At 33.1% G+C, this 72,089-nt stretch overlaps 3 protein-coding genes and 2 long non-coding RNA genes across 6 annotated transcripts; 3 read left to right on the forward strand and 2 right to left on the reverse strand.

Moving 5' to 3' along the window:
* Positions 1-1,461: 1,461 nt before the first annotated feature.
* Positions 1,462-3,605, forward strand: LOC126892530 (uncharacterized). Its single transcript, XR_007700892.1, has 2 exons — positions 1,462-1,846; positions 2,473-3,605. It is a non-coding gene; the product is annotated as an uncharacterized LOC126892530 (long non-coding RNA).
* Positions 3,606-10,637: 7,032 nt separating this feature from the next.
* Positions 10,638-13,507, forward strand: LOC126892531 (uncharacterized). The gene is made up of 2 exons (XR_007700893.1): positions 10,638-11,749; positions 12,375-13,507. It is a non-coding gene; the product is annotated as an uncharacterized LOC126892531 (long non-coding RNA).
* Positions 13,508-15,109: 1,602 nt separating this feature from the next.
* LOC126891086 (uncharacterized) lies at positions 15,110-23,764 on the reverse strand. Its single transcript, XM_050660263.1, has 4 exons — positions 23,134-23,764; positions 21,670-22,035; positions 19,409-19,955; positions 15,110-15,374 (listed from the first exon to the last, which is right to left on the reverse strand). Exons 1-4 carry the CDS (start codon positions 23,762-23,764, stop codon positions 15,110-15,112), a joined length of 1,809 nt encoding a protein of 602 aa, XP_050516220.1.
* A 9,854-nt stretch (positions 23,765-33,618) lies between these two features.
* LOC126892533 (uncharacterized) lies at positions 33,619-35,792 on the forward strand. The gene is made up of 2 exons (XM_050662091.1): positions 33,619-33,868; positions 34,481-35,792. Exons 1-2 carry the CDS (start codon positions 33,757-33,759, stop codon positions 35,476-35,478), a joined length of 1,110 nt encoding a protein of 369 aa, XP_050518048.1. The 5' UTR covers positions 33,619-33,756; the 3' UTR covers positions 35,479-35,792.
* Positions 35,582-46,855, reverse strand: LOC126892532 (uncharacterized). 2 transcript variants are annotated; one of them, XR_007700894.1, is made up of 3 exons: positions 46,584-46,855; positions 43,917-46,351; positions 35,582-36,314 (listed from the first exon to the last, which is right to left on the reverse strand). XR_007700894.1 is itself a non-coding variant. In XM_050662090.1 (2 exons), the coding sequence occupies exons 1-2, from the start codon at positions 46,782-46,784 to the stop codon at positions 44,903-44,905; spliced, it is 1,650 nt and encodes a 549-aa protein (XP_050518047.1). In that variant the 5' UTR covers positions 46,785-46,855; the 3' UTR covers positions 43,543-44,902. The 2 variants fall into 2 exon arrangements, 1 of the variants encoding a protein (XP_050518047.1); XM_050662090.1 differs by lacking the exon at positions 35,582-36,314 and having other exon boundaries at positions 43,543-46,351.
* Positions 46,856-72,089: the final 25,234 nt, after the last annotated feature.

Genomic DNA, 72,089 nt, shown 5'->3' on the forward strand with positions numbered 1-72,089 from the left:
CAACTCGAACTTAATTCTTGCAAACAAGACTTCAGAGAAAATGTCGTTTCATATGCTAGTAGAGTCGAAACATTATACGTCAAATAATAAATTCTTCTTAAAAACCAAGCCTTGCACGTCTTCATGATAGCATTACATAAGGACCGCTCACTACTTGTTAAATCGCAGAAACCCGAAAGTCTCGAATCCGCAATTGCTCTTGCCTTAGCTGAGGACCATCAAATCAAATCTCATTCCGAAATTGCCAAATATCAATTCCCCTCGCAAAAAACTTGTAATATATGTCACAAGCCTGGTCATGACCTTATAATTGTCGTCAAAATAAGAATTCAGTTCGAAAGGAACATTTTGGCAGAAATTTTAATAAAAATCATGAATATATTTTTATAATCCGTCCTATTCTTATAAATTCTGCAACTATTGCAAGACAAAAAGGTCACATAATAGACGAATGCAGAAAACGTCAGTATAAAAATTCTCAGAGAAACAATAATTCTCCTCATAATTCCAGAACTTCTAATACATCGCGAATGAACAACCAATTTCAGGAGCTTTCTTTAAACAATCAGAGCTCTCCCAATTAAGCGTTGGCGAGAAATGCTCACCCTATCCAGCCGAGTCCTCACATTCAGTCACGAATAACCATGTCCTACGAATGCACTGTCCCTGTCCTACGAAGTCCCTGTCACGAATAACCTATGTCCAATTTAACTGCACTCAACTCATTCAAAATCCAAATTCATTTCTATTAGACACTGGTGCAGATATTTCACTTATTAAATTAAAATATTTATAAGATTACGTCTCATGTTACGAAGATCTAAAATCAAGATTACTAAAAATCAACGAAGAAATAACTGTAAATCATTGTTTTCACGTTGTACCCGATAATTTTCCGATCTAATTCGGAGGCCTTCTGGGCAATGAGTGTATCAGGAAAGATTCTTTTAACATTAGTTACAAGTTCAACTTCTTAGAAATCCATAACTGTCAAATTCCTCTACTTCATACCTTATCTAACAAATCCTGTTCAGAAGAAAAATCCTGTTCAGATGAAGAATCCTGTTCAGATAATCTCACAGTAAATCAAAAATCCCATTTAAACTTTCAGTCTGAGAACAATAATAAATTCGAACAAAGCTCTAATTCTAACTCGGAAAGTCAAAATGAACAAAATTGCAATATAATAAAGAAAGAAAAAATAATTCTAGCAGGAACCACAGAAACTATAATAAAATTAAGAGTTATCAATCCTACAATCAACGAGGGCATTTATCCAGACGTACAAATCTTAGATGGTGTACATCTGTGTCCTAGCATTCTAAAAGTGATAAATAACGAATATTTACGTCAGTTCTAAATACAAGTGAAGAATCTATAATTATAAAACAATTAGATATTGTCTTAGATCCTCTTCCTTCAAATTCAGAATGCAATATATTCAATATTAATACTGTGACGTTCCATCACTTATCTAAGTAATTATTAATGGGAACACCTTATTTAATTATGGTTAAAATTATTTTTCTCGTAATTAAAACAAGCCGTTCGCACAAAATCCTCTGGATGACGTCATACCTAGGTGCTGTGGCATCACTGATAGATTTTTGAAGTTGGCATTGACGCCGGTCGCCAGCTGTCATCAAGTCGAACGGAGCAAGGAGGGAGATTGTTCTCTGCGAAGTGCCAAGAAGGGCGGTGTAATCTCTTACAATAAGTGATTGAGAAAATTATATTTTAGCCGCATGGTTCAATTATTACTGTATTGCCAGTTATTTTATTAAGTTTGTGTTTGAATCAAAGTGACGAAATATAATGAAACTGTAAGAAGAAGGATTTTGCACCGGTATGTTTTTTATGTGTACTAGTTTTTCATTATGGCGTCCTAGTTTTGGCCATTGTAATATTATTTTCATTATGGATTGAATTTAAATCAAGTCATCGATTGGCTTTGATGTAGAATATTGCAGTGTCTATAATATATCCAGAAAATATCTCTAAGAATATACTTAATATGTGGTTATGTTCATCAAAATTTTCCAGTTCTGAAAACCTATTGAAAATTATGTCATGACTTCCTGAAACTTATTAAATCTTACTTTATAGACTTCATAATTCTTTTCCCATATCTAGTATGTTCATATATTTCCACAGTACCTATTTCTTTATACAATACATATACAACTACTTTTGAAAAAAAAAACACATATTATTTGTTAAAATAACAAAAATATCACATCCAACATTTAAATTGTAAGTTTTCTTGTCTATTCTAATCAAGGCCATATGTGTTAAAACTCTTATCACAACCTATGGTTAAAATGTCAAGGTAGATAGGTTTTTTTGGGGTCAATGAAAGGTCGAGTTTTTGTAGTCTTCTCTTCTAAAAACCTTTCCTCGTCAACTTCTCTCTTTTACTTCTTTTTATAACAGGTTTTATTGGAAATAAACTGGGAATGTTTTTGGTTTTAGCCCTTCGGGAGAAATCTCAAACGACGTATGAACTTATAAAGACCCAACAACACCACGGGTAGGCACTTCCAGGGTTCAATCGACAAGGGACAGGTCTGGAGGATATACAGCCTCCCATTTGATCTTGTTTATTTTGGTTCTTCTTCCTGCAACCCTCAGAGGGGCAGTTTCAGTAACGGTTGGACCGTTACACCACATTGGTGTTAGCTTCGTACCACGGACTTGGGTATTAGACATCAAGGAACATTGGAACCTGTGAAAAGGGGTTTGTTTTGGGGACATTTATTTGTAACGGTTAAAGACATACTGTTTTTTTAATTTTTCAGGACATTTAGCATACTTATACTTTCATAATTTAATTATATATATTTTTTCTTTCCTCCAAAAACATAAGTATACTGTAATTTATCAGAGCCATACCTAAAGTTGATAGTGTTCCCCAAATTTACATAATTCCTTGGTAGAAGTTTCGAGCTCGAATATTCTTCACACATATATGTTCTTTACCCTTGGTTTGTATTAATTTTAGACTTGTTCCCATGTAAATTAAATATATAATTGTCTTAATTCTCTAACTTTAAAATCATTTAACTTGCTTTCATACTTTATCAATTTTTATTAGTTTTTTGCAAATATTATTTAACGTTAACGTATCAATCATTTCCTTTTTATATTAACTTTGAATCAATCCCTAGTACCTAGCCCCTCAGGACGGTACTAGTTTTACTTGTTATTATTATTAAGAACCACTAGTCATAAAAGGGTTTTTGTATCCAGTACTACGTTGGTTCATTTAGGGACTTGTTACCCGTCAACTCATTGAGAGTTATATAAAAATATTATTTATATTAGGTATTTTTATTATTATATTATCAGGTAGTATTCAATTAGGCTGTACGTATTTTATTCGTACTATTATTTGGTGAAGGGTTGTCATTTAACCTAGATGTAAGTTGAGGGTATGCTTCCTAGGAAAGCTACTCCAATAATAATTTAATAGGTAATTATATTTATATCACAATAGGTAATTATTTCTCATTGTCATTTTAGAGTTACATAGTTACACTTGTCATAACTTAGAGGTTGTCAATAATCTAGATAGTTATATATAATAAATATTTATTTGTTTTGTATACCAATTATTTTTTTTCCCAGTTTTGAATTTAATAATTTAATATATTGAATATTTTACAGCAGTGTAAGATACCTGGAAGTTTGGTCCATTCCAACTTCTGGCGCCCATAATTCAGTCTATTTTATTTATCTTCTATATTCTTCTATTTTATTATATTATTATATTTATTTAATTTATTTTCTGAACATATATTTTTATCTTAAGATTTCCCTTTTCTAGTCATCATCTCTCTTTAGGTTGAGCTACTGTTCTTTGACAGGCATGCAAACGAGCCGTATCCATCCTTGAGTGTCAAGTTGTTCTCTTGCAGCTCTTGCTAGCCAACTCTATTCAGTTTGCCTCTGTCTCTCCATACTTCCATTATCAGTTCATCACCCTTCCTTCATTCATTTCATCTTATCATTTTAGTTCAACAAATACTACTGCAAAGTGGTAAATTTTTGTTACATTTGGCGCCCAACGTGGGGCCAACCTTTTATAGGTTCTAAGACAGTAGTTCTTTTAGTTCATTTTTTTTCTTTTATTTATATTATTCCCTTCTGATATCTTTTTATACATTCTGTTCTGATTTATTTTGTTTTTAATTACTTATTAATACTTAACAGGTATACTGTCATTGCTGGATCTATTAATTAGTTGAGATTTTGAAACCTCTTTTATAGGTTGTCATACAGCTTAGATTCTAGGTTGAATTTGAAACGAAGTATAAGTAACTAACATATATATTATATAATATTATTATTGCAAATTTTACTCCTTCAGCCAGTGGTGTATTTGTATGTACAGTTGATCGTTAATACTTACATATTTTTTTTTGGGTACAAGTATAATAGCTAAAATTTTTTTTCCAATATTTAGGTACTATATTTACTTGATTATACCTTATTTACTGTATTTATTTGACATATATTTTGCTGGCCATTTTTGATTTTGTTGGTGTGTTGCTAATATTTTCTCCGTACCTATATATTTTGCATACAAACTTAAGTATATTTCGTATTTCTGACTTTTGGTTTGCTTGTCAATAATTTTTGCTTTCATCATGTGTGCTTTTAAAGTTGAACATCTTCTGGTGGACGAATTGGACTATGAGTTGAAAATTAGGGACGTAGTACCAGAGGAGTCAGCAACCGTCGATAGAAAACGCAATCTTCTGCGGGGTGCTTTGAAGCAAGAAGCAGGCAATAGGAGTTTCACCCAACTTTCGGCTGTACATATCCCTTTTGAGGACCAACGGAAAGGAATATCCGAAACGTTGGATAGCTTGTCGAAGAAAATAGAGAAGTTTAGGGGAACTGTACAGGACAATGAATATGTTAGATTAATATCTCGTCTAGCTCATATTTCTGGCCGGGTACACTTGATACAGTGTACTACAGAAGAGCAGGAACCTTTTAAAAAGTCTGTTTCTCTTAAAATCCTTACATTGGAGGGTGAGCTTGACTCTAAGGTTAACCCCATAGCCACATCTACTCCTAATGCTCCAGTCAGTGTCGTTCCTAGTTTCACATACTCCAAACCCGTGCAAGTACACAAATGGGGTGTTTCATTTTCCGGTGAAAAACAGCACAATGATGTGATTACATTTTTAGAAAAGGTCGAATGTCTTCGTGTATCTAGAGGTGTCTCTGAAGAAAATTTGTTTGCTGCTTCAGCTGAATTGTTTACTGGTCCTGCTTTTACCTGGTTCATGAATAATAGAGGTAATTTATCTTGTTGGTCTGATCTGGTTCGCAAGTTGAAGTCAGATTTTCTTCCTTACTCATACCAGGATGATCTCTTGGATGAAATCAAAAACCATAAGCAGAAACCAGGGGAGTCTGTCACTATGTTCATTAACACTATTTTAGGCATGTGTAGCCGTTTAGACACTCCTTTATCTGATTTGTCCAAAATAAAAATCATCTTAAAATGTTTATTACCTTTTTACCATCAACAGTTAGCTCTTATGGACATCCAGAGTATTGATGATCTCACTGTAAAGTGCAAACGTTTGGAGGAAACGTTATCCTGGTCTTCTCAGCCTCCATCTTCATCTCGACCCTCTTCTACCTCTTCTTCTCAACCAACTTCCTTTAGACAACGTTCTTGGCAAAATAAGGGCCCTGAACATAATGTTTCTGTTTTCAGTTCCGTTGTTTGCTGGAATTGTCACCAGTCTAATCATAAGTTCAATGATTGTGGTATCCCTCAAACTCGTATTTTCTGCCACGGTTGTGGTAGGGAAAATACCCTCAAAAGAAATTGTTTCAAGTGTTCGGGAAACGAAATGTCGGAGGTCCGTCCCCTGAGCGTTTCTCCGTCCAACACCCAATCAGGGAATCAAACCCCATCAGAAAACGAGACAGCTGGCCCAAGCACACCAAGCAACTCAAACCCATCTTCCAATCGGAAAGGGAAGAAGGTATCGTTCAGGAAACAAGCACACACCACAAATCAAAATCAGTCCAGAAATTAAGTTTTAGTCATGATACGTTGAACGCACATGATTCACAGGGTTGCAAAGCCACAAATTCTTCTTTAATTGGTAGTGTTAAGTATAATAATAATTTTGATGGTGAAGTAGTTCCATATAATGGTTGTATCCAACCAAATATTTTAGATTTAGATATTAACTCTTTATTAGTTAGGAAACAAAATGATAATAGGCCATATCTACCCATTCAAATTTTAGGACAATCGTGTTTAGCTTTATTAGATAGTGGCTCTAATATTTCATTGATAGGAGCACATTCATTAAATTTATTGAAAAATGCTAATATTCCCATTATGCCCATTTCATCTTTGCATGTATCTACTGCAGATGGTACAGTCCAATCTATTACAGGCAAACTCCAAATTGAAATCACAGTGGCAAATTTATGTAGGAAAATTACATTTTATGTTATTCCTTCTGTACAGAATTCTATAATTTTAGGTATGGACTTCTTCAATGCTTTTAATAGCACCTTAAGTTGTTCTGATTTTTCTTTTTCCATATCTGAATTTAATCTGTCTACCCTTAGTGCTATTCATGATTTTTCCAGTTTATCTAGTTCTGAACAAAGGCAATTGGAGAATATGATCTCTCAGTTTACTACTATTTCTTCAAATGACAAACTAGGTCGTACTTCATTAATATCTCACACTATTGAGGTGGGAAATCCTACTCCTTTCAGATTATATCAGTATCCCATACCTCAAGCCTGGCAGGCAGATTTAGAAAAAGAAGTAGATTCGATGCTTGCTTTAAATATCATAGAACATTCAACGTCGTCCTATTGTTCCCCACTCTGGTTAACAAAGAAGAAGGATGGATCCTTCAGGATCTGCTTTGATGGTCGAAAACTAAACAGTATCACCACTAACAGGGATGCTTATCCAATTCCCCGAATTGATGTGATTTTGAGCAAACTTCAGAATGCCAAATACATCTCTTCGATAGATTTGTCTAAGGCCTTCTTACAGATCCCACTGAGTGAAGAGAGCAAGAAGTATACTGCTTTTGCTGTCAGTGGTAAAGGATTATTCCAGTTTGTCACCATGCCTTTTGGTCTTGTTTCTGCTCCTCAGACAATGTGTCGTCTGATGGATTTAGTCATTGGTCCACAGTTAGAGCCCTATGTTTTCTATTATTTGGACGATATTTTGGTTGTCACTCCTGATTTTTCCCTTCATATGGAAATTTTAGATAAGTTATTCTTACGTCTTAAGGAAGCTAATCTAACGATTAATTTGGATAAGTGTCAGTTCTGTCGTCCTAGTCTTAAGTTTCTGGGTTATGTTGTGGATAACCAGGGTCTAAGGACTGATCCGGAGAAAATAGTTGCTATTAAGAATTTTCCTATACCTAAGACCACCACCCAAGTCCGTAGGATATTGGGAATGTGTGGATATTATCGCCGGTTTGTACCTTCGTACTCTACCTTGTTGTCACCTCTTACTGATCTTTTGAAGAACAGAAAAAAAGGGCAGACCATTACTTGGACTCCTGAGGCCGATGAAGCTTTTAGGCGCGTTAAAGAGGCTTTAACTAGCGCACCGGTTATGATGTCACCTAATTTTAACGAGCATTTTTATTTGATGACTGATTGCTCTAATACTGCTTCTGGTGGCGTGTTGTTTCAGTTGAAAGATGGCTCTGAACATCCCATAGCCTACACGAGTAAGAAATTAAATAAGGCCCAGAAAAACTATTCCACCACGGAGAAAGAACTCTTAGCTATCATACATGGGTTGGAAGCATTCCGTTATTATTTAGAGGGTCGTAATTTCACTATAATTACGGACCATAGTTCCTTGGTATGGCTTCATAGTATGAAAAACCCATCTCAGAGACTTTCCCGATGGATATGCAAACTGGCTGCCTATTCATATAAAATTGTTCATCGAAAGGCCAACGGTGTAGTGGTTGCTGATGCTCTTTCCCGTGTCCATGACCTTAATGTATTCGATTTGTCCACATTAACTCCTGATGAGTGGTATCAGAATATGATTGATAGGGTTACTCAAGACCCACAAAATTATCCCGATTTTAAGGTAGAGAACAATATACTCTACAAACATATCTTAAGTCCTATAGAGGCCTTATCCAATATGTCAGATTGGAAAATAGTTGTACCTACGCCAAATAGGGAAAACATATTACGTATGTCTCATGATGAAGTTACTGCTGGACATTTTGGTTTTTATAAAACTTTTCATCGTATTGCTGAGTTATATTATTGGCCTGCCATGCGGAAGTCTATTAAAAAGTACATTTCTAAATGCATGGTTTGTGCTACTTGTAAACCAAGTAATTTACCACAAGCTGGACTTATGGGGTCCTTCAGGAACATTAATTTTCCTTGGCAGATGATCTCAATGGATCTCATTGGACCGTATCCTCGGAGCTACAAGGGTAATACCTATTGCTTGGTAGTTGTGGATTATTTCACCAAATTTCCTTTAGTTTGTCCTCTTCGTCAGGCCACAACTCCAGCAATTTTGAAATATTTGGAAGAACAAGTCTTTTTGGTGTATGGTGTTCCCCAAATTGTGTCATGTGACAACGGTCCTCAGTTTGTATCAAAGGCCTTTAAAGATCTTTTAGCTAAATATAAGGTTCAGAAGACCTTTTATAATGCTGCCTACCATCCTCAAGCCAATCATACTGAGAGAGTGAATCGCAGTATCGTCACAGCCCTTAGGTCTTATACATTCCCAGATCACAGAGCTTGGGATCAATATATCCATTCCATCGCTCAAGCCATAAGGACCTCTGTCCATGAGGTGACCCAATGTTCTCCGGCATATCTCAATTTTGGTAGAAATGTTGCTTTATCTGGTGACTATTTTGGTGCAATCTCAGACACTTCCACAAATCTCCCTCAGATATCCGATAACCTTCATCGCTTAGATGATCTCCAGACTCTACCTCAAATTTTTTCTGACATTAGGAAGAAGTTAAAAACTTCCTATTTAAGGAACCAGCGGCAGTATAATTTGAGGAAAAGAGATCTGCGATTCTTCGTTGGAGATAGAGTGTTGAAGCGAAACTTTGTAAAGTCTAATAAGGGTGATGCTATTTCGGCAAAATTTTGCCAGAAATATATTCCCTGTACGGTTGTGAAAGTAATATCTCCGTTAGTATATGAATTGAAGGACAATTCGACTAACAGACGAATTGGACAATTTCACCTAAAGGATTTACTGCCTGATAACACCATGGATGAGGTTGATTCGTCATCTTCGGAAGAAGATTAACTTTATAGGGTTGTTTGAGCTAACTTCTTCCTCTATTTGTCTTTAGCTCGATCCTTATTAAGATTCAGTATTTTAGTTTAATGTTTTATTCACCAGATAGAGCAGGTACATAGCTCCATTTTTATCTTTTGGCATGGTTGTTAGATGACTTCCAATTTATGAATCATTAGGTTAATTATTTATGTAGTACTCTTATGTATGAGCTTATCATTTTTTTTTTCATTATTAATGTTGCACTTTAATTATTATGAATCAACATTATTAATTACTAATGCTGTTAGTAGGATTATCCAGTTAGTAAGAACCTACTTGTACTTTATAGAGTGTACACCTCACCCCTTAGTATAGAAGGGTTGTTGATTATTATATATTTATATATTTGAATATGGGCTCATACAAGTATGTTGGTTTAATATTGATATTTGGTATGGAACTATGGAACTAACAATATTATACACTACTTCTCTCAGGTTGTATGTTGTATTTTTGATATTTGATTACCTACTCTTTTTTTATAGATGTATCTTTTATTATCTTGTTATTAGATTTGCCATATTGGAAAGATGTGGTGGTTCTTAACTTGATATTGGTTTACTTTATCAACATTTGTCACAGATATCTTAAATACTTTGTAATAATTTATGTCCTTATGCCCTACACAGTATGATTCTGGAATTAGTTGGAATTCTGATGTATGTATGGATTTCTTCTTAAGAACTAGTCAGCCAATACTCTGTTAATGTGGGTTCCTAGGTAACCTAGTGAATGCGTGGGTTCGAAATTCAGCAACTGATCACTGCTATCCGATTTCGTCACCTATGTTTTCATAGCAGAGTACGCTGATGTTTATCCATCAAATTATTTCTGGTCGGGAAATGTCTGCAGCATTTCCTAACCATCCTTGTGTAATTAGTCCAATTATTCCAGTTACATGTTTACCATTTGTTAGGGAAGTACTTAGTTTATATTATGTCTCGTACTTCATAGTATGGTTGTTGTTGACTACCCATATACATAGTAGGTTCCTTAGTTTAGTATTTGAGGTGTTTGAACAAATCAATTGTTTATTTTTAGTAGATTCCCACTTCTTTCCTTAGACATTAGTTTGTTTAGTTTAGTATTAGTGAGAATTGGTCCATAAATCTTCCTGATCGTTCTTCTTTGGATATGCTCTTATAAATCTGGTATCCATCGATAGTCCGATTTTGAATTAAGTGTCCGATTCCTCACTTATTTTGTTTATTTGGTTGTATAGGCTCGTACTACCGGATGTGGGTGTACGTATACCTAATTTATTTATGTGATTTAATATCGGTGTGAATTGGTCCATAAATCCTCCTGGTCGTCCTTCTGTGGATATGCTTTATGAATCTGGTGTCCATTGATAGTCCGACTTTGGATTAAGTGTCCGATTCCACATTTATTTTGATTAATGAGTTTTTGGATGACTTTGATATGTTTACTATTTGTATTATTTGGCACTGGTGAGAATTGTTCCATAAATCTTCCTGATTGTTCTTCTCTGGATATGCTATTACGAATCTGGTGTCCATTGTTAGTTCAAATATGGATTAAGTGTTCGATTCTTCACTTATTGTAGTTATTGATTTCTTTGGTCTTACTTCAGTATATTTATTTGCGTTATTGTACGAACAGGCTCACACCTTTGCCTGGTTGTTCGTCCTTGGATATACATTTTATAAATCTGATGTCCCTGGATAGTTCAATTTTGGATTTCGGGCCCATTCGACATTTATTTGTTATTATGAACTTTAGTAAATTATTTAGTTTATCTTTGGCTTTAGACAATGCCGAGGATATTTTAATATGACTTCGAGTCATCTGTTGTAAGTCATGATATCTGTTGCAGGGACTCTCCTGCTTTCCTCTATTCCTTGGTTTGTGGTTATTTTGTAATCTGGCGAATCAACGCGAAATAATACACTACTACTACTTTAGTTTAATATTTAGAGTATAAATAAAAAAAAATTTTAATAAATTTTTTTTTCTCCCAGTAGGAGAGGAATGTGACGTTCCATCACTTATCTAAGTAATTATTAATGGGAACACCTTATTTAATTATGGTTAAAATTATTTTTCTCGTAATTAAAACAAGCCGTTCGCACAAAATCCTCTGGATGACGTCATACCTAGGTGCTGTGGCATCACTGATAGATTTTTGAAGTTGGCATTGACGCCGGTCGCCAGCTGTCATCAAGTCGAACGGAGCAAGGAGGGAGATTGTTCTCTGCGAAGTGCCAAGAAGGGCGGTGTAATCTCTTACAATAAGTGATTGAGAAAATTATATTTTAGCCGCATGGTTCAATTATTACTGTATTGCCAGTTATTTTATTAAGTTTGTGTTTGAATCAAAGTGACGAAATATAATGAAACTGTAAGAAGAAGGATTTTGCACCGGTATGTTTTTTATGTGTACTAGTTTTTCATTATGGCGTCCTAGTTTTGGCCATTGTAATATTATTTTCATTATGGATTGAATTTAAATCAAGTCATCGATTGGCTTTGATGTAGAATATTGCAGTGTCTATAATGTATCCAGAAAATATCTCTAAGAATATACTTAATATGTGGTTATGTTCATCAAAATTTTCCAGTTCTGAAAACCTATTGAAAATTATGTCATGACTTCCTGAAACTTATTAAATCTTACTTTATAGACTTCATAATTCTTTTCCCATATCTAGTATGTTCATATATTTCCACAGTACCTATTTCTTTATACAATACATATACAACTACTTTTGAAAAAAAAAAACATATTATTTGTTAAAATAACAAAAATATCACATCCAACATTTAAATTGTAAGTTTTCTTGTCTATTCTAATCAAGGCCATATGTGTTAAAACTCTTATCACAACCTATGGTTAAAATGTCAAGGTAGATAGGTTTTTTTGGGGTCAATGAAAGGTCGAGTTTTTGTAGTCTTCTCTTCTAAAAACCTTTCCTCGTCAACTTCTCTCTTTTACTTCTTTTTATAACAGGTTTTATTGGAAATAAACTGGGAATGTTTTTGGTTTTAGCCCTTCGGGAGAAATCTCAAACGACGTATGAACTTATAAAGACCCAACAACACCACGGGTAGGCACTTCCAGGGTTCAATCGACAAGGGACAGGTCTGGAGGATATACAGCCTCCCATTTGATCTTGTTTATTTTGGTTCTTCTTCCTGCAACCCTCAGAGGGGCAGTTTCAGTAACGGTTGGACCGTTACACCACATTGGTGTTAGCTTCGTACCACGGACTTGGGTATTAGACATCAAGGAACATTGGAACCTGTGAAAAGGGGTTTGTTTTGGGGACATTTATTTGTAACGGTTAAAGACATACTGTTTTTTTAATTTTTCAGGACATTTAGCATACTTATACTTTCATAATTTAATTATATATATTTTTTCTTTCCTCCAAAAACATAAGTATACTGTAATTTATCAGAGCCATACCTTAAGTTGATAGTGTTCCCCAAATTTACATAATTCCTTGGTAGAAGTTTCGAGCTCGAATATTCTTCCCACATATATGTTCTTTACCCTTGGTTTGTATTAATTTTAGACTTGTTCCCATGTAAATTAAATATATAATTGTCTTAATTCTCTAACTTTAAAATCATTTAACTTGCTTTCATACTTTATCAATTTTTATTAGTTTTTTGCAAATATTATTTAACGTTAACGTATCAATCATTTCCTTTTTATATTAACTTTGAATCAATCCCTAGTACCTAGCCCCTCAGGACGGTACTAGTTTTACTTGTTATTATTATTAAGAACCACTAGTCATAAAAGGGTTTTTGTATCCAGTACTACGTTGGTTCATTTAGGGACTTGTTACCCGTCAACTCATTGAGAGTTATATAAAAATATTATTTATATTAGGTATTTTTATTATTATATTATCAGGTAGTATTCAATTAGGCTGTACGTATTTTATTCGTACTATTATTTGGTGAAGGGTTGTCATTTAACCTAGATGTAAGTTGAGGGTATGCTTCCTAGGAAAGCTACTCCAATAATAATTTAATAGGTAATTATATTTATATCACAATAGGTAATTATTTCTCATTGTCATTTTAGAGTTACATAGTTACACTTGTCATAACTTAGAGGTTGTCAATAATCTAGATAGTTATATATAATAAATATTTATTTGTTTTGTATACCAATTATTTTTTTTCCCAGTTTTGAATTTAATAATTTAATATATTGAATATTTTACAGCAGTGTAAGATACCTGGAAGTTTGGTCCATTCCAACTTCTGGCGCCCATAATTCAGTCTATTTTATTTATCTTCTATATTCTTCTATTTTATTATATTATTATATTTATTTAATTTATTTTCTGAACATATATTTTTATCTTAAAATTTCCCTTTTCTAGTCATCATCTCTCTTTAGGTTGAGCTACTGTTCTTTGACAGGCATGCAAACGAGCCGTATCCATCCTTGAGTGTCAAGTTGTTCTCTTGCAGCTCTTGCTAGCCAACTCTATTCAGTTTGCCTCTGTCTCTCCATACTTCCATTATCAGTTCATCACCCTTCCTTCATTCATTTCATCTTATCATTTTAGTTCAACAAATACTACTGCAAAGTGGTAAATTTTTGTTACAATACAAAAGAAAATTCAAATTCAAATAGATTGCAAAAAATATAAGAGAATTTAAGAATGGACCATTTAAACGAAGAAGAATAGAATTCCCTTATTAATATTTGTTACGACTATAATCACATATTCTATTTAGACGGAGATACACTCTCATACATGCGCACGCGCATAAACAAGAAGTAGACAGACAAATGAATAAAATGCTTGAACAGAAAATAATAGAAGCTTCCAATTCTCTATGGAATTCTCCATTATGGGTAGTCCCAAAGAAACTCAACGCATCAGGTAACAAAAAATGGCGAATCGTAGTCGATTATAGGAAACTAGACGAAATAACAATTGGTGATTCCTGTCCTCTGCCAAATATTAACGAAATTCTAGACCAGTTCTTCTTAAAGTTCCGCTCCTATCGGAGATTGGAAATCATTCTGGCAATTATAATTTTGTTGGTTACGCGCCGGAACAATTCAATTGAGCTGCATCCAAACCATTCACGGAGATTGCGTAGCCACGAGATTTTACGTCTTCCTACGCTTCTTCTGCCTTTGATTTTGCCCTGCATTATATTCCTTAATAGTTCGTATTTTTCACCTCTCATGATGTGCCCCAAGTATTCCACCTTCCTGATTTTTATGGAATTTAAAACTTCGCATTGTTTTCCTAGTTGTTCAAGCACTTGTGCGTTTGTTTTACGATCTGTCCATGATATTTTCAGAATACGTCTATAACACCACATTTCGAATGCTTCCAGGTTAGACCAGTTAGGTCATTCTAAATGTTTCTCAGCAACTGATCTTACCTCAGGCTTCCTTTAATTTCTAAAAGTGTGTCGTGTATCGCAAAAAATGCATCTGATTGATTTATGATAAACTCGACAACGTCACTATTATTAAATGACTTGATGTAAGGTGTATATGTACGAAATTCTTCTTTTCTAATAGTATCGTCGAACCGGGGTTTTTTGTAAAGATCGAAAATATGTGGCTCCTGCTGATGAACCTGACGTCGAATATAGTGACGTTTTGACATTCCTCAGCTGTAATCCAATGGAAACAAGAAAAACTTTATTGTCAGCAGACACGTCACGTCCCATGCAGTATACGTGTGAGACTAATGGATATGGATGTGTAGAGTTGTGTTTTATATCTAAGCCCATCTATCGTTCCTTAAAATTCAAATGCAGAGTACTTTTCTCTCCTCTAAAGTTGACTGGTCCTAATTCTTGATCGACTACACTAACGGTAATTTTGGTAATTTCACGTATGCTGCTGCTTACTGGTATGTATATAGGGTTATGAGGACATTCATCAATGGCAAACCCTGCATCAACACTAATTGGAAAATGTAGAATAGTGTGCGCAGGTCTGTCCCCGTAGAAGGCGCCTTCGGTAATGTTGCATTCAAAAAGGAGACTCTCGATACTTTTATAATGTTTACAGGTTGATCTGAAGAATGCAGTTTAACTGGCGCCAATATTTTTTTTATTTACAATTTGCTTCAACCACAAAGGGTTATTAGCAATGAACTGTATTGACATCAAATTACAAAGTTTTACAAAGTATTAAATTTGGTTAATGAGTCCTATAGTACGTAAAAAATTGAGAGTCTTGGATGAATTATTTTCACTTAAACAATCTTTAAATGTATTTGGTAACTGTTGATGTTGTCGTTCTATAACGTAGAGGGGGCAGTCTATTATTATATGTTGCACTGTTAGTTCACTATCACACACATAACACATTGGAGGGGCTTCCTTCTTTAATATAAAGTCGTGGGTGATCTTCGTATGACCAAGTCGCAATCTGGACATAGCACTTGGTCTCTTCTCTTAGTAGGATGTTTCGACGGCAATACACTTTGTTTGATTGTTCTTAATGTAAAGTTTGATTTGTTCCAATTTGTTTGCCATTTTGTCATGATCTTGTTCTTAAAATATTGCTTTAGATCAGTATGAAAGCAAGTAGTTATGATGTCTGTTAACGGATTCTCACTGGCAGTTTTTGCTAATGTGTCAGCTTTATCATTTCCACTTATCTCGCAATGTGAAGGTACCCAGAGGAATTGAACTAATCTTTGATTTTGTTGGCATATCAAGAGTTCCGCCTTAATTAAAAGCAGGACAGGATGTTTGGGGTGTACTTGCTTTAAGGCTGTTAATGCACTTAGGGAATCGCTAATGATTATTGAGAATTTTATGGCATGTGTGTTAACAAACGTTAGTGACTGGAGGATAGCAAATAGTTCAGCTGAGAATATGGAGGTTTGGGGAGGGAGCTGGTAGGAACTGTTATAGTTATCTGTTGTGAAAGCCGCTCCTACTCCATTTGCAGATCTGGATGCATCGGTAAAAATATGGATGTGATCATTAAAACCATTTAATATCTCTAATAATTTCTGATTGAATATTTTTGCTGGTGTCACATTTCTTGAATGCAGATAGGTTTGTATTACAATCAGGGAGAGCAATTGTCCATGGTAGCATGCTTTGACTGACTTTAAAAATATTGTAAGTGGGTGAAATCATTGTATCTAAACTTTGTAACGTTGCTCTCACTCGATGATAAAACGGAGGATCCAATCTTTTCCCCCTATTGAATGTCGATGGAAATCTATCTGTAAATGTGTTTTTATAAACAGGTAGCTGTGGGTTACTTGATACTCTTGAGGCGTACATGAGGCTAAGGTATTCTCTCCTGAGTTGAAGGGATGGTTCACCTGATTCAACATACATACTCTCAACTGAGCTTGTGTAGTGTGCTCCCAGTGCAATTCTAATTGCTGAATTATGAACTGTGTCTAGCATTTTCAATAGTGAACCTTTGGCTGAGTTGTAGGCAACAGCAGCATAATCTAGTCTTGAACGGATTAGGGTTTTGTATACAGTCATAAGAGTTTGGAAATCTGCACCCCATTGTTTATGAGATATACTTTTCATTAAGTTAAGGCCGTTTTGAACTGAGAGACGGAGAGAGTGGATGTGGTCTTGCCAAGATAGTCGGCTATCTAGTTTTACTCCCAAGAAGTTAATCGATCCTGAATACTTTATTGGTGTATTTTTTAGGTAGTTTCGGTGGATTTATGTATTTCTTTGGAGTTTTACTAAAAATCATTGCTTTCGTTTTAGTAGGTGAAAATTCTAGGCCAGTAGTATTAGACCAGTTCTCTAATTTGTAAATGGCTTGCTGTATATGGGTCGTCATTGTTGATATATTTTTACCACGACAGAATATAACAAGATCATCAGCAAATAGACGGGCTTTGACTAATGGGCTAAGTGACTTAGCGATGTCATTGATGGCAATAAGGAAAAGTACAACACTAAGAGTAGACCCTTGAGGAATACCGTTTAATTGGAGTTTGGAGTCTGAAAGAAAGTTGTCTATTCGAACTTTGAAGTTTCGCCTATATAAAAAATTATTAATAAATTTGATAATATTTCCGTTAATCGACCAACTTGACAGAATTCTTATGATATCTGATCTCCAAATTGTATCATATGCACGTGTTATATCAAAAAATACAGCCAAACATACTTGACCACATCCAAATGACTCATGAATTACGGATTCAATATCCACTATGTTGTGTAATGTAGACCTGGACTTTCTAAATCCACTTTGTATAGGGCTAAGTAGCTGTCGATCTTCTAGGTACCACGTTAGTCGGTTGCTTACCATTTTTTCAAGTACTTTACACATAGTAGCAGTTAGAGAGATTGGTCGGTAAGACTCTGGGTCCGATTTATTTTTGCCCTGTTTAAAAACTGGTACAATAATGGAATCGTACCAATCAATTGGGAAAACATTATTTGTCCAAATGAAATTATAGAGAGCCAAAAGATATTGTTTGCCTTCCGTTGGCATAGCTTTTAAAAATGTCGTAGGTATGTTGTCAGGCCCTGGGCTAGTGTCTTTAACTTTGTTTAACGTTTCTAACAGTTCGTCCATCGTAAATGTAACATTTAGAGGTAAATTATTGTGATCATCAAGATTTATACAGGCATTATTAACTTCATTTTTATGGACTAGGAAACTTGTAGATATATTTTCGTCACTGCTATGTTGTTGGTATACGTTTGCTAGTACGGAGGCTATTTCTTGCTTAGTTGAATAAATATGGTTATCATGTTCTAGGTATTGAATGGTGCTAAATGATTTTTTCCCGTACATTCTGCTTATAATTTGCCAACCCTCAGAAGTCGAGGTAGATGAATTTAAAGATAATACATATTTTTTCCAGGCTTCTCTCTTACTCTTCTTTAAGGTGTATCTACAGTACGCCCTTAATCTTTTGAATTCTAGCTGGTTATTTAAAGTTGGGTGCCTTCTAAATTTATAAAATGCCTTTTTTGACTCTGTAATTGCTGCCTCGCAATGAGAATTCCACCACGGGACTGGGGCACGTTTTTTTTTTTGGAAATTTTGAATAACCTACGGACTCGTGAGCTATTGATGTTAAAAACTGTACGAAATGGAGTACTTTGGAGTTGATATCAATATCTGTATCGAAGGGCTGAACCAACTGAGAAATTTTTGGTGAAATTAAAGAGGAATAAAGAGACCAATCTGCATTTTTCAAACACCATTTATTGGACGGAACTGGCGAGGGGATATGGTTATTGTTCATAATTAGGATAGGAAAATGATCGCTTCCATGCAAATGAGATGTCACATCCCACGACAGAGTTGGTTGTAAGACAGGGTCACAAAGGGATAAATCTATTGGTGACCCATTTCCGGTGGAAATATTGAAACTTGTGGTTCTTCCATCGTTAAGGATATTCATATTAGAATCGGTAACAATTTGTTCGATTTTACGTCCCAAGGAATCTGTTTTTTTTTGCCTCCCCAAAGTATATTGTGAGCATTAAAAGCACCTAATATAATACGCGGTTCTGGAATTTGATTGAAGAGTTCAGTCATTTCATTTATAGATGGGTCTAAGTCCGGAGGAAAATAAATATTACATATGTTAACTTTGTGGGGGCCTTTTATAGATACGGCTGTTGCCTCCAACTCAGTTCTTAAACGTATTACTTCGGTATTAAATGAGTTATGGACATATATTACTACTCCCCCACTAGCATGGCTAGCAGTTATTCTGTTCTTATAATACGGAGCATAGTTCCTTAAATTATGACAGTTATCTTCTTTGAAGTGGGTTTCTTGTAGGCATATTACAGATCGTTTAAATTTAGCTATAATTAATTTAAGTTCTTTTAAATGGGTGTAATACCCATTTAGGTTCCATTGCAGTATACAGTTGAATGTTGTATTAAATTTCAGCAGAGGCGTCGCTACTGTATTCACTGTGATCAGTAGAGAAAGCGGATAATAATAGCTGTTTATTAGTTTTAGTTTTTAATCTTGTACAGCGACTTTTCAGATACTTGGGAGTTAATGCTGGATGGATTTTAGTAAAAAAATTGAGTAGTCCTTCGATATCTTCTGTATACGTTTTAGCAATGCTGAGAGGATCAGCAGAGCCGTGTGCGTTTTCGAAGAAATCAATTAATTCTTCCTGGGTTAGATATCCGTTATCAGAATTATCTTGGAAAAAAGAACTAGTGTATTTAGTAAGATCTTCTGCTAAATTATTATTATCTTCAGGAACAGTTTTTGCTTTCTTAGATTTACGGAGAGGTTCTTTAAATAGGTTCTGGTCTACTGATGTTGGAGGAGACGTTATTTCTGATACCGTTCGTTTAGACGATTGAGTGTCAGAGGATGTAGGAGGTTGATTTTGGCTGTGAATATTCATTTCAACGTTATCTGGCTGGAGAGGTGTTTGAATGGGATTTGAATCTAATAGAGAAGGATTGGTTGTTTCTGTTGATTGTGGACTGGTAGATTGTGGTGAAGATTGTGAAGGATGGATAGTTGGCTGAGCATCTGTTAGGTTGGGGTGGCAATTTTGGATATAATTTGGTTGAGAAGTAGGCGATGAGTTTTCGATAGATGTTTGAGTGTTCGTATTTCTTGTGCATTGAGAGGCTAGATGACCTTGTTGTTTGCAAATGAAGCATGATTGTTTTTCAAGTGAAAAATAGATTCGATAATTGATTTGTTCATAGTTAATTAATATACTCAGGAATATTTTCCAGATTTTTAGGTGCAATGTAAGTATAACGTCGGAAACTCAACATATGCTTAAATAAAGAGTTAGTTGTTCCTATTCTTAGAAAATCCAATGGAGTTATTTGATGAATTCCAATATTTTGTAGTTGAGTCTCTATAATACTGTGAGGTATTGATGGGGGGATATTAGAAATTATCAGTTTTTCGCTTGGTGTGATTAACTTCCTGGCTTGGATACGTTCCTCATTGATGCTATGGTTCCATTATCTCTTCCTAAAAATTCGGTGACTGTTTCTTCAGTAGTAAAATATATGCAAATACGATCATTTACAATCCTGGAAATGGCGAGAATTTTATTGGGATCGACCTTAGTTGCTATGGCATTTAAATAATCTTCAATTTTGGTATTTGGAAGTGAATTGAACAAAATGGCTTGGTTTTTGCTTGGGAATTTTTTGTTAGGTTGAGTCAGAGCGGTTGAATATAATTTTGATTGATTGGATCGATTAATAACATCTTGAGAATTTTGAAGTTCAGAAGTTCTCTCCTTTGAAATTTCCTGCATATTGGGCCTATGTTGCCTGATTACGGCCCTGGTACTTGGACAGGTTCATTAGTAATTAAGCTACTTAATTACCTCGCTACTGGTATTTATAACCGTTGTTTAATAATAATAATAATAATAATAATAATAATAATAAGACGTAAAAAGGAATCTGGAGACGTTTATTGTTCCAAAAAAATATATAAATTTACAAAAAAAAACAGATTTGAAATGTGGTAGGAACAATGCGTTTTGATATCAGCATCTGTACTTTACCAGAAAATACAGGGCTGTTGGACGCCAACTATCTAAATAAAAAAATTGTTACATTATAATAATAATTAACCTAATAACTTAACCTAAACAAAAAGAAAAAAAATCTAATTCTAAATTCACATAGAAGGAAGAAGAAGAAAAAAGGAAGGAAAAGTACAAGAAAAGAAAAGAAAAGATGAGAAAGAGAAAAATAAACGAGAAGAAGAAAGAAAAGAGCTGTTTACACATTTTTTACTGATAATTTAATAGTAGAGCTTTAATTTTCTTTTCGAAAGTAATATGAGATGAATTAAAAATAAAAATTTTATATTTATTAATAAGTGATGGAGCGATATAAGAAAATATTTTCTTAAAGATTTGCTTATTATGCTGGGGAGTTCTAAGTAAGGTTGTAGGTCTCAAGTTTCTTCGGTGCATTTCATTACAGAAGTTTAATTTATTGTACAGATACTTGGGTGTTTTTGTTTTAATGATCTTGTATGTAAAGGTTAGCGAGTGCAAAGTTCGCCTGTTGAACATGTTTAACCAGCCAAGATCAAGAAGTTTGTAAGAAACCCTCTGACGTCTGCGTATTCCAAAAATATACCTAAGACAAGAATTTTGTACTTTTTGTACCCTTTTTTTATTAACAACACTTAAAAATGGTCCGTATATATGATCATAGTGATTAAAATGAGAAAGAATCAACGATTCACAAAGCATTGCCTTTGTTTTAATATTAAGAAAATGCCATAGTAAGTCCTAAATTTTTGGCAGATGCTTGAAAAATAATAGTGTTGTTATCTATACAAGGTACAATATTCGTTGACAGATGCTCACGTTGATTTTCAGAACAGAACAACATGGCTACCGATTTAGAGGGATTTATTTTAAGTAGATGTTTGTTAGAGCTAGTTAAAATTTCCTGAAGGTCAGAATTAATTCTTGCATTGGCTAACTGCGCCTCATGAGGAGCGAAGGAATATTTTAGTTGTGTATCATCGCAGTATTGATGATAGTCACAATGTTTTAAGGACTTTATAATATTAAAAGTATAAATTTTAAAGAGCAAAGGTCCTAAGATACTTCCCTGAGGAACTCCTGACAGAATATTACATATATTTGATCGATTTTCGTCAACTACCACAGTTTGAGTACGAAGAGTTAAATACGATGTTACTAAATTCAATGAAGCTTCATCGAAGCCTATATGTTTTAAAATTGATATTAAAATTTCATGATTGATCATATCAAAGGCTTTCGAATAGTCCAAGAGAATTAAAACTGTTGCATACTTTCTATCATCTGCGGATACTATATTGTCAATTATATCGGAAATCGCTGTCTCACAACTATAACCTGTCCTAAATCCTGATTGCTTAGCAGGAATAATATTATTTTTTTTCAAAAAATTGCTTATTTGCTTTTCCATAATTTTTTCAATTATTTTCGAGAACGTGGCTAGGACAGATATACATCGCAGGTGATTAAATTCAGTTGGATTCTTTACTTTAGGTAAAGGAATAACTTTTGCTCTTTTCCAAGATGCGGGAAAGTAAAACTCAATGATACAGCTATTAACAATATGCGTAATAAAAGGCACGATAAAGGGGCAACAAAGTTGAATTAGAGTTATATTAAGATCATCCTGTCCAAAGGCTTTTGATTTTACACTCAAGATAATATCGGCAACGTCCTCCATAGACACTGTATTAAAACGAAATGGTTCTTGAACTGGCATAGAATGATTTCTGTAAAAACTTAGAAGTTCATTACTGGGTTGTTGATTAATTGAACAAGCCGCTGTAAAATGTTGATTAAGTTTATTAACGTCTTTAAGATTATTTGGAATATGATAATCTTCCTAAGCTCATTCCACTTTTCTTTTACGTTGCAGTTTTGAAGTTTATTGTTTAAATAAATCTTTTTTTCACGTCTAATAGTAGAAGTAGTTAAGTTCCTAATCTGTTTGTAGTAATTCCAGTGTTCCGGATTCCTACTACGACGATATCTATTTAGAGGTTGGTTTCGCAATTTTTGCATAAGTCGTATATTGTCTGTAATCCAGGGGCAATATGGTTTTTGCTTATTTGTAAAAGTTCTTAAGGGGGCATGCTTATCAAAAATACCGAGTAATGCATTTGTAAGAAATGTCACTTTTTCATCAATATCATTAATTAAATATAGGTTATGCAAGGATGCACCCTCAAGATCCCATTGGAAACTCTTCTAAATTAATGCGACTTAATGCTCTGTATGTAAATGAAACATTATTTGGCGGAGGCTTATCAAACTTAATTTTACAGCATGTGAGAAAGTGGTCGGAGATATTGATATCTAAGTTCTCCACATCAAAAACACCATCAAAACTTGAACATATTAAATCAATTAAAGTAGATGTTCTGTCAGTCACACGAGTTGGTTCATTAACTAAGTGTTTTATGTCAAAAGACTCAAATATATTATTAAGTTGGGAAGTGTAAGAAAAGTTAACGTCTAATTGGTCTATATTAAAATCACCCAAGAACACAATTTTACCCGACTGAGCGTAAAACTGTGGTAAAAGATCCTCGAAATAATCCAAGAATTCTCTATGACTTGAGCCTGGCGGCCTGTAAATAATTCCCATTATTAATACATTATGATTTTGGGTGATTTTTATCCAAATATGCTCAATGAAGGGCTTACATTCTTGTAAGATTACGGAGAAATGTAAGCCATTTTTTATATAAATACCAACTCCTCCAGCATTCAGTAAACGATCTTGTCTAATAAATGTATAATTATTGATTTCAGAAACTTCATCACTTATATCACCGTTTAACCAAGTTTCAGTAACACCTAAGATATCATAGTTTTTGTTTTGTAAGTGATCTTTTAGCAAATCAAAGTTATTATGTAACGATCTTACATTAATTTGTGCAACGCTCAACATATTTTAGAAAGAAGGGAGAAAAGAAACTATTAGAGAAAGGAAATACAGAGAGATAGAAAGAGGAAATATATAGAGATGGAGAGACAGTTAAAAAAAACAATATTCTTGCTACAAATCCAAATCACACAAAGATAATACCTGCAGATTAAGTGCAAGTAGCCAAATTATATTTTATAAATCTACTTCATAAGTGAATAGAATATTTTATTTACGTTTCAGAACATTATTTATTAAAGTAAATTTAATACAAAAAATAAACAAGTATATTATATATAATAAAAGATAAAAGAAGAAAAGTTGTTAATATTAGATTACAAATGCTGGTGTTATTGCTTTTTTACATTTAAACAAACAAATTTTAAGGAATATTCAATTAATAGTGAAATATTTATTTTGATTAACGACATTTCATGGAAAACAATTTAAACAAAAAATGTCTGTGCAATATAAACAAACAGATCTTTGTGAAATGTATTGTTTTAAATAATACAAAATTGTATTATTTAAAAATTGTTATTCGTTTATAAATGACAAGATATATTTAATGCTAAAAAAAATGGGCAAATAAAGTCAAATCATATATTATGAGCGTAAATTAAATAATAACAGTCTACCTTGCATCAACAGGGATGTCCAATATATCCTTCTCATTCTGAACGCGGATAATACTACCACCACTTTTTACGTAAATATTGCCATTTAGGCAAAATGCACTTTTTGATGAGAACTTTTGCACCGCCGAATTTAGTAATTGCACTCGATATTTAGTTAGGTCTTCCTTAATCACAATGTTAGTATGTTTTAATAACTTCCGACACTTTAATATTTCAGAATGTTTGTTTACATCCACGAGTTGAACCAGAACTGCCGGAGGTTTATCATTAGTCGGGTTTTTTGCGGCCACTCGAAAACTATTTTTGATATCCTTGTCTGAGAAAGTAGATAGTTTTAATTTCGATTTGGATAAAGTACACACTTTTTCTTTTAAATTTTCATTCTCCGAAACCTCAAGACCAAAAATTCGAATACTTTGGTTTCGAGAGAACTGCTCACTATTATCAACCGCCATTTTAAGTTGTGTATTTTCAGATTTTACCTTTTTCAGCTCTTGCTTTAAAGTCAACACTTCATTTTCGACACTTTTAAGCCTGTTTTCAAATTTCATCTCAATTTTTTTGAAGATTTCATCAGCTATCTGAGACATATGTTGTTGGTTAAAGAATGCGCTACATTCCTGCGCAACAATCTTTTTAATGTCCTCCAGGTCAGTGCGAGTTAGAACCATTTTTCTCTCGCTTATGGAAGTTTTGCACTATTTTTCAAATTACAATCACAAGTTAAGCAATATTCAAACACTTTTCGCACTTTTTCCACAGTTAATTTCACTTATAAATCATTAATTTTCTTAAAAATGTGCTTAGCTACTTGACACAAACATGCCTTACTTACAGCGCCATCTCCCCCCCCCCCTTTACTGTTTACTGTTTGTTGATTAAGAAATAGTAATAAAGATGATCTAACTTACAGTTTGATCCCAAAATCGGATTAAGCACTATCTAATACGCTATTATACCAACTTTGATAATTTTTTAACAAGTAAAACCACCTTAATTTTGATAAAAATTAAGAGCTAATCGGAAATATTGTTTACTAGTTAAGAAACCAGTTTCGAATCAGGCGCCAATATTCTATTTGAGGAGAAACCCAAGAATTTACCAAGACTATCATCTTTCTCAAAAGTAATGGTATGCTCTTGACAGAAAATTTCACATTTAAGCGTATTTCACATTTAAGCGTTGTTCGGTCTTAAAGTGAATTCCTGAACTGAATTGTATTTAGTGTGTAATGTACTTCGAATGTACGCTTCGATATCGGTAACTTCATAACATCCTGATGGAATTTCGATATGGCGCAACTTTTTACGATTATTTCGATCACAGAAATAAAATTTTTCACCATCGATGTTTGGAATTGAATTAAATGTATAAAATCCCAACATTGCTACATAATACTGCTGAAGTGGATCAAGTGCAAGAGGCACTTGAGGAGTAAACGAAAATTCGTTTGTAGTACTTGCCAAGGTTAACAATCGACACCTGACTGATACTTAATATTGGATGTAGTAAGTTAAATATCAATATATTATGTTAAAAATTTCTTTATTTTTCTAATGGGGAACTTGACTAAAAATTATATTCCAGAAATATTACTGATAAACGATATTTAATGCTGTTAAAAGATCCCTAGTTTACAAAAAAACTCATATTTTATTATTATGAAATAAATATAAGCAATTAAAAACTAATTATTCTTTCAACGGCCGGAATCGGTTGTGACGTCAAAGCGCTCGTTGGTTTTCCCTATAAACTGGTGAAAGTGATAAGGATGGCAACGCTGCAACCTGTCAAGATTATGTCAATATGGCGGCTGAGAAGTAAACAAAACAAACATAAAAAATGTTATTTTATCATGATTCTATCATCTTAATGTGTTTCAGTAGTGTTTTAGTGGTTTTAGATTATTTTAGTTGCGTTTCTGTGTAATTTTGTGTTGTACAAAGATTAATTTAACATTTTCTCTGGAAGTATTAAAACTGAACTGAAAGGTTAAATGCAATTACAACCTAAAGATTTTACTTATGAAATGAAGAATGCTCCCTGTCTGCTCTAATCATTTTATATCTGGTAAGTTACAACATTAACCATTTTTGAAAATGTTAATAACATTTTAATCTTATAGGAAGACCAGCCGACTTAAGGATAACAATCCAGATTGGGGAGCAGTATCAAGGGAATAGGGTACCTACAAGAAAAAATTTGCCTTTTTATTCCTATTGAAATCATTTATAAGGCACTGGACTGTCTTATATTCTGCAAATACTAGGTAGGTAAATGATTTTACACATTTTTCATTAATGATTGTGTTACTTCAGTAGATTTAGAAAAGTGGAAAATGGCGAAGCTAGTTTAGTAGAAGACAAGATTTTGCCAAATAGTAAAAACTATCACAGATATTACAATGGAAAAATTAACTAATACATTTATGTCATTAACATTACCACATGATTTAAAATATCAGCTAAAGAAACTAGCTGTATCTTGTGTATAGAAAATGATGATGTCAAAACTAAATATTATACTGGTTTAGCAAATTACAATATTTTTAAGATAGTTTTAATAGTTATTTATAATATAAGTGTTAAAAGAACAATTTTACAGCATGCATTTGAAGCTTCTCTCATTCTGCAATTCACATGAGTGCCTTAAATATGTACTTTTAACATGTATATTATACAATATTTTTTCTACAAACGGTAAAACTGCAGTGCAAGAAATTCATTTTTCAAATTGTACTATTAATATTAATGTTTACCCTCATAACGCGGTGCTTAGATTCTTACGTAAACGACGGTACGGGGTGCATTTGCACCTCGGTAAATTGATTTTGAAAGACAATTAGGACTTGTATATTATAAGATGAAACAAAATTTTACAAAGTACTCATTTCTTCTTAAAAAAAAATATTATCGTTGCAAGGCAAACACATGAAATTTTTCACGGAGTGAGCAACACACAGTTTTTATACGCAATACAGTTATGCAGGGACTTTCTGTCTTTTTTTTCTGACATAAGTAACACCGACCTTGTCACATAGCTCTGATAGCTTCAGGTGGAATATCAAAACGTCCAATTCAGGATATTATGAAATTTTCATCATTTGCACCCTACAGACATTTTACCAAAAAAGGCCGTAAACACAAAGAGTTTTAAATGCTGTGATGGGTGGAATGCGTTTAGAAGTGAATTTGATGCGAATAAAAAAATGAACAAAAATTAAAAAAGATAGGTGAGAAAATGAGGTCTGGGGTGCACATGCACCTGCACCGCCTTACTAAGGTTAACAAATCATAAATATTTTGACGTTAGTTTTAAAAATTTGACATTTTACTTTTTACTGCATTGCTTTAAAAATTTTAACGCACCCAGTGCTTTAAGGTGGCGTTTTTAAGGCTACTATGGAGTGCTAAAAATTACATTTTTAACATGTTTCAAAACTTATCAACTTATTTCAAAAATACTTTGTATATAATGTGCCTTAGGTTAAAAAATTTTGTGTTCTGGCCTGATAGACATTTTAAAGAAAACTATGTCAAATTCATTTAAATAATCTTTTCATGGAAATATTACAGTTATTACAATTGACTATTTCGAAATAAGGACTCAAACACCTAGAAATTTATTAACTGCAGCACAATTTTGGTCCAATTATAATCATATATTTGTATTTTTCATAATAGTGTATTATGTTCAACAACATTTTTTAGGAAAACATATTGACAGAACTTTACTTTCATCTGTTTGTTTGAGAGACTGTGCTGCCCCAATAGCTTATGTCATACAGGTAATATTCTTGACCTAATTAATAATACAGTCCCTACAATATAGATACTATTGCATGTCATTATCTACATCAGAGATATAAGTTGACATTGTCAATTGTCACCCAATTACAAAAAAATTTTGAATTTATTTTAAGTCAAATATATCACATACTTAATTATTGTGAAGTGGATTACATATACAACAAAACAAATTAATATTCAGTGTAAATAAATAAAAACATCAGAAATAGAAAACAAGAATTAAGTTTTTTTTTCTCTGATTCTGGCCTTGGCTTAGTACTAGAACCTTTAGCCACGTAATTGTATAACTTATTACTAACTCAGGTGTAATGTGTAGTGTGTGTGTGTGTTGAGTAAGTGTCTTGTTACTTTGCAAAGTCGACGTCATTGTCTTTGCAAAGAGACGCTAATTGTATCCGAACATCTGCGGTCCCTCCGGAAGAATTAAGTTATAATCATAGGTTAAAGTAAATAATAAAAACAATAAATATAATAAAACAAATACTTATAGTAAACAATAAAAACAAATCTTAAGTGTCAATACCTCAACTGTCAACTAAGATGTCTCTGTCAACTAACTGGATGGGGGTGTCATATCACATGATCACATCATAACTTATCCTAAAAATTTGTGGTTGGAAACATGTTGGAAATTAGTGATTTTTGCTGTTCTTTATGGTTTGTTAGTTTTACTCTAGATCTTTTTTGTTTAAACTATTATGTAAGGATTATAAAATCTGTTTTAAATTTTCTTTATTCTTTGTTTTCTTGTAGTAGTGCTAGGTAAACGACAATATAACTAGAAATAATATTGGTGAATGAATAACAATAAATCTGTCTAGAGTATGAAACTGAATTATTTATTGTACTAAAGCTAATTATTTGTGGCATTTTTGTAATTAACTATTCTAATGGGGAAATAAGCCAAAATTTAACTTGAAAAACTAATTTTATTAACGTTTCAACTTCCACATCAGATGTCGTTGTCAAAATACAAAATATTCATGATTATTATTGCATATTATTACCTGTAAATAATATTTCTTCTGATTGTTAATTGTAAACGATAGAAAAGTTATTATTTATTTTAATTTTTTTTAGAATCAGCTTAGAGAAGTGGTCTACAAAAAACCAGGAAGGTAATGGAATATGTGGCTACGAAAGGCAAAAGAAAGGTTTACAAAGCAAATGTGACACATTTTTTTTTAATATTTAGGAATAAATTACATTAAAAAATGTATGAAAAGATTTTGTGCAATAAAAATGTTTATATTTATCAAGAATGTATTATTTGGTATGGCCACATATCATGGGTGATGTGACAATACATCCTATCTGTTTTTTCATGAGTTTTGTAAGAGAGACTAAAAACTTGTTTTAGGGTCACCTCCTGTTTTCATATGATATTTTTGGCTTGTTTTGTGTAAATTAAACAATCTATTTACTGCAAAACAAGTCAAAACTTACATATGAAAACATGAGGTGACTTTAAAAAAAAATGTCGTCTCCTACCAAAACTCATGGAAAAACAGGTAGGAGGTATTGTCACATCAGCAAGGATAGATTTATGGTACATCGAGGGAATGTCTAAAAAATATACTTTGAATGTTCAAAGAACATTCATCGACATTCATGGATTGTTCCAATAAGACACTCAGGGAATGTTTAAAATGCTGACACAAGATTTTCTGGGATGTTCAGAACGTTCTTGTGCTTTTGGGGATATTATTATTATTATACAATAGGAATTTTTTCAATGTCTTGTGTGTACCTTCTAGGAACATACATGGAATGTTTTGGTGTTTGCGGCGCCGGACCCCACTTGCGATTTGTAGTCCTGAATATTGAACACATTGTTTCAAATACAAGTCAATCCATTTGCGCCTAAATAATCATGGATTGACTTGTATTTTAAACAATGTGTTCAATCGTGCGACTACAAATCGCAAGTTGAGTCTGGCGGTTAGGGTTACTTCCTCTTCGTAATTATTATGAATTATACTACAAAAATCAGGAACTTCCCTTCTACATATATGCATGCATCTTGTCCATCAAACAAATTCTTCCAACCATTTTTTTAATGTTTGTCCTTTCCATGCTCCAGCAAACTTAACAAATCATTGATTTCAAATTGTAACAGTTAAGTTTTGCAAGGTATGCTGCCCTCTTGTATCCTCTGCGTTATCTTCATCTAAAAACTTTTTGATATATTCGTTTGGCTGCTAAATTATTTCCTGATCCATGGGTTGAATAAGCGATGTTGTATTTTTTGGCAATATAATAATTATATTTACACATTTATGTAACTCATTCAAAAGATGATAATATATTTGTATACAGCACGACCAGTTTTACTTTCTATTTGAGAATTGGATGTGAACTGGTGTTGACATTCGGTTTTTCCAAACTTTATTTTGGTAACGTCTCGCCAAGTAAAATGCCTGCACAGTACCAAAGTAAAATTCAGAAATAATGGAAAAATCCGAACGTCAACAACAGTGCACATCCAAATCTCAAAAAAAAGTGAATCTGGTTGTGTACATATATAAAGTATAATGTAGGTATGTATAGTCAGTCCGCTATAACTTTTCCCATGCGTCACGACTTATTTTCAAACAAATAAGGTCAAAACCTAAAGTGAAACGTATGACGATGTGTGTAGTGTATAGTATACAGTATACAAAATGTATATACACACATTGATGTTCGGTTCACTTTAGGTTTTGATTTAATTTGTTTGAAAATAAGTCGTAACACATGAGAAAAGTTAGAGGGGACGGACTATACCTATGATTAATAAAACCACTTGCACTACGATATTAGTTTGATTTGTTTTTATATTTTATTAAATTACTTTTACTGTATTTAACCTTGACCTATCCCTAGATAGATGCATTTGGGAATATGGTGTAATTGTGAAATAAAACAAAATAAATGTTACTTGCATACATTTATTGCTTATATTTTATTCAACAAATATATATTGCAAATAGTGAAATAGTAATAAGATGAAATACCAGGTTCGTACCAACCATTTCCTTAAAAAAAAAACATATTTTTCTAAAACTAAACAACTGAATGGTTCTGCTGAATAATGTTGTAAGCGCCACATTGCTTATTTTTGAGAAGTCTAAGAAAAAGCTTTAACAATGTGATAATGGTGAGTTTATACATTTTAAGGGTGAGTAATACAGGTTGTACTTTGTATTTACAAACTAAGTATATTACTAACTCTTAAAATGTTTAAACTTGTTATTGTTATAATTTTAAAATGTCTTTTTCGATTTCATAAAAACGAGTGATGTGGCGCTTACAACTTTGTTCGGTGCACACATTCAACTATCTACCTACAACGTATAAAAATAAAAAATACAAAAAGTTACTGTCGTTTACTACATTTATTGCTTATATTTTACTCAGCACTAGCGATTTTACCTATCGCCATATGATGGGAGATTCAATCAAGTGCCATCTACAGTTACTTCACTTATTTTTTTTTTTTCAAAATTTTAGGAGTAACAAGCAGTCAGTAGAGTTCAAAATTAAATTTGTCGAATAATTATACAGGGTGTCCCGAAAAGAATGGTCATAAATTATACCATAGATTCTGGGGTCAAAAATATGTTGATTGAACCTACCTTACCTTAGTACAAATATGCACATAAAAAAAGTTATAGCCCTATAAAGTTACAAAATGAAAATAAATTTTTTCCAATATTTCGAAAACTATTAAAGATTTTTTATTAAAAATAGGCATATGGCATTCTTATGGAAGGAGCATCTTAACAAAAAATTATAGTGAAATTTGTGCACCCCATAAAAATTTTATGGGGTTTTGTTTCCTTAAACCCCTCCCAAACTTTTGTGTACCTTCCAAAGGGGAACTTGCATAAAAATTAAATTTCAGAAATATTACTAATAAACGTTATGTAATACTGTTAAAAGAACCCCAGTTTACAAAAAAACTCATATTTTATTATTATGAAATAAATATAAGCAACTAAAAACTGCAGAATTTAAATTATTCTTTCAGCGGGCGAAATCGGTTGTTGCGTCAAACCGGTCGTTGGTCATCCCTATAAACGGGTAAAAACAATAGGTATTGCAACGCTGCAACTGCAACGGTATCATAACGGTATTGCATTTTCAACGGTCAACGATTGCATTTTATGCACGTGGCATTCTGGCATTATTTGATAACGTTTTCATTGTATTATAGCCTGTTTTAATACTGTTAAAGGTTTTAAGTGTGTTACATTTTGTAAAATAAATTTTTTAAAATGACTGACGAGGGGTTTTTAAAGGGACAGTCTGACAATTTACCTTTAGTGGATATGTTTATGGTGGCGACTTACATCAAAAACAGCGAAAGTTTTTCTCTTGCTGAAGTTCGAGGTGTTAAAACTAACAGGTAGGATATAAACCATAGTTAATAGTTATACGTATAAGTAATATAAATCGATAAAAGTATTTTTAATACAAGTAAAAACTTATTAAAGTTAAGAGGAAAGGAACAGAATGCAAAATTTTGGCGCCTGTCAAAATTTTCAATGTATTTTTTTATATGTAATAATTTTTTTCGAATCCTGAGAAAACTAATAAGTATTTTTCAAAAATTTAAACGAAATTTAAAGAATGAAATATTACTTTATTACCGAGGGCCGAAAGTCCCTTAGAATAAATAAATTGAATGAGATATTTGAAATTAAAAATCACACTAAATTTTTTCTTTAGTTTTTCATCCCTGTATCTTATTAAAATTTATAGAAGTTTTCAGGGACTTTCGGCCCTCGGTAATAACGTAATCTTTAATTCTGCGTTTAAATTTATCAAAAATACTTATTAGTTTTCTCAGCATTCGAAAAGAATGAATCCCATTTAAATAGCATTAAAGCAGAAAGTTCGTATCCATCCCCTTAAGGCAAAATTTCGCGCCAATATGTGTTTGAAATACATTCATTTTTTTTTCGAATCCTAAGAAAAGTAATAGGCATTTTTGACAAATTTAAAGGCAAAATGAAATATTGCATTATTACCAAGGCCGAAATTCCCTGAAAACTTCTATGTTTATTTTAATTAGTTACAGGTGTAAAAAAAATTTATTACAGGGGAAAATTTAAATAGTGTGATATTTAATTTTAAATATATCATTCAAAAGAAGCTTTTTGGTTATTCTAAGGGACTTTCGGCCCTCGGTAATAATGTAATCTTTCATTCTGCTTTTAAATTTTTTAAAAATACTTATTAGTTTTCGCAGGATTAGAAAAAAATGAATGCATGTAAAACACATTGGCGCGAAATTTTGCGCCTACGCCCTTAGAGAATAACATCATTATAATAAGTTAAGTGAATAATATGGATAATGTGAATAATATGCAATAATATGAAGTGTAAATGACAATATATTTTTAGTTACTGGAAATAAAAATATGTTTAGGCACAAAAATACTTACAACTTACATCTACTTAGGTACCTACTTATTAAATATTTCTACTTATTTACAGATCCGCTAGGCCTTCTTATGGGGACTCTGCTGTTGGATGGGTGCAAGTTCGAAGGGATAAAAATGTGTGCACAGTTAAAGCTAAAATGACACCTGAACACAATGTGAGGAAAACACAATATGCTGTAACTTGCAATATTGATGAGGAATGTGAAAAGGTGTTAAATATTCAGTGCCATGACTGTGCTGCCTCTTCAGGTAAATATTTTTAAATTGTTAAAAAATATACTAGGTAAATATCAGATTAGTTTTAGTCGTGTATAGGTGTATTGAGATTCTACGGTTTTAAGACTAAAAAAAATGGTTTGTCTTTTATGCTATTTAAAAACTGTTTATGTTTATGGAATGTCTTATTTACGTATCATCTCCGTGACGAAGGTTGGCAATCATCATTGCCTATTCTAACTTTTGGCACTATACAGCCCGAAAGAGTTCAGTTGAGTTGCATCCAATCCATTTTTTGAGATTTCTCAGCCAGGACAATTTTTTCTACCTATGCTGCGCCTTCCTTGAATCTCTCCCTGCATTATTAATTTTAGGAGTTCATATCTGTCACCACCTGCTGTTATATGACCTAAGTATTGCAGTTTTCTTATTGTGATGGAATCCAGTATCTCCCTATTGTTCTCTATTCTTCTTAGTACTTCTTCATTGGTTATTCTGTCTATCCAGGACATTCTTCGATATATCCACATTTTAAATGCTTCCAATCTAAATTGTAATATGGAACGTAAAGGATAGCAAATACATACTGTGAAATGATATTAATTTTGGGTATAATTTATAAGTATAGCATTTACTTTGTTTTAGGTGGATGTAAGCATTCCATAGCACTCTTGATGTGGCTTCACAGAAGGAGTGAAGAACCTTCTCCAACTGAAGTTGCTTGTTACTGGGCAAAGAGTAAACTTTCCAAAGTTGGAACTTCGGTTAAATACCTAACTTTGAAGGATTTTGGAGCACAAGAAGAACTGAGCTCAGATGAAGAAAGCTCACTTTTTTTACAGGAAGTTGTGAACCAAGGACTAGAACATAATGTTGAGAGTCAGTTATTGAAACACTTCAAGCCTAACAGAATTTTACAACATCTTGGACTACACCAATTGATGTTAAATTTTGTTAGCAAAAATGATTCTTCGGAAATGGCACTGAATTTTTCAGAATTTCTAGAACTTTATTATCAGGAAATGGATCCCCAACTATGTTCTGAAGCTGCAGCAATAACGATTGAACAGTCTAATTCCGGTTTATGGTTTGACCTGCGATATGCAAGAATAACTGCATCAAAGATTTATGATGCAGCACACTGCAAAAAATCAGATGGTTCCCTGGTTAACCAAATACTTGGTGTAACCAAACTTCCTGCTACAGAAGCCATGTCTCGAGGAAAAAGGCTTGAGGATGCTGTAATTAAAGCTTTAGAACAAAAATTAAAGATGAAACTCAGTCATATTGGGTTACAATTAAATCACAGGCATCCAATATTTGGGGCTTCTCCAGATGCTATATCTGAAGAGTTTGTAGTTGAAATAAAATGTCCTCAATCTGAGAAAACTATTTGTAACAATTTAACAAAAAATATGGAAATTACAGCAAAATACAAAGCTCAAGTGCAGCTACAGATGTTTCTATGTAAGAAACAAAAAGCATTATTTTGTGTTGCAGATCCTAATTTTGAGGAAAATTTAAAATTTTTTGATATATGGGTACAATATGATGAAGAATACATAAAGATGTTAATGGATGCTGCCGAAAACTTCTGGCAATATAATATATTTACACATTTATGTAACTCATTCAAAAAATGATAATATATTTATATACAGCACGACCAGTTTCACTTTGCATTTAAGATTTGGATGCAAACTGGTGTTAACATTCGGTTTTTCCAAATTTTTTTTAAATTTTATTTTTGTAACGTCTCGCCAAGTAAAATGCCTGCACGGTACCAAAATAAAATTCAGAAAATATGGAAAAACCGAAAGTCAACAACAGTGCACATCCAAATCACAAATACAATGTGAATCTGGTTGTGCTGTATATACATATAAATATATAAAGTATAATTTAGGTATATACCTATAATTAATTTATGATTAATAAAACCACTTGCACTACGATATTAGTTTGATTTGTTTTTATTAAATTACTTTTACTGTGTTTGACCTTGACCAATCCCTAGATAGATGCATTTGGGAATCTGGTATAATTGTGAAATAAAACAAAATAAATGTTACTTTACATTTATTGTTTATATTATATTTAACATAATATACAGGGTGTAACAAAAATACAGGTCATAAATTAAATCACATATTCTGGGACCAAAAGTAGTTCGAATGAACCTAACTTACCTTAGTACAAATATGCACATAAAAAAAGTTATAGCCCTTCGAAGTTACAAAATGAAAATCGATTTTTTCGAATGTATCGAAAACTATTAGAGATTTTCTATGGAAAATGGATATGTAGCATTCTTATGGTAGAAGCACCTTAAAGAAAAATTATAGTGAAATTTGTGCTCCCCATAAAATTTTTATGGGGGTTTTGCTCCCTTAAACCCCCCCAAACTTTTCTGTACGTCCCAATTAAATTATTATTGTGGTACCATTAGTTAAATTTAATATTTTTAAAACTTTTTTGGCTCTTAGTATTTTTTCGATAAGGCAGTTTTTATCGAGTTACGGCTTCTTTTTTAATATGTTTACATAAAAACTTTATGGGGGTTTTGTTCCTTTAAACACCCCAAATGTTTGTGTACGCTCCAATTAAACTATTACTGGGGTACCTTTAGCTAAATACAATGTTTTTAAAACTTTTTTGCCTCTTTGTATTTTTTCGAGAAGGCACCTTTTATCGAGATATGACTTCGTTTCTAGACGGTTCAAAATATAACTAAAAATGTAAATCATACATAAATTTTCATATTATTACCAAGTCTCGATAATCGTACTTAACCATATACAAATATGTGGTGGATTTGACAAATATTCAAAATATCTCAATAAAAACTGACTTTTCCAAAAAGTACTAAGAGCCAAAAAAGTTTTAAAAATATTGTGTTTAAGTAATGGTACTACAATAATAATTTAATTGGAACGTACACAAAAGTTTGGGGGGGGGGGTTTAAAGGAACTAAACCCCCATAAAATTTTTATAGGGTGTCCAAATTTCACTATAATTTTTTCTTAAGATGCTACTGTCATAAGAATGCCATATGTCCATTTTCAATAAAAAATCTTTAATAGTTTTCGATATATTGGAAACAATCGATTTTCAGTTTGTAACTTCAAAGGGTTGTAACTTTTTTTATATGCACATTTGTACTAAGGTAAGTTAGGTTCATTCGAACTATTTTTGGTCCCAGGATATGTGATTAAATTTGTGACCTGTATTTTCGTTACACCCTGTATATTGCAAATAGTGAAATAGTAGTAAGATGAAATATCAGGTTCCTACCAACCATTTCCTTAAAAATATATTTTTTTTAAACTAAACAACTGAATGAGTCCGCCGAAATAACGTTGTAAGTGCCACATTGCCTGTCTTTGTGATAATGGTGAGTTTATACATTTTATTTATTTATTTTATTTATTTTAAGGGTGAGTATTTATTATTTTAAGGGTGAGTAATACAGTTTGTAATCTGTAGTTTCAAACTTTATTACTAACTCTTAAAATGTTTAAGTTTGTCATTGTTATAATTTTAAAATTTATTTTTCGATTTAATAAAAACAAGTGGTGTGGTGCTTACAACGTTATTCGGCGGACCCATTCAACTATCTACTTACAAAGTATAAAAATAAAAAAGGTACAGCATGGTTAAAAGATCATAGAAATATACTACACGGACCAAGAATTGTAAATCAAGGTCTGCCACAGGGTTCAGTATTAAGTCCAACATTATTCAACTTATATTCTGCTAGTATTCATAGTTTGTTTGACGAAAACATTAAATGTTTACAATATGCAGATGATATCTGTATATACTCCACCAAAAAAACCTACGACGACTGTCTATGGTCATTGAGGCATATAGTTAAAATTATTATACAATGGACAAATGAAAATAATATGACCATGTCCACAGAAAAATCCAATATTATGTTTTTCACCAGGCATAGGTTGCGCGCACCGGGAAACGTAACCTCGAGTGGGCGTACTATACCAATGGTGAATCAGTATAAGTATCTAGGGATAGTACCTACTAGATAATAAACTTCTGTGGACAAAACATATTCAATACATCAAAGGTAAGTGTGAAAAAAAAATAAATATACTAAGGTGTATTACTAACAGAAAATGGGGTGCAGACCCCAAAACAGCTTTATTGTTCTACAATGCTTGTATTCCGTCAGTCGTGGACTATGGGTGTTGGATATATGGATCAGCAAGCAATATGAACTTAAAATTTTTAGATAGGATACAATACAGATGCTTGAGAATATTATTATGTTAAGTGCAATGGTATCCACTCCAACAAACGTTATGCTAGCGGAGTGTAATGAAATCACATTAAATTTACGTAGACAATTTTTAGCTCAAAAATACTGCATAAAGCTAAGAAACACTGAGTCAGACCTTCTAACAAATTTGGCTTTATTAAACATGGAAAACTTAACTAGCAAATATTGGAGAATAAAAAATTCACCACCAGTAATAGATGCATTCGTTGAAACCAGTAATTCTACAGATTTACACAACAATAAATTAGTACCAATTTATAAATTTCCGTATAAAACTTTGATAAAAAACCAAGAATCATAATTCCTAAATATACAGAATCAAATCATTTAAATAATATTTTAGTAAAATCTATACTGAGCGACTTTGTGGATTACACAGTAATTTACACAGACGGTCCTAAAAATCAAACAGGAGTAGGGTGTGCTATGTATGTGCAAAATACCCATCAACATAATAATTACAAATTATCTAGTATTAGTAGTATTTTTACAGCTGAGATTATAGCCATCGAAAAAGCTCTAGAATGGATCAAAGAGAATGATATTGAAAAAGCTGTGATAATAACAGACTCCAGATCTGCAATATATGCAATTGAAAATACTGATTTTAGTTCATACAAATCAAAAATTTTATGTAATATAAAAAATTATTTGTCTAAAGTAGTATTTATATGGGCAAAAGGGCATGCCGGTATACTGGGTAATGAGAAAGTGGATGAGTTGGCCAAAGATGCAATAAAGAAAGGTGAGATACTAACTCACAGCTTATCGACAGATGCAATAAATGACGTCAAAGTTAGAATAAATAAAATATGGAAAAAAGAATGGAAAAATATTACAAGTATGTCAAAAAATTTATATTTTTATTTACATCAAGAACTTCCTCCGCCACCTGAATACATATTTAAATATAACCTGCCAAAGCAAGATATTTCTACTATCGTCAGATTAAAAACTCGGCACGGAAAATATGAGGCACATCTGCACAAATTAGGAATAGTTAATTCATCAGTCTGTTTTTGTGATAATGTTTCGATTAGAGATTTAAACCATATTTTCTTGCAATGCACAATTAACGAGAGATATATAAATAAATTATATTATAATTTACAACAAGCACAAGTTCATTTTCAAATTAGTATAGAATATCTACTAAGTTGTCATAAAATGGAAATATTTAAATTGCTCATAAACTACTTGAAAGAAACAAATATGTCATTTAAGTGAAATATGTACGTATAAATATACCAAAACTAATAAATAGAGGTAAAAATAAAATAAAAATCTGTGGCTAACGGACACGCATTCAAGCCATTTTTTCACACACACACACACACACATACACACACACACAAAGTTACTGTCGTTTACTACATTTATTGCTTATATTTTATTCAGCACTAGTCATTTTACCTATCGCCATACGATGGGAGATTCAATCAATTGCCATCTACAGTTACATCTCTCATTTTTTTTTTCAAAATTTTAGGAGTAACAAGCAGTCAATAGAATTAAAAATTAAATTTTTTGAATAATAAATGTCTTGCATGTAAATCAAGTAAATATAAAGTTAAATAAAGCTTTAAATTATTTCCTCTACAAACGTGTTAAAAATGCAATTTTTAGCACTCCATAAGAGCGTTAAAAATGCTACTTTAAAGCACTGGGTGCACTAAAAATTTTAAAGCACTGCAGTTAAAAGTGAAATGTCAAATTTTGAAACGTCAAAATATTTATATTTTATTTATGATTAATAGTACAACTTGCACAATTTGAAAGAGTAAACTATATTATTGCATTTTTAACACGTTTGTAGAAAAAACAAGTTTATGTAACGGTATAATATTTTCGCTAAGAATTTTTAGACATTCCCCTCGAGTGTAGACAACAAATTCTACCTTTTACGGGTCATAGGTTTCATGGTTTCAGCAAATAACAAAAATATTGTATTTTATAAATTTATAACGTTTGTAGAAAAAATATTGTATGATATACTTACGTGTTAAAAAGTACATTTTTAAGGCACTTATGTGAATTGCAGAATTCGCTTCGCTCATTCTGCAAACCTTCACATGCGTGTTTGTATGTACATGCGTAAAATTGTACTTTTATTTATTTATTTACAGGTTTCCCCAATTTCATAAAAAATATACATATATAAACAATAAGTAGAAGTAAAAGTAGTACATAGTAGTAAAGTCTAGTAAAACAGGAAAAAAACAAAAAATTAAATTAAATGAATTAAATGAAAGTGTGACAGCATAAAACTGTAGTAAGTACATTACAATAAAACTAAATTTAACATACACACAATCCACGCTATGCAGTGACAATGCATAATGATAAATATAATATAAACCGACATTCATCAACTAACTACAGACAATAAAAAGTTAATAAATTACATAATACAAAAGCATTGTCCATGGCAAAAATTAACAAATCTACTGAAAATATAATATTAAACCAGTGCTGACTGGAAAAATTGATTTTAGTCGGTTTTTAAATGCTCTAAGTACTGGAAGAAGAGAATAAATCGATGTCCAAATCATTCAGGTGACTCAAAGTTCTATCTATTGGTGAGTTAAGACCATAGTTTGTTGAATGATGAGGTACATGTAACAAGTTATTATTTAACCCCCTCCGTGGCTCAGTGGTAAGAGCGCCTGCCTTTGGATCAAAAAAATCCGAAAGGTTGTGGGTTCGAATCCCGCCAGGGTCAGATATTTTTCATTTATTGTAAATTAATAAATGAATATAGTTTCTGTCCTTGAGGGATCGGTACTCACGGGAGGGTCCGCAGACGTTCGGGTACAATTAGCGTCTCTTTGCAAAGACAATGACGTCGACTTTGCAAAGTAACAAGACACTTACTCAACATACACACTACACATGACACTAATACTCATGTTGTGACTGGCTGAATGACATAAAGTCTATGCCATTAAAAAAAAAGTTATTATTGCTCAGATCATGGTTTGGAATATTAAAGTTTATTAATTTTAATAAATCAGGGCAATTGATTTCACTATTTAATAGTTTATAAATAAAAGCTAGATCATTTATAATTCTACAGTCTTTTAAGGAGTGCAAATTGAGATCACTACGGATGATGGTATAGTTGTGGTTTAGTTCAATAACATTATATCCCAATCTGTACGCTACAAATCTTAACAACTTATTTTGAACTCTCTAGAGACAAACAACATGAACATTATAAAATGGTGACCAGACAATAGAGGAGAATTCTAATAGAGATATAGCCAATGATGTGTAAACAGCCTTTATTGTATTAAGGGAAAGATCAGCACAACTGCGAAGTATATATTCCAATACTTTTGAAGCCTTTGCTGTCACATAGTTAATGTGATCCACAAACGTTAGGTTTTCATCGAATATTACTCCTAAATCCTTTACTGTTTTAACATAAGAGAGCGCCTTACTGTCGATGACATATGATGATATTGATATTTTTTTGCAACTTTGTGGAAGCTAATGAAATGACATTTATTAATGTTTAAAAAGAGTCTGTATTTGTTACACCACTTAACTAAATTATTGAGATCATTTTGAAGGAGACTACAATTTTCATGATCTTTGATAGATCTGTACATCTTTAAATCATCAGCAAATAGCAAGTACTTAGAGTGATTAAAACATTCACCTATATCATTAACAAATCGATTGAACAGAAGGGGCGAGCAATGAGCACCTTGTGGAACTCTAGATTTTATTTGTATTGCATCTTACATAAATGAACCCAGTTTGACTTTTTGTGTGCGACCTATTAAATTGCTAGCAAACCACTTTAAAAGCTGATTGTTGAAACCATATACCTTAAGTTTATGTAACAGTAAGTAGTGTTCAATCCTATCAAAGGCTTTTGAAAATTCTGTGTATATACAATCTACCGGACATTTTCTTTCCAGATCTCTGATAATAGATGTTTCATAAGATAGTAAGTTTGTAGTTGTGGATTTCTTGTGCATAAAGACATGTTGATAAGTATTTTTAATGCTTATATCAAAAATTACTATTAAATTTTAATAAAATTAGTGTATTCGATTTTAATACATAGTATATTATGCAACGAGCATTTAATGATGGTCATTATAAAGTGAGTATGAGGGATATCAAACGAGCTGCCTAGCGGCAAGTTTCGTATAGAGTATGAGCTTCATAATGATAATTAAATGCAAGTCGTATACACAATTTTTTTTATTATTATCATTCACAACAAATAATATATTCAAATTTATTAATTTTGTAACGCAAACAAATTAAGTAGTTTGTCAGTTTGTTTACATATTGAGAACTGCCAAAGAGTATGTATTTGACTCGCCATTGGTAACTGCGTGTGTGACACCTTCATCTCAAATGCCATATCGCGATTCTATTGGTTAAAAATCTGTATCCTAATGAAGTTTATTATATATTATTTCACTACCTTCACTAGGTAGTGGATAGGTAGATTTCACTATCATAATGAAGTTCACTATGATGCTGGTAGTGAAATCATAATTGATATATTATACTTATTATAGTATAGTATGAGAATAGAAAAAAATATTTTACATTACTTTCCTACATACAGAATAAGCCAAATAAAAACGGAACATACGCAGTTAATACAGTGTATCGGAACTACGTTTGAAATAGACTACCAATAAAAAATTTTGACAAACATAATTCATATCAACTCAACTACCTGTCTCCTTTTAGGCTAAAGCTACGACCAGACAAGCGACAATTTACGGCGCAATAAGAGCTGTAAAATGAAGCGCGAAAATGGGTCCTGGTAAGAAGGATCTGGGTCAAATTTGTAGCTAATCTAACCACAACAATGACCGAAACACTGTAATTACATCTCACGACACGCCGTAATTTACATCCCCATCTGGTCATGCTTTTTACTGCCGCTTCATTTTACTGCTCTTACGGCGCTGTAACAGCAGTAAATAGAAGCGGCAGTAACTGCAGTAAAAAGCTTGGCCAGACGGGGATGTAAATTACGGCGTGTCGCGAGATGTAAATACAGTGTGTTGGTCGTGGTTGTGGCTAGATGGCTACAAATTTGGACCTAGGTCCATTTGCTTGCGACACGACGCTGAAGATGGACCCGTTCGATATTGCTTCGCGATATTTTACAGCTCAGTCTGGCCATCCACTACACTCGCCGCGTGACCAATTTTCGCGCTTCATTTTACTGCTCTTATGGCGCCGTAAATTGTCGCTTGTCTGGCCGTAGCCTTAGCCTAAAAGAAGACAGGTAGTTGAGTTGCTATGATTTATGTGTGTCAAACTTTTATATTAGTCGACTATTTCAAACGTAGTTCCGATACACTGTATTAACTGCATATGTTCCGTTTTTATTTGGCTTATTCTGTATGTAGTTTGTTTAAAATATATACAGGGTGTAACAAAAATACAGGTCATAAATTAAACCACATATTCTGGGACCAAAAATAGTTCAAATGAACCTAACATACCTTAGTGCAAGCATGCACACAAAAGAAGTTACAGCCCTTTGAAGTTACAAAATGAAAATTGATTTTTTTGAATATATCGAAAACTATTAGAGATTTTTTGTTGAAAATGGACACGTGGCATTATTATGGAAAGAACATCTTAAAGAAAAATTATAGTGAAATTTGTGCACCCCTAAAAATTTTATGGGGGTTTTGTTCCCTTAAACCCCCCCAAACTTTTGTGTACGTTCCAAATATATTATTATTATTGTGATCCCATTAGTTAAATTCAATGTTTTTAAAACTTTTTTACCTCTTAGTATTTTTTCGATAAGGCAGTTTTTGTCGAGTTGCGGCTTCTTTTTTAATATGTTTACATAAAAATTTTATGAGGGTTTTGTTCCTTTAAACCCCCCAAATGTTTGTGTACGTTCCAATTAAACTATTACTGCGGTATCATTAATTAAACACAGTGTTTTTAAAACTTTTTTGCCTCTTTGTATTTTTTTGATAAAGCATCTTTTATCGAGATGTGGCTTCTTTTTTAATATGGTTCAAAATATACAAAAAATGTAAATCATAAATAAATTTTCATATTATTACCAAGTCTCCATAATCGTACCTTACCATACAAATATGTGGTGGATTTGACAAATATTGAACTATCTCGATAAAAACTGACTTTTGGAAAAAATACTAAGAATCAAAAAAGTTTTTAAAAACTTGTGTTTAACTAATGGCACTACAATAATATTTAAATACACGTACACAAAAGTGGGGGGGGGGGGGGTTTAAAGTAACCAAACTCCCATAAAAATTTTATGGAGTGTTAAAATTTCATTATAATTTTTTCTTAAAATACTACTGCCATAATACTTAATACCACATGTACATTTTCAATAAAAAATCTCTAATAGTTTTCTATATATTGGAAAAATTCGATTTTTGTAACTTCAAAGGTCTGTAACTTTTTTCCGTGCACATTTGTACTAAGGTAAGTTAGGTTCAATAGAACTATTTTTGGTCCCAGAATATGTGATTAAATTTATGACCTGTATTTTTGTTACACCCTGTATAATAAAATTATCCCGTTATAAAAAGTTAGGTACTGTCCTGGGAAACTGCATGGCTTGTCGCATTAGAATTGTATAAGATCAGATAATAATATATTGCAAATAGTGAAATAGTAATAATATGAAATATCAGGTTTTTACCAACCATTTTCTTAAAAATATTCTAAAATTTTTTTCTAAAACTAAATAACTACCTACAAAGTATAAAAGTAAAACCTACAAAAAGTTACCGTCCTGAAATTATTCCTGATTGCAAGTTGATTAATCCACACACTATTTTGATAATATTATCTGAATAACACAACAATTTATTATCAATACATGCATGTGGTGCTAAAAATGAAAATTCTCTCAATCTACGAATAACTCTTTCTACATGAATTCTCAAGCTAGCTATTCGTTTGGTCTCAAATACCTCATCTTTACTAGGTTTTGTACCTACAGAGACACTCGGTGGCCTGATTAGTACACAACCTTTAGACCTAAGTAAATGGTCAATATGTTTAAATCCCCTATCTGCCATAACAGCAACATTTGAAGGTAAAATATTTAAAAAACCACTATGTTCTGCAATGATAGCATCAGATGTACGACCCCCAAATGCTGTCGATATATAATTTATGATACCATCAGGAGTGCAACATATTAAATATTTAAGTGTATTACATTTTTTATATTCTGACCATGTTAAAGATTGTTTCACTGCATCAGTTGGTTTCTCTATCTCTATTTCTAAACAATCAATTATACAGTAAATATTACAATATCGAGCTCGAAAAGCTATAGGTAAATTTGATTTCACGAATGAAACCTGAGGTTGTATTATACATTTTCTTAAATATTTACTTATAATTGGAACAGATTTCGAAAATATTTTTGAAGCATAACTTTCAGTTATGCCAAAATCATCTGCTAGAGCTAAAAAAGAAAGTCCAGTCCTGATTTTTTTTAGTGTTAAAAATATATACATAGAATTTACCGTGCAATATTTTTCTAGCAATTGAAATGTGTAGTATGCATGTTCTGGTAATCCCATATACAATCTAGGTCTGTTTTGTAACTTTGTAATTGTACAATTCATTGTCAGATTTTTAAATTCAGTTCTCTTTTCATCATTAAGTTTTTTCACTTCACCAGGCGTTAAAGTATACTCACTACTTCCACTAACACTTTCACTAAAATTTTCATGACCACTACTTTGTATGCTTAGAGTAGTTTCAGAAATATTTGTCACATAACTCGTTGATGGCTTCATCTCTATGTTGTCTGGAATAATTCTGATTGGCGATAACGCTACTGTAATTCCACAATGTAGGTTACATTGAACACCTTTAGTCCTAACACTAGGACGGGTTTGTGAAGAGACATCCCTTTTTGAAACTTCAATGTCATTTTTTGTTTCCAGCTGAATTTCCATAGGGTGAATGGTCTTACTACTACATGCAACTATGCCCAAATTCTCCTGAATACAAACTGGATCTTGTGGCACCAAAGAAATAGCTTCATCAACAATTCTTTTTGCAGTTCTCTTAGTACCTGCTGCCCTGGGATGATTTTCAAAAGATCTTTTTCTACTTTGCTGGCAATCAAATATATGAGGCACTACATTTGGTTTCATTTTTTTTGGACCACCCATTAACTTGTATTTAACATAGTTATCAATGTCTTCTTCAAGCTAAAAAAATAAATAACTAAATAAGCCATATAAAAATATGTGTTATTATGAATAAATATAGTAACAATTAAAAACATAAGGTTATTTGTGATACAACCGTAATACTATACTTAGTAAGTATTACTGCATTGTGTAGCAAAGAAATAAACATAAAATACCTAAGTATTAATATGTATAATGATATGACATATTATATAGATGATTAGATATAGAGTCTGATTTTTATACTCACATTAAAATGATCCTCACATACATGGGCTGTAGTTTTCTGTGAAATATCTTTCTCATTTTTTCTGCATGCCTTTAACCATTTTAAACGACGTTTTTGATCTTTAGGCACACGAATAAATAACTTTCCGGGTGTTTTATAAGTGGTATTGGAACACAAGTGAACGATACAATATTTGTAATATTGATTTTGTGTTGCTTCCATTATTATTAATAATATTATTAAAGCACAGATAATAAAAAGCAAAAATAAATTATCACCGAACTCCGAACAAAATCTAATCTTCAAAACACAGTTTTTACAGTTGACAGTTTGTGGCAACAGTGTTGCCAGTTCGTTGTTCTCTTGTCCTGGAACGAGCGCCGTGACGTCACAGCGCTCTTCCTGTTATTTAAAATGGATAGCTGGTGATCACAACTTTAAATGTGCATTGTAAATTAAATATTGCGATTTGATGGTTGATATTTGGTATGCGTTGTTTCTATATGTAGACAAATATAATAAATAAATAAAAAAAAAATTGTCAAGTTCCCTATTATACTGTTACATGGTTTTGTCTTATTTACATTTTGCTCATAGTACCGCTCTCATAGGCACCACACAATACACATGTAGATTTCATATTGTCGCAAACATCACCCCATTCACGTTTATTATGATCTTTCTTGCAAGGTAAATGATCTCCTAGTGCGAGACGAATATCTTGGGGTAGTTTATACTAAACACCGCTCGTTATATTTCCATAAAAATGCATGTGGCACGTCTCAAGATGTCGTTAGATGCTTCTATTGTAGAGAAACTTTAAGCATAAAGGTCCACAGTTAATTTGGTTATAAGTTTGGTATGCGTCGTTATTATAGAAAATTTCGTCCACCACTCAAATATGACACTAGTTCCCGCGGTGGCTTCAAGCAACCATATGAATCAAAGTATTCTATGTTGTTATTTATCTTTCGGTAAGCTACCCAATGTGTACCAGGGTTCTTGGAAATATCAAGATTAATAATAGCACATTCGTGTTTACGGGGGACTTGAGGTAAATTGTCCCGCATAAAAACTCCACGAAAATTTGAAATTTTTAATTGCTTAGCAAATTTATTCAAGTCCACATTGGTTAAATGTCTATTAGGTAGCTTCAGCGGGAGTTTTTTGACTTCTTCAAGTATAATTCAAAGCCACCTTTAGCGTTTTTTCGTAGGTATAAACCTTTGCCTAGATGTTCCATTGCTTTGTTATGACGTTTATCTTCTAGTTTCTTTTGAGCATTTTTTGAGTCGATTGGTTGCAGCACGTGTCGCTTAAATGAACTAACACCTTTACCACGTTTCACACCCATACCGAGTTTTCGTTTGGCTGTCATCGCTGTAGTAGTTAACCAGGCAGTGGCTTTTTTACCCAGAGATGCGTCTTTTGCTCAAACCCGTTCCCACGCTTTATTTTCCAACACCCAATCCGCTTTATCGATCTTTTAAGGAATTACTTTGAGAGTATACAATATCGTGATCTCTCGCAGTCCGATCTAATGGATTTATCCCAGGATCTCCTCGTGCTAGACGTTTCTGTAATTTAGTTCCAGGTCCTAGATATTGGTAGCCAGGAGCGTGCAATTCAAATTGTAGACTATTGATTAGAGAATTTAAAACTCCTTCACATTGAACAACCAACATTGAAATGAATCGTTTCTCACAAAATTGCTTTTTTATACCGGGTGTCCAATTATATTTTCCCTCATTTTAACTGCCTATAACTTCTAAATGGCTCAAGATAGAAATATGCGGTTTTCGCTGAAATGTTTGATTTTAGGAAGAGTTTTGTCTGAATGGATTGAATTTTTTATATCGCTTTTAAATACGAAAATAAAAATGGCGACTTTTTGAAAAAACATTGTTGACTTTTTTTAATGGAACACCCAGTATATTTTTCTGTAAATTGAAAGAAAGGTTATTCACCTATCCAGCGATATAAAGTTTTTCAAAATCGGTTGTCAAATCACTGAGTAATTAAGTTTTAAAATTAGAGTTGCAACGTGGATATCACATACCTAAATTGTCCTAAATAACATAACTAAGCAAATTGATAGTATGTTATGTGATTTCCGCATTGCATCTCTCATTTTAAAAATTAATTTCCCAATCATTTGACAACCGATTTTATAAAATGTTATATCGCTGGATAGGTAAATGACCGTTTTTTCAAGTTTTTAGGTAAATGACCATTTTTTATATCGCTTTTAAATAAAAAATGGCGGATTTAAAAAAACGTTGACTTTTTTATTAAAACACTCAGTATATTTTTTTGTAACTTGAAAAAAACCGTCATTTACCTATCCAGCGATATAAAATTTTTTAAAATCGGTTGTCAAATGACTGAGCAATTAATTTTTAAAATGAGAGATGCAATGTGGAAATCACATAACAATATCAATTTGCTTTGTTATGGTATTAAAATATGTGATATCCACGTTGCACCTCTCATTTTAAAAATTAATTACTCAGTGATTTGACAACCTATTTTGAAAAATTTTACATCGCTGGATAGGTGAATGACATTTGTTTCAATTTACAAAAAAAATATACTGGGTGTTCCATTAAAAAAAGTCAACAACGTTTTTTTCAAAAATCCGCCATTTTTATTTTTGTATTTGAAAGCGATATAAAAAATTCAATCCATTCAGACAAAACTTTTACTAAAATAAAACATTTCAGCGAAAACCGCATATTTATATCTTTAGCCGTTTAGAAGTTATAAGCAGTTAAAATGGGGGAAAATATAAGTGGACACCCGGTATAACCAAGTGCATAAAATTCATCACAATCACAAGATGAAGGTTGTTCAACAAGACAAGACACTAGCAGTGGAAAACTGAGATTTTGTCGATAACGTGACAAGAACCAGTAAACATGATGCATTGCTACCACATTATTTTCGTGCTATCATATGCGGCCCAAGTGGGTACGGAAAAACCAATGCTGTTGGCATTATTGTTTGAGCCGAATGGCGCTAAATTTCAAAATGTTTACGATTATTCAAAGTTGTTGTTTCAACCCAAGTATCAATTTTTGAAGGTTGGCATCTGTGAAAGAGGTGGGTTATTTCCCATTTAAAGACAATGATGACGTAATAAGTGCTGGTAAAGCTAAACCAAACTCTATATTCATATTTGATGATGTATCAACGGATCCGCAACAAACAATACGTGAATATTACTGTATGGGAAGACATAAAAATATCGATTGTGCATACCTATGTCAATCCTATAGTCGAGCAGGCAAACAACTTCTACGTGATAATGCTAACCTTATTGTATTGTTTAAACATGATGAGCTCAATTTAAAACACGTCTTTGACGATCACGTCTCTCCTGACATGACGTTTGAGCAATTCAAACAATTGTGTTCTGAATGTTGGAAGGACAAATATGGTACATACGTTATTGTTAACGATTTTGATATTTCTAACGACAGTTAGGTTAGGACAAAAAGAACCAATGGAAAAAGAAGAAGAAATTAAAAAAGAAGGTGCAGAAGATATCAACACCATAAAAAATACATCATTTATCAGTGATGGAGAGGTATTTGAAAACAACGATAAATCCGATGAAGAATACGAAGTTAACATAGAAACAAACCAATCGCAAGATGAAGTAGAACAATACCATCCTCTAATTCGTCCTTATGTGAAAGATCACTGGCAATACTCAGATTAAATAGATAGAGTATACGGTCCAACTCATGATCCTATAAATTCCAAATGGAAACTTGGAAAAGCTGATATTGATTTCACTCATAATGGTTGGATTGTGACGAAAGGAGACTATGTTGTTGGAACTCGTGGGCTATATGAATTAATATTTTATAAAGAACCTGATTATTACAATGAGGACGATGCTAAACGATATATTACATTGTTGGAATTAACCGATGTTCATAAAAAACTGAATGGTGCACTAAAGGGAACCAAAACCTACAAGTGGAGTGAAATTATTAAACCTAATCTTAGACCCTAAGAGGTCGGCTCAGGAATACCGACACATTGGGAAGACAACGATGATCATGTGCAATATGTGTATTGGGATGACCCAAACGAACTTTGTGAGCGTCTCAAATTGTTGATTGCTGAGCAAAAAGCAGGAAACACCGCATCCCTCAATAACGAAATTGTTGCCATTATCAAAGAATTACGTGAAGCAGATATATATTAACGTTAGGTCAGATTATTATAGCATTATTTCCAATATGAGTGTTGACAAGTTTGGTCGCCATAATTATCGTTCTAATGAACAAGCTGTTAAAAAGCAATGTGAAGGCTCAAAACAATCTATTTTGGATGTACAAAACCAAATACATGCAGTAAAGAAGGATATGAAACGGGATCCTCCTGTAGCTGATACAGATCTTTCCAACAAGAAATACGTAGATGGCCACACTGTTCATGCCAAGTCTTTTGTAAGAAAAGAGTTTAACTTGTTACGCAAAGAATATAATGCAAAACATGTTCAACTTAAACAAAAAATCTCAGACACCATCAGAAAAACAGAAGGTGATTCTAATAAAAAAATTAATTTGTTGTCTGATGAGAACAAAGTCAATGGTGCGAAAATATCCTATTTATCAAAACAAGTGCACGAGTTTAGAAATGATCTAGCTGCTCACCAAAGCGCACAAAATATGTTGAAATCGTTGGAAATGGAAAAAAGGTTAAAACAACGGATCTTAATTCACATGGTTTAGAAAATCGTCTTAAGGTAGTAGAAGAATACGTCGAAAATAATAAAACTGTCTAAAGAGCCAATTGATGGACGAGTTGCATAAAACCTATGGCACAAAGAATATTGCGTTAGAACGTAAGCAGCTTAGGCAGAGTGAAGATGTCTGATGCAAAAAAGGTGAAAGGCAAAAAACATAATAAATTACTAAGCGAGTTACAGTAAATCTACAAACCATAAATGATAATAGGATTCATGATCTTGATCATTGGCAGAAAAGCATTCGATATGAATCAGATATGAGATCTTTACTAGACAGTAGAGTATCAGAGCTATCAAAGACTTTGTTCGAGTTGGATGAACGTTTATCTGCAGCAGTAAAAGAAATCCAAGATACACTTGCTATATTTAACACATATTTACACCCTTTAGTCCAAAGAGTTAAAGATTTAGAAAGTAGAAATGGCGTTGTCCATAGAAAAGGTGTAACTAGTTAACGAGCTACACAAACCTGCTCGAAAAAATGATCCAAGACGACGTACAATAATCAAAGGCTTAGACGATTTATGGCAGATGGACTTGGCTGAAATGCGATCTCATTCTCATAACAATAGAAATTTTAAATTAATTTTAGTTGTTATTGATTGTTTTTCGAAATATCTTTGGACTCATCCATTAAAGACAAAGACGGGTGAGGAGCTGACTCGAGCATTTTCGGATATCCTCGCACACAGTAAACGAACACCGAAAAATCTGCAGTCGGATCAGGGAACTGAATTTTACAACAAGTTTCAAAATTTAATGAAAAAACATAAAATAAATCACTACTCTGTTTTCACTACCATGAAAGCAGCCATGGCTGAACGCGTCATTAGAACGTTGAAATCCAAACTTTACAAGTATTTCAGCTTACACTGCACTTACAAGTGGATTGACATATTACCCAAAGTTACGTCTGAATACAACAATACAAAGCATTCAAAAACGGGGTACAAACCATCACAAGTGAACAAAACCAATGAAAAGGAGCTTTTAAAAAATAAGTTTACACATTTAAAAATCGCAGGCCCCCGAAAATTTAAAGTTGGTGACATTGTACGCATCAGAAAACCAAAATGTTATTCGACAAAAGATACGTTCCAGGTTGGACAACAGAATTATTCAAAGTTACCAAAATCAATATTACCAACCCTGCAACTTACATGCTCGAAGACATTCAAGATGCACCGATCAAAGGAGCCTTTTACGATGAAGAGTTACAGAAAACAGCCAATCCTGATATTTACTTAGTTGAAAAAGTTTTACGTCGTAAAGATAAAAAATGTACGTCAAATGGCTTGGCCATGATACATAACTGGTATCTAAAAGGTGGGGGAACAAAAGTATGCAAAATTGAGGTGAAATATGTAAAAACACGTTTTTCGTTCTCAGTTTGTTGCAGTCAGTGTGCTAGTAAAAATGTATTCCCAAGATACTGGATACTAAAGGGGCAGCGAATATAATGTCACCCTTTCGCCGTCATCCGAAACATCAATCGTATGTGAAGACTACGATCATGAGCTGGATGCTCTTCTATAGAAGTACGAAGAAGCAGCCAAGAACGAGACCGATTACCTGCTGTACACTCAGTTTTTAAATGGATCATACCAACTTGGATGTGGTCTAAGTCCAGCCAGAACATACACTCCTGCTGTAATTATGTGGAAATCACCATGGCAGAAAATATCTTTCAGTACCTATGAATGGAAACAATTAATTACCCAACTCAATGAGAATAGTTTTTTCTATGAGAACGTGAACTTTCCTGATGATCCTGTTGAAATTCAGTGCGGTGACCATTGAAGAATTCGACAAATAATCTACGACAACATGAAATTCCTTGAAATAACCAAGCACGACATTAAATTTTGTCTCTCAGAACTGCAAGTGAACACCTTTTTGCAAGCAAATACTAAACTTTTAACACCATATCGTGACTGATATTGCAAAAAGTCGTATGTCAAAATTTCAGTTTTTCTTTTATGGGCTTTAAGAGTGGCAAATTATGTTTACCATCCACCAGCAAAATATCTTATGTCAACAGCTGATAAATTGTGAAATATAACCTTATTTTTAAAAGTCTTGTTTTCTCAGTTGATTGTTGTTATTGCAAAATGCCTTATGTCTGAGAAGACTGAAAGAGGAGGTAAGTTGTACTTTGCTTTCTCTCCCAGTTACTTTATACTGAATAGTGCTGTTATATTTCTGATTATAAGTATTTCATAAGGGTTTTAATTGTAATCTGCATGTTATTTAATAGTTTATACGGACTTATACTCTTACAACAATATCTTTTTACACGGTTACATTTTTAGGTGTTTTTAGGTTATGTTTGTTACAACAATTTAAGCTCTAGAAAACTGATTTAATAAGTTTTTAGTATCTCTACTATAATAATATACTTAAAAATAGGGGTTTAGGACCTAGGCAATGGTTTGTTATGGTTATATCATGCACGATCTTAAAATTTATTTAGCTATCAAAATGTCTTATGTCTCAGTATTGGGTTTTGTGTTTAGCCTAAAATGTATTTTTAAACATATGACTTTTTGAAACATATTTTATATGCATATTTTTGTTTTAGAAAATGATCCAAAGGGGCAAATTGATGGTCGAACTGGCAAAACAGAGACTAGACTCTACAAATGTGAAGAACTTAGGCCTACCCATTGCAGACAATTTAGAAAAAGGTAACTTAGGCCTATCTGTTGATTCTTATAATCACATCTATCACCTTGGTTAGTCCTCATGCGCTTTTTTTTTATCTTGTAAGGATTGGATCTGTCTTTAAACATAATATAGTCAAGCTAGTGTATGATAAAATAAAATTAAATCGGGTATATCTATGCAAGGAATTTCATTTAGGCTGCACACTGCTTTAAAAAGGTTGCTGTTTTTGGTCGGTAAGCATGACTCTGAAAGTAATAATTTAACTTACACTCATTTTTTATTGCATCACTTAACTTGACATTGTAACACAGCATTGTATTGTTAACCTTGTTATCCTGTAAGCTTTGTTAAGTTACCTATCTCATTAACATTGAATTAAAATGTTACAGATGTCGCTCTCTCTCCAAGTACATCCGTTCCTGCTGTAGCGACTGGGAGCTTTCCTACTGTCAACAATCGTTTTAGCTTGGCTGATAATTTAGAGCAAAGTAAGTTAACCACTAACTTTTAAAACCAATTTTTTAATGCATCACTTAAAATGACATTGTGACACATCACTTTATTGCACGGGGATGTCATAGGTGCACAGGCAAATGAGGATAAATGAGGCTAATGAATGTTGTGCTATGCTGTTAGGCTAGTAACTTAATGTATTCTTAAGAATGTTTTTACATTAGCCTAAATAGGCTAGGCCTAATTTTTTAAAAAGAAAATCGTTTCTTCCTACCACAGATTAATATTTATGAACTTTGTATTACAAAATAACTACAAAATAGCGCTGCGGGCTGTAGGCTAATACTTCTAGCTCTTAAAACAAATTTGGTCAAATTCCGTTAGCTGCCCGCAACGCTTTTTCATTTAGGAGGTTAGTTTAGGTTAGGGTCGCTTGAACCTAACTTAACCGAGGTTTAAGTGATGCGGGCAGCTAACGGAATTTGGCCACAAATTTTATTAAAAAGCTTCAAAATTAATATTATGTAGGTATTTTATTAAAAGTTTCAATCACCCACTTTTGCTTTGCAGGGTTTCCATACCCCCTCTCCCCACGGGGTAGTCAGGCGCCTCCAAAATGGACGCTACGTACTCCTATCTTGTACTGTTAAATTTGTTATTCTGTTATTAGGTTCCTGCTATGTTATCTTATTAACTTGAAACTTAAAATGCTGGGTACTGTAGATGCCACTCTCTCTGCAAATACATCTGTTCCTTTTCACTGTTGATGATCACTTTAGCTTGGCTAATAATTTAGTGCAATGTCAGTAACCCCTCGTATGATAAGATGCATTGGTCGCTAACATTTTACTTAATGAAATGGGAAAAAATAATTTAGGCCAACCGTTTTTGTTGTTGATTTATCTATTATTAGCAGCAACCAAAAAGCATCTTTACTCAGTAACTCTTTGGCTAAGCCTATTTCTTATCGATTTTCCCCAAAAATGTGCTTCGATTATCTTTCAATCTAATGGGATTATAATGCTAATAATTTTTTTTTAGATGACTCCGGTCTGGCTGCTGCTGTAGAGGTTTTACCAATGCCAGTTGAAGATGGAAATTCTACTCTTTTTGCTTTAGAGGAAGTCGACGCACAAGCTATGGAAATAACTCTTACGAACAAGAAAGAGCAACTTGGATCAACCAACAATGAATGTGCTAGACATTGCCGAGAGAAAAAATCAAAAGGGAGAGAACAAGTTCAGAAAATGTTACAACAAACTGACGATAGTATAAATGATCCCTTATTTTCATCTGATTCAGATGTTTATGAGCCTAGTTCAACCTCTAATGATGAAGAAACCTGCTTTCCAAGAAGGATTAAAGTATTGAAAAGGAAAACACTAAGTAAGAAAAAAAATGCTTCTTGTCATACTGTTGCCTTAAAACCCCCAAATGTGGTTGACAGATCAGACAACATTGAAAACAATCAACAAGTTATTGAAGAACCTGGCGTGTTCCATGAGAATAATCCGGCTCCCATAGTTGGAGAGCAAGAAGAAGTTTATATACCGGTAGTAGAAAACCGTAGACAAATGGAACAGACTGTACAAGGCATACAAGAAAAAAGGAAAAGAAGAAGAGGAGAAATTGTAGATCCAAGGGACTGGGAAAGGAATGTTCAGTCTGCTAAAAGAAAGAAAGGAGAAGCCTATTTAGGGTTGAAGAAACAAGAAAGTGAAAATGGCAGGAAATACAAATTCAACAATGAGAGGAAAGGTAGAGAAGTGAAAGCTCGTTGTAGATGCAAAAATAGTGCAAAATTTAACTGTACTAAAGTTACAGATCTGGACAGAAATAAACTTTTCAATAATTTATGGAAGAACGTAGACAGTTGGGAAGCTAAGCGAGCTGTGGTTGTATCACTTGTAGAAAAATCACGCCCTGACTATAGACGAATTACAACTTATGTTGAGAATTCTCGTAAAAATGTGTCTTTTAAATACTACCTAAAAGTGGGAGATGATAAAGTTAGAGTCTGTAAGCAAATGTTTCTGAACACCTTTTGGCTTGGTGAAAAATCAGTAAGATCATGGGTGTTGAAAGGACCTATGGACCAACCACTGCCACAGGAAAATAACCCAGATGATATTGAGAAGGACAATGAGATTGTTCCAAACAATAATGACCAGGAGCAGATAGAACATTCTGAAAAAAGAGACAGTGCTCGGCAGTTTTTGAATTCTCTTCCTAAAATGGAGTCCCATTACTGTCGGGCTAAGACAACAAAACAATATTTAGAACCCAATTGGAAAAATAAATCACAGCTACACAGAGAATATACTCGTTGGTGTGAGGAAAGGAATGTCGTTCAACCTGCCTCAAGATCCCTTTTTCACAAAGTTTTTGTCCTAATGAACCTAGGATTTTTCATTCCAAAAAATGATCAATGCGAAACATGCATCAAGTTTAAGTTAGGTATGGTCACAGCAGAAGAGTACCAGCAGCATCAGAATAGGAAAGAAGGAGCTATGAATGAGAAGGACAATGATAAGAAGAAAGCAGAAGAGTCAAACAATACATTGGTGGTTGCCGTTGATGTACAAAAAGTGCTTACATGTCCAAACATCAAAGCCTCTTCGTCTTACTACAAAACTAAGCTGAAAGTTCACAACTATTCTATTTACAATCTAGCAAACCATGATGTAACATGCTACATCTGGCATGAAGGAAATGGTCAGTTAGATGGGGATATCTTTGCATCTTTGATTGTGAGGTTTCTTAAAAAACAATTAGAAAGATGCCCAGACATAACTGAAGTTATAATTTGGAGTGATGGCTGCACCAACCAGAACATATGCGAAACAGTATCCAATGCTCTGTTGAGTGTAGCTATTAGTAAAAGAATTACAGTGTATCAAAAGTACCTTGAGGTGGGCCACACCCAAATGGAAGTAGACAGTGTACATAGTACAATTGAAAGGAAGATTAAAAAACATGAACATTTTGTACCTGCAGACTTTGTTAGAGACATCAAAGAAGCTCGAAGAATTCCAGGCCCCTATTCTGTAGAAACTCTTACTTATAAAGACTTTTCTAGCTTTGCTGATGGTTACTACAAAAGTATCAGACCCGGAAATAAAAAAGGTGATCCTTATGTGCCGACCTACGATGCCTCAAGTACACTTCTGATGGTCAAATTTGGTATAAACTGCAGTTCTCTGATAACTGGACGCTTCTGCCCAGACGTCCCAAACCAATAACACAGGTATATTCTCAGATCAAACCACTGTACAACAAGCCGGTCCCCATCTCAGCTAGAAAATTCAAAGACTTGCAAGAGTTGAAAAACCTACTAGAAGAGGATTATCGTTCATTTTATGACAACTTATGTCATGACACTGAGTAAACACTAGTTTAGGTCATACATTTATTGAAATGTAAAACAATTATTAAAAATTATTTAATAAAAATGTGTTTCATGAAAAGTCTTATGTGAATAAAACCACCCTAATTTAAGTACAAGAAGTCTTATGTCTGAGTAAAAATGTCGTATGTTGAAATAAAGTTAAAATATTAATTACAAAAAGTCGTATGTGCGTTGAAAACCTAAAATTAATAACTTACTTATATAAACACATTGTAACATAAAACTAAATAATAAAAATAGTCTATAAACAGATTTCCAGATTAATAATATTATTAACTAAAAAAATATAAAGTTTTTTTGCTCTCCTGAAAAGTGCCTCTTTTGACATACGACCTTTTGCAATAACAGTCTCGATATCTGACAATGCTAGAGACTATTGAATTTCAAAATTTTTATTATAACACGGTTAATATTGTTCGCGATAGTTTTAGTAATCAAAATTATACGTTTTCAGACGCCATTCAAAAATTGTATACATTTACACAGGAAGGATATACTTTACAACATAATATGTTGGCTATATTATAGCCTTAGGGCAACTTATATTTTTCTGTAAACATAGGATCGCTAATGATCTTCAAAGAATTTAATAAAGCTTGTAAAAATATATATCTGATGTTTTATTTTATGAAACTAAAGAAATTAAAAGAGGAGTATTTTTGCTGCACACACCACGGGTAATCATATAAGCCCGGCTGGTGGGATCAACTTTTACTTATATCACAGTGATGTTTTCTTATTTGAACCAGTATCATTCGAGATGCATATCAATAAAGTTGTTCTGCTCATCGCAACCAGCATAAGTTTTTGCTTAGGTGGAAATTTTACTGAGACAAATGCGGTGTCATGGTTAGAACAATATGGTTACATCACCACAAGTGAAACTGCAAACACTGATATTACTGAAACACTAGAACAGTTTCAACAAAGATATAATTTACCCGTGGATGGGAAATTAAATAAAGAAACGATGGAGTTAATGTAGAAACCACGATGTACACAAGGCTTACGCTGTAAAATCTGAAGTAACTGAGGACTATGATGCAAATATTGTTGGATGTCCGTTCATTGAATCTGTGGCAGAACCGTTTTCTTCAGAGAATGATTTAGAATATTTACCTCCTGAAGAAGAAACGTCATCTGATGATGAAGTTGACAACATGCTTTCACCAATAAACATAAACATAAACATTGTTCTAGACCGCATGGAAACATTTCCTGAAGTAACTGATTGTCCACGAAAGTCACGTCATATACTCGGTGATAAGTGGGCACAAAATCTGTGTAAAGAGAAATGTGCCAGAGGGGAAGCTTATATTTCTTCAAGGAATAAAAGCATTCCTGAAGTAAAAATGAAACCCAATTGTCCCACCAACTGTCGAAACCAGTGTTCTAGTAAACTGGATTGGACAGAACGAGAATTTTCCAAGGTTACTATGAACTGGCAGAATATAATAGGCAACGGGATTTTATTCACAGTAACACCGATAAAAATCCTAAAACATGTACTACATAAATACAATCCAAACGAAACATTTCAGTAACATCTTTTCTCCCGAAGAATAACGAAAGAATTAAAGCTTGTAAGACGATGTTATAAATACACTAGAATAAGAAGGGAGTAGTTGGCATCGCTATGAAAAAGCAAACATCTGAAAATACAACAGAGAGTGATAATAGGGGAAACACGTAAAAAAAGTAGCTGATTCGACAGTTTTGGAAAATGTTAAGTGACATATTGAAAACTTTCCTACTGTGCCTTCCCTTTATTATCGATAATCTACTGAACGACATTATAATGATTTAACCTTAAATATCACTCTGATGTGTATTCATTTACCCGTAAATATCACTTTATTGTGAATTGTGTGATTCAACAGCCGAAGAAAGTTAGATTGGCAATGTATGTATAGAAAAATTGTTAATGAAAATTTCAGTCTAGGTTTCCATCATCCTAAAAAGGTCAGTTTCGTGTTTGTTCTCATTATATCAGTGCAACCATTAATGAAACATCGTTGCTCAAAATAGCTTATGTAGCTCATCTTTCTTAAGGACTAGGATAGAACAGAAAAACTTGAATTGATGCAGAATTTTTTAATGGAGCACATATATGTGCCAATTTTGATCTCCAGCAAGTTTTTTTAGTACCCTCTGATCCAACAAATAATTCACAATTCTATTAACGTAGGCTTACTAACCACAACTTCACCATTTAAAATGTTGTCAGTAAGCAAGAAAATTGTTTCATTTGGAATAAAACTCAAGGATCCCGAGGAAGTTGTGAAATTGTCAGTACAAGTCGACAGCCTTATAAGAGTGCAAAAGGTTACATGGTACCTGGTAAATATTTAAAACAAAATCCTTACAGCAGTTGTAAACCAAGTTGCAAAATCATTGATGAACAGGAAAAAATACAATTTTTTCGTTGTACATAACACAGCTAAATCCACAGCAGCAGAGAGATTAGATTTGCTCAAATAACATAAATCACCAACTATTAATATTCATTCAACTGGTTTTACTAAAAGTATTCCTTCAGAAAAACATTCGACTAAAATATTCAACAAATTTATTTGTTACTAATACAGTGAATTATTTTTCAACCATTCAATAATACTAAACAAAGATACACGGGTTTAAAATAGGCCAACTAAATATCTGATTTCTATACTGGTAACTTTTGCTTCTGCCAGCTTTGAACCATCTGGTATCTGGTCTTACTGTGACACATACAGATAACCCGCTGAGTCAGTGTTCCCAAATTCTTAGTTTTTAATTAATATGTACTTTGATTTTTTTTACAATTCTTTGTCTTTCAAACACTTTTTTAAGAAACTTTGTAATTCTACATTTCCAAGCTGATTTTATTTTAGTATCTGTTTGAATTTTGTCTGATTCAGAACCACGTTATATTACATTAACAAAAATGCTTAGATCTGTGAGTAAAACCTCTGGAGTATGGAAATCTTTTAAAAAGCGGTCTGATAAAGATGTATTCTGTGAATTGCGTAAAAAACAGTTTAAGTCTGGTAATACGTCTAATTTACGTGACCATTTAAAACGAAAGTATCCAGGAAAATTAACAGATAGTGCTGGAGTTTCCCAACAACTACATTCTAATGAACTGGCTTCATCTTCTACATCAAACCATCCATCTACGTCATCTTCTACATCAAACCATCCATCTACCACTTTAACGAGCACCGGGAGCGCTGCCTGCGTAACGGAAAATGCAAATGCCTTAGCGCTCAGTGAAAACCGCATTAAAACACCACGACAAATGGAATTATTCTGTACAAACAAAAAGGACAAATTATCGGAAAGTGCGTGTGAACTGATCGATAGAAGCTTAATCACGATGATCGCACTTGATTATCAGCCAATTAGCATTGTTGAAGATATTGGTTTTTGAAACTATTTAAAACGGTTGTAACCGTTATATACTCCTCCTAACAGGAAATTATTATCAACAAAAATGATACCGAATTCATACAATGCAATTTCTCAACAGTTACGGGAAATGTTAAATGATGTTGAGCATGTATCAGTAACAACGGATATCTGGACGTCCGAGAGCACTAAAGCCTATCTGACATTAACTTGTCATTTCATCCACAATGATAAACTGTGGAATACAGTTTTAGCTACAGGAGAATTGCCATAAAGATATACAGGAGAAAATACTGCAAGCATATATGAAAGTCAATGTTTGAAGAATGGAACATCGACAAAAAAATTATAGCTGTAGTTAGTGATGATGGCTCTAATGTCAAAAGAGCGATAGTTGAGCATTTGAAACTACGCCACCATGCGTGTATAGCACACACATTAAACTTAAGTGTTCAAGAAGCCATTTTCAAAGACGAAACGGTAAAACAATTAATCCCGAAGTGCCGGTCAATAGTGTCGCATTTTAAACATAGAGTCGTGTCTTCCGAAAGACTGAAATCCATGCAGAAACAACTTGGTTGCCCTCTGTATAAAGTAAAGCAGGTGTTTCCACCAGATGGAATTATACGTTGACGATGATGGAAATATTACTGTTAATAAAAGATCCATTGTCAGCCATAATTGTGTCACTTCCAAAGCACCACCTTTATTGACTATTGTAGAATGGGAAATAATTAGTGACTTGGCGCCTGTTTTAAAACCTGCAGAATTGATCACGGCCGAACTATCAGGGGCAAGGTATATCACCATGTCACGAATTATTCCCACGAGAGGAATTCAACACATTTTGATGGGAAGAAAAATAAAGACACCTTCTGGGAAATTCCTTAAAGATGGTCTTTTGGACGTGATAAGTAGAAGACTGGGCATGTTGAAAACCAACCAGTTATGTGCTAAGATGTGATTCCCAAAGCTGCAGTCAATTACGACGATTGCTAAAAACCGTGTATTTTATCGATTTTAATGAAACTCAGACACAATAGGTTTTTATTTCATTTTTATATTTCAAGTAGCCCCTACAAAGGGGCTATTTGAAATATTACGTTTTTAAAGGCTTACTTTCAAGTAACCCCATCGAGGGGCTGCTTGAAAATTAACAATTAATATTTTTTTTTGTAAAAATGGAGAAGCCAAAATACTTTTTTAATAAGGAAAAATTATCCATAGACCATTTCGACCATCACAATAATTTTTACTTTCAAAAAAACCTTTAACTTATTTGGTGGCAGAACGAAGTTTAAAGAAAGTTTTATCAAGTAGCCCCGTTTTACGGTAAATCTCAATGTTGTATAGAAAACCGTATTTCTCTTTCGTAAAAAAAGTTTTTATTAGATTTTTTGAATAGGATAAAAGGCGATTTATATATTTTACCTAAAACAACAAATATTATGTTTTAGTTTATATTTTACTTTATAAAATGTCTTACCACGAGTTAAATTTTTAATTCTTTCTCTTAATGCCATCGACCTCTGCAAGATGAAATGAGAAGGCAATTTTTTTATTATAACGTGTAACTGTACTTGTTTACTATACAAAATAACATCTATATATTGGAAAACTGGAAATTTTCTATAGGATTGCTTGCTCTCAAAGATCTCAACGAAAAGCAGTGTCTCAAACCACAAACATTACCAGTAACTCAAGAGATTATAATGTTTAAGGATTATGTGCAGCAAGTGGCTGAAACCTCTTTGACAAATTTAAATATAAATTACAATGATCAAAAATCATTTAAAAAATTAACAGAAGATGCTCTTGCCCTTTTAATTGTATTGAATAGGAAAAGAGTAGGTGATGTGCAGTACATAAACATTGAATCCTATGTTAACAACTCCACTAACAGTAATCAGGAAGAGTGTCTAAATATACTTAGTGAAAGCGAAATTGCTCTTTCAAAACATTTTAAAAGAATTATTACTATTGATAAAGCAGTACCGGCACTTTTTTCAAAAAATATTCAAGATATGTGGATAGTTTGCTTTCTGTTAGAACCTACAGACATCGTGCCAAAGCTCATTTATAAAACAGTCATCAGACCTATATGGACGTACTGAATTCAACTATGGAGTTGTGCCAGCAAATCAAATACAAACATAATCCAAAGAACCCAATCAAAAATTATAAGCACCATCGCAAATGCCCCGTGATACATTTCCAACCAAACATTTCATAGAGACCTAAACATCCTGTTAGTCAACACAGTGATTCAAGATAGAGCAACAGACACCATGAGAAATTGAAAGGCCACTCCAACCAATTAATATTATCACTAGTTTAGCCACTAAACTAGATAAGATTGCGAAGATTATGGTCCATAGATCTTCGCTGAAACTGAGGTGAAATCGCTGGGTGATATACCTCATAACGCCATATTAGGATACAATATTAGTTTATATACGTTATTGTGCTTGTTGTCAAATTAACTTAAAGGATGTGTAAACTTTTACTTAATAAATATTGAATTCATATTTTTTATATATCATCTGTAACGATTTTTCTTCATAAATGTAAAATCCAACTTAATAAATTTATTAAAAAATGATTAATTAAACCTTTTCAATTTACAAGTGACAATTGACAGCCGCCATTTTGTATTATTGTCAGATCCAACGTAAATATTATGAAATGATTTTGTTTTGTAATTAAAGTCTGTCTTCTGTGTAAAAAGTAAGAGAACATTTGTCTTTCTGTTAAAAATTGGCTGTATTCTAAAAGGTAAATTTTATATTGTTTTGTTTTGAAGAAAAATTCCTTACATGTTAAACTCAGGTCATTATGTGTGTTAAAGGTAAATTTGTTTTGTTCTAAAAGTAAAGAATGCTTATATTTAAAATTCAGGTCAATATGTGTGTCTTAACGGTATTTTTTTGTTCTAAAGGTAAAGAAAGTGTCATACCCATTTTTTAACTGTTTCAAAAGGGCAATGAGTTTAATGTAACTAAAAATGAATAAACTCACCGAATAAAAAGTGTTTGTTTCACTTATTCTGTAGATAGCAAATCCCACTAAAAAGTAATTAGCCACTATAAAAGTATTTAGTTGAACTAACCCAAGGCAAAAAGAATAATAAGTGAGTATTCCGGATGTTCTGGAAAAAAGCGCTCTTAACAAATATTATCAGGAACTTCCTTTGTAGTATTCTATCTTTTTCAGTAGTTAGCATTCCTCATCCCATAACCTATAAACTTAGAACCCTTTCAAAGCAGGTACCCCATTTGCTACAAAATTGCTTCACCGATGGTTGTGTACAGTAGAGTGGAACGAAAAAGGTCAAAACAAATAAAAAAAAGAAAAAATATTGTGGCTATCGTTTAAAAGTTGTGTCAGGTGATGAAAACAATTGGTGCGAGAGCATTTTGAAATAAAAAAATATCTTGAGGTTCCATATTGGATTTGAAAAATGAAAAAACAAAAAAAAAATTTTTGTCGAAAAAGTCAATATGGCTCTGATCAAATTTCAATTATCCTGTTTTACCTTAATGAACTTAAGTTGAATAATAATAATAAAGATTCCATCTATCGCCGACATCTTGAATGCCGTTGCAACGAAAGTAGAACAAATATGAATAAAAGCTTCTATTCCAACATTATCGCATAAGTGCATTCAAGATATGATTAAAAATATTTATACAGAGTATCAACATCTTAAGCGATAGGTACACAAAAACTCAGCAAGCATCTGATTCATAAATAGAAAAGATTTGCCAGTTTCGAAAGGAGTGTAAAAAGTTATTGAATAATTCATAAACTTTATACTGCGGAGGAGAGACATCACAAGTGTTTGAACCACTTGAAACACCTGTGGTCAACAATATGGCGTACATTGTCAACAATCCAAGCTCCCATCCACTATTTTTTGACAATTTCTTCGTCCATAAAATTATTGTCGGATTAAAGAAAAAACAAAGATTATCGTGCAACATGCACTTTACGCAATGACAGAATCTTACATGAACCACAGGTCTCACAAGGATACAGGAAAATGTGTCGAAGGTTGTCATGAGTCAGTTTTCGAACTCGAGAGCAAAATACTCTTGCTGACACGGAACGATATATTTGTGTCAGCAAGAGCCACACAATGGCCAAAGTGGTATTATAGTTATGGTTTCTCATAACGCGAATAAAAGATAGCAGTTGTCAATTCTTGCCAACCTTATAAAAAAGTGGAAGAAAAGCCACTTTCTATAAAATAATTTCTTAGATATATTGCAGTTCACTACCTGAAGTTAGCGCATGGATCTAGGACTGTCAAACGAAGAAATATAAGGGCTTCTACATCCAGAACGCCGATTGTAGCTTATGTCAGATTTGATGCCAAAAACCATTTCCTTTCTAATGCTGGCAACTCACTTGCGGATATCATAGATACCATGGCATGCAGGCCACGATTGAAGGCCGTTATTGAAAACTGACCCACACGAAAATGAGTTAATTATCGGATGCCCATTTCCTTCAGTTAAATATCTGTAGGAAATCGAAATTTTTGCCATCGACGAGAAAGCATCCTCTCTCGCGAAAAAAGCGTGTGCCTTAATAATTGTGTTATAAACCCAAAAGAAAAAGAAAAGAGCGTGCTGGGTTAAAGACTGTCTGATGAAAAGGAATGGGATATATCACATGTCACTTGCAGTTGTCACTGGCAGAATTAAATCTTTCTTGTATGGACGATCGTCCATAAAAACTTTAAAATCATTTAAAGCCAAAGTTAGCTTTAAATGATTTTATTGTCATAAATGATATGTTTTTGAATAAAAGACAAACTCAGCTGAGTAAAGGTCTTTCCATATTGGGGTCAGTTTTAAATACATTCCTCCAGACTAGATCTGTAGACGACGGAACAAGGAAGGATCTACTATCAACGGTTAGCGATGCAGCCAAAATTTTGTGTGATTATTGCATATCGTTATCTAGGAGATCACACATATTGCCACATTTGAATAAAAATGCAGTATATTAAAGTGGAGGATGCAATATTTTCCACATCAGAAGTGAGAATCTATATAGCAGATCACATTAAAACTTCCGGGGTAAATGAACTTAATACCGAAATATCGTCCACCGTTAAAACTTTTTTTCGAAAGGATGAAAAATGTTTTAAAAAGCTACTAAAATTAGTGACACCTTTAATTAGAAAGCAAAACACTAGAATGAGAAGTGCCATTACTGCGGAAGAGAGGCTAACTGCAAGATTAAGGTTCTTAGCAACCGGTCGCAGCTTTGACGACATGAAATACATAACTTTTATTTCACGTCAAGCGTTAGGGGTTATAATCCCAGAAACATGCGTCGCAAGGTACAAAGGTCTTAAAAAAGAACATTTAAAGGCAAATACGAAATTCATGTTTTTATTATTAAAAAAATAAGTTGTTAGAATTGTCTAAAAAACATAATATCTATGTATTCTATAATCTATAAAAGTATTCTATAAGTAGGTAAATCATAGTCATTACACTAGGTTCGCTTCCAAGATGCAGTAGAAATAAACAAACCAAGACACGTTAAATGCTACTAGGAGCACTTCCGAATCATAATTTGCAATGTATAAACTTTGGAAATCATGATTTGGGATTTACAATGTATTACATTGTAAATTATTATGCGGTTGTGCTCCTAGTGGCATTTAACGTGTCTTGGTTTGTTTATTTCTACTGTATCTTGAAAGCGAACGTAGTGTAGAGCATTGTCTATTAGCAACTGTAAGGTCATTGTCACTATTGTTATAATTTGAATCACGGACAGGGATCAAAAATTTATTCCGGTTTGTACTGGAAATTTACTCCGGTTTATACAGTACTGATACTGGAAGTAGGCTCAATTTGACGAGGCGTAGGACACGCAATATATGTTGCTTTACCTAGCTTGTCTTGCACTCCAGAAAACAAAATTCCGTTTATTAAATATTCTGCTATATTTCTTTGGCACTCATCATTCATTGGCTATTCTGGGCTAATAATAATAATAGATTGAACATTAATTGTCTCAGTGCTGACTTGAAACAAAGAGTAAAAATTATTATTTTTTTTAGTTTCCAAAAACTTTACAACAAAGGCTCAAATTGGGAAAAATTTCGAAAATAGATGGAACTTTCCAAACTATGAAGGTGCAATAGATGGAAAGCATGTAAGAATAATCAAACCACCGAACAGCGGTTCCCATTTTTATAACAGCAGAATGGCAATAGTTAACGCCGATTATGAATTTATGTGAATTTTGGCTGCAATGGTAGAGTATCGGATGGTGGCGTTTTAGAAGTAACAGATTTTTTTGAAGAAATAAGCACCCATGACCCAGTAAAAAACCTGACTAGTCAGATCAACAAAGCGTCTGCATTGTCAGGATGTCTGCGGAAGATAGTCTGGTCAAAGCCGTATATGCGCACAGATAGTAAAATTAGAATCTACAAGACTTGCATACAACTGATCATGACACACGGCATAGAAGTGCGCGAAGACACCCACAAAACGAAACAGATGCTAAGAGTTGCCGAAATGGAAACCCCAAGAACAATAGTGGGGAAAACAAGAAGAGACAGAGTGAGAAATACAGACATTAGAGAGCAATGCAAAATTCAAGATATTGTAAGATGGGGAAGGCAACGCAAGAGCAAGTGGTACGACTATGTAAGACGAATGGATGAGGATAGACTCCCAAAAATAGCCCTAGAAAACAACCCGCCCGGTTCAGGACCCCCGGGAGACCACCTAAAAGATGGAGAAATAGTTGGCAATCTACCTCCCAGGAAATTAACCAGACGCAGCTTCAGAATTAAACAGATCGAAAGATCTCCAAGAAATAAAAGAAGAACAAGAATGTTAAGCCGGGCACGAAACGTTATAAAAAACGCATTTGGTATTTTGACGAATCGTTTCACACAGAGATAAACATGAAACCGGAAAAGATTGACCTAGTATTTATGGCTTGTTGTGTTCTTCATATTTTTTTACGACACAATGCGAAAGCTTTATACCTACCGCCAAACCCAACAGATATAGAGGACTTAAGTTCAGGAACTTTTATTAATGGAAACTGGAGAGAGGGGTACAGTATGGATGGACTTCAGACCAGTGCTTCTCGGAATGAATCACAGCAAGCAAAGGATGTTCGTGAAATGTATGAACACTTCTTTGTTGGTGATGGCGAAGTTTCTTGGCAAGATCGCTTTTTATAGTTATAATTAATGTTTATAACCATGTAATATAAAGATTAGAATATTTACGTTTTCATTTTCTTTATCTTTTACATCGTCATCACTATTGATTGAAGACACGGTCTCACGAGATTCTTCTTGATTCGCGGTAAACAACAAAAGTTCATAGTACCACAGCTCAGGAGTGTAGATATCATCAGTGGGTGCACCGCTTCTTCTAGATTTTTGTACCTTTTTCAGTTCCTTACGAAACGCACTTGGCAAGTATTAATTTTGCTTCGCACTGTTTCTTGATACGCTTACACTAACCGTTTTATACAAATTGATTAATTGTTGATACGCTTTCTCTCTTTAATCCCGATTCGCGTAACATTTACCTTTAACCTTCCATAGGCAAGGGGACGTGATTGATAAATATGAATAAATTGACGTAAAAACTCGGAATATTTTGCGTTTGTGTTTGACATTTTCTCTTAAAAAAATCAGATTTGCCGAACGATGTCAGTTAACTAACTGCAGTTAAGTTGCCAAACATGCAGTTTTGTGAAGCGAGTGAGCCGACGACTTTATGATAACTTCATGTGTTTGGTGATTTTGACCTTCAGTTAAGGGCCTGTCAGGCACCAGGCCTCTTCGATATCCGTAATTGAGTGGCCAGCATAAGGGGTATCGGCAGAGACGATGTCTATTTGGCAATTGTAAAAAGAGGCCCCTAACTTACTGCTCTAAATGTATGATTACCTAGACTGTGCACTTCTTGTTTTCCCGCATAGCATACGTCATAATAATTAGAATGTTCTAGCATTTTACCGAAATAATAATATTTAGATATCATTAGAATACAGTATCGTGATAGACTTGCTAGGTACCGGACGTATTTCTATCAACAAAACCAGTGATAATTACCGATATCGGCTATTAATTATTTAATTTTTACTTTGTAAACTAGTTTAAACTCTTTTTGTGATAAAGTGTACGGAGTGTAAATAGCTCCCCCTGAATGGGGGAAGCTGTAAAAATAAAGACGCCGTTAGGTGTAACGATTAACCAGACAGTGAGTGTAAATAACTCTAAAAGTGATGCGAATTATGAATCGGTCCCCGTACAAGAGACGGATACCACTTCTTGTTCCAGCAACAGCTGGAACCAGTCGTCAGCTCATTAGTGATAATGAAAAGGATATTCATAAACAAAACAAAATACCTAAACTTTTTAACCTAAGGAATGGAGATAAGTATAATTTGAATAATATTTGTGTTTATATCGAACGGAAAAATATTCAAAATGCAGGTCGTTTACATCCTTTATTTGTGGGAGATCTCTTACATAAGAAATTGAACGTTAAGAATATTATTCAAATTCAAAGCGTTGGAAAAAATAGAATAAAAGTTTGTGTAAAAACATGTTCTGCTACCAATGCTTTAGTAAACAATCCTCTTTTATCAGAAAATGATCTTGTAGCGTTTATACCAAATCATTTATTGGAAATTAAGGGTTTGATAAAATATATTGATACTCAATACGATACGAAATATATTTTAGATAACATAACATCTCCCGCAACAGTAGTTGATGTTAAACGTACACATCGTAGAATAGAAAAGGATGGTGATATACAGTATGTCTCAAAAAAACCGTTACTGTGACCTTTGAAGGGAATACTTTACCCAATTATATTTCAATAGTGTTTATTTTTCGGTAGAACGGTTTTTCAGCAGAATTACGCAATGCTTCCGGTGTCTGCTCTTTGGACACATTTTCGGGAACTGTAAAAAGGTTGAGGAATTGTGCATTAAATGTAGTAACGTAAAAGGCGAAAATCACGTTTGTAACGATTCAGAAATTCGCTGTATATATTGCAAAACTAATGACCATGTTTCCATTTCAAGAAAATATCCGCATTATGAGAAACAACGTAAAATTAAGAATATTATGGTTGTGGAGAATATTTCCTTTATTGAAGCAAGAGAAAAATATGAAATGTCTTATTCGGGAATATCTGTTAACAATAGTTTTTCTATTTTGTCCAACGAAAATTTTCCGCCTTTACCAGCAGTTGAATCCAGGTATGGAAATTCTAACTCCTTTTTACACTCCAATTTTAAGAAAAATAGCAATTATGTTTTGCCCACACATCCTACACGTAGTCCTACCGGCAACAGCAATAAAAAACGTCGAATTTCTAATGACACTCCTCCTCCACAACCGATGTTCCCTTTTCAGTTTGGCCCTAATCAACCACTGCCTCGAAATAATAATCCACCAACTTATCAAGATTTAAATATTAAAAACATTGTAAAGTCAATTGCAGATTTTATACTTGAGTTTTTAAAAAGTATTCATACTATTGAAGATATAAAAAATTTAAATAATGATTTAATTCAAACAGGAATAAATAAAGTGTTGGAGGACACATGTAAAAAGTAACCTTCACTCCATTACTAAAGACATTAAATATTTGTCAGTGGAACGCACGTTCTGCTGTTTCCAATAAATATAGTTTAATGCCATTGTCTTGTAAATAATAATATTGATGGGGCAATAATAAGTGAAACATGGTTTAAACCCAACAAAGTATATAGTTTTGTAGGTTATAATGTAATTCGTAAGGATAGACAAGATGGTTTTTCTGGAGTTTGCATTTTGGTCAAAAAATCGATTTCACACCTAGAATTAAGCATAGTTTCCAATTTTAATGTCGACCTTCTTGTTTGTGGTATTAATATTAAATTCAACAATAAAACTTTAAGTATAATTTCCGTTTATAGGGCACCGGACATTAAAACCAACAACGACTGATTGGGTAAATATCTTTTCGCAGTTTTCAACTCCATGTATTATTGGTGGGGATTTTAACGCGCATCATTCTACCTGGGGATCGCATAAAAACGATTCTATTAGTAGAAAAGGATGGTGATATACAGTATGTTTAAAAAAAACCGTTATTGTGACCTTTGAAGGGAATACTTTACCCAATTATATTTCAATAAATAGTGTTTATTTTTCGGTAGAGCGGTTTTTCAGCAGAATTACGCAATGCTTCCGGTGTCTGCTCTTTGGACACATTTTCGGGAACTGTAAAAAGGTTGAGGAATTGTGCATTAAATGTAGTAACGTAAAAGGCGAAAATCACGTTTGTAACGATTCAGAAATTCGCTGTATATATTGCAAAACTAATGACCATGTTTCCATTTCAAGAAAATGTCCGCATTATGAGAAACAACGTAAAATTAAGAATATTATGGTTGTGGAGAATATTTCCTTTATTGAAGCAAGAGAAAAATATGAAATGTCTTATTCGGGAATATCTGTTAACAATAGTTTTTCTATTTTGTCCAACGAAAATTTTCCGCCTTTACCAGCAGTTGAATCCAGGTATGGAAATTCTAACTCCTTTTTACACTCCAATTTTAAGAAAAATAGCAATTATGTTTTGCCCACACATCCTACACGTAGTCCTACCGGCAACAGCAATAAAAAACGTCGAATTTCTAATGACACTCCTCCTCCACAACCGATGTTCCCTTTTCAGTTTGGCCCTAATCAACCACTGCCTCGAAATAATAATCCACCAACTTATCAAGATTTAAATAATAAAAACATTGTAAAGTCAATTGCAGATTTTATACTTGAGTT

The sequence above is a fragment of the Diabrotica virgifera genome, chromosome 9 (genome assembly GCF_917563875.1).
Source record: "Diabrotica virgifera virgifera chromosome 9, PGI_DIABVI_V3a".
In the NCBI taxonomy this organism is placed as follows: domain Eukaryota; kingdom Metazoa; phylum Arthropoda; class Insecta; order Coleoptera; family Chrysomelidae; genus Diabrotica; species Diabrotica virgifera.

Bases quoted from the DNA above. Each gene is read 5' to 3' on its own strand.
- LOC126891086 (XM_050660263.1), bottom strand. From the start codon at position 23,764: ATGTTGAGCGTTGCACAAATTAATGTAAGATCGTTACATAATAACTTT. The intron at 19,956-21,669 runs GTGAGCATCTGT...GCAAACAACAAG, and splicing joins GTTCTGTTCTGAAAATCAAC to GTCATCTAGCCTCTCAATGC. The intron at 15,375-19,408 runs GTATACAGAAGA...ACATTATAAAAG, and splicing joins CCTCTCAGCATTGCTAAAAC to TATCGAGAGTCTCCTTTTTG.
- LOC126892532 (XM_050662090.1), bottom strand. From the start codon at position 46,784: ATGGAAGCAACACAAAATCAATATTACAAATATTGTATCGTTCACTTG. The intron at 46,352-46,583 runs GTGAGTATAAAA...TTATTTTTTTAG, and splicing joins TATGTGAGGATCATTTTAAT to CTTGAAGAAGACATTGATAA.
- LOC126892533 (XM_050662091.1), top strand. From the start codon at position 33,757: ATGACACCTGAACACAATGTGAGGAAAACACAATATGCTGTAACTTGC. The intron at 33,869-34,480 runs GTAAATATTTTT...ACTTTGTTTTAG, and splicing joins TGACTGTGCTGCCTCTTCAG to GTGGATGTAAGCATTCCATA.